Here is a 72,089-nt window from a genome sequence, read left to right on the forward strand (position 1 = left end):
CATTTTCTGGGTTCCCTTCCAGGGAGTTCTGTGATTCAGCCCTCCGGCCAAGTCACATGCAGTTCAGTCCCCTTCCAGAGCCAACTCCAAGTCCAAAAATCGAATATTCTAAACTAATAGTTCTGCCCCTGTTGGGCTCTACCATAATCCTCTTTCTTCTCCAGCAGGATTCCCCTACTGCCTCCCTTCCCAAGGGATTCCATCTGTTTTCCTTAGGTGACCTCCCTACTGCAAATCTTTTCCTACAACTCCTAGGTCTTCTGCCCCTCCTAGGCTTCTCCGTTATTCTCTTCCTCTCTTTGGCCCTAGCTCTGGAGTCCTCCCCCACAGGCACCTCCTCTGCTCCTGGTGGGTGTTCCTGCCTGCCCACACACCAAGAATTCCTCTTTTACCTCCCACCAGGGTCTCCTAACCTCTGTTGCATTCTCAGCTCTATTTAAGGCCTAGCTCCACCACCTCTGCCAGCCAGGAGGCAATTAATCAATCACCTCCAGTTATGGAGCATGACTAACTGGGGGTCAGTTTCTAAAGAAGCCCCATTACACCTAGCCAGAGTCACTAATTAGTTCTTTGTCTGCCAGCTCCTGAGAGAGGCTGGAGCCCAGTTTGCCTCAACAGGCCGGACAGCCCATTACAGAGGCAAAATTCTCCAAATAATAGTTTTCTGCAAACTAGAACACAGCAAACCATCTCAGCTGCTCACTAGGTGAGTGATTGTGATGCCGTGAACACAGGGCTGTGACTTCACTGCAGGATTAAGAAGGAACAGCTAGAATGGAGAGAGAAAGCATTTGTTTAACTACAAACCTCTATGATTAGCATAAATGGATGAAACACTTTGTAAATGCTATATAAATCCATTCTATAAATAGGACGCGTTTTAGAATGTTGCCAGTACAACTGACCATCAAAAAATAAATGCGTGTTAAAGGAAGCAGTTAAATGGAGTATTTTGGTGAACAAGGGTATCTACTGAATAGCTTTGTGCTGTATTTCTATTCTACTTTCCTCTGTTAAGATAACAGAAGGAGGCTGGGACAAGGTGTGCATGCTAATGTTCTTTATTGGACCAACTTGAGTTGGTGAGAGAGAGAGAAGCTTTTAAGCTTACACAGAGCTATTCTTCAGGGCAGGGAAACATACTTAGGCCATGTCTATACTACAAAATTTCAACCTAATTTACATTGGCATATAGCCGTCACAATAATTACATCACTTGTGTGTGTCTCTGCTTTGCTCCTTTTGTCAGCGGTGCGTGTTCTCACCAGGAGCACTCGTATCGACTGTACTGTCAGTGTGGGGCATTGTGGGATGGCTCTTGGAAGCCGGTGACAGTCGATGTAAGCAATGCAGTGTCAACACTGACCCTGCATCAACCTAATTACATCGACCTTGACTACTCACAGCTTGTGGAGGTGAAGTTATTAAGTCGGCATAGCAGGGCAGTTACATTGGCAGGAGCAAAATGTAAGTGTAGACACTTCCATAGTTAGGTCAATGTAAGCTGCCTTGTATCAATCTAACTCTGTAGTGTAGACCAGACCTTAGAGTGTCACAGCTAAATACACGGTGGAACACATTGTTTAGCATACATATTTAAGACATATTTTTTCAAGGGGCCATTCAAGGTGAGGTGGCCCTGTAACACCTCTCCAGTCATAGGGGGGACTGGAGGGGGGGATAAGGCAGATGGGGAGGTTGTTAGTGGGTTATAGAGGAAGGTTGCTCACTGACACCTTGCTCAGGATTGAGATCAGTCGAATCTATTATCTGATTTGACCTTGTCAATGAATAACAACAGTTTTAGTAAAAATTCACTGGTTTAATACACGGGGCCAATTCTGCCCAGATTTACAGCTTATGTGACACCTCATTGACTTTGGGGGGAGGGTGCAAAGGGTGCAAGTCTGGGGGAGAATTTTGGCTTAGGGGGTCTTGGATTTTGAGATAATAATTGCAGCCACATAGATTTCATTGAAGGTGTTAATAGAGTAAATCACCACGCTCCATATGTTCAAAGCACACCCGTATGACTTTGCTTAAGTTCCACAAGCCACTAATATAAAAAGTGAGAATGAAAACATTTAGTCTTTCTATCAGCTGGTAGTTTTGGGTTTCTAGGTTTGTGGTTTAGAATCTGTTCTTGTTTATCATGAATAATCATCTGTAGAGCTGAAGCTGAACCAAAGCAACTCAAGCTTTAGGGGTAATTTCAGAATCCAAACTTGGATCCAGTTCCAAATGTTGGAAATGGTCCCTCCCACGATAATGGGCCAAACTGAAATGCTAGATCCCAAGTCCCATGATTTTTGAGGTGTTCAGGATGCCAGTATCGAATTTTGAAGCTGGAACTCACACCAATGATGTAGTGCAAAGACCAAAAATAAAATTTGGTCCATTTCATTAACTAAAGTACATGGTGCTGTGCATGAAAGATACATTTGAAAATTATAGCAGGAAAATACTCCTACTGGTTAATTAAAATGCACTTCCATTAGATTCTATTAGGTTTTGGAAAGAAAAATCTTGCTTCAAAGAGCATAAAACAGAATAGCTGATCCTGCTCCCTATAAACATTTTAGTGGAGTTGGGTTCACCACAGTGGTGCCTAAAGACAAACTCTCTTAATAACCTTAATTAGAAAAATGAAACTGTATCATGCAGACTGCAGCAAAATACTAACCTTGTGTAAGGAGGCTGTTGGCCCCTTACTGAAACTTGTGTGTTTTTTGGTTGGCCCTCTTCCAATACCAAGAGAAAGGGGAAGGGCCGAAAAGGAATCAGCATCCTGGGACTGACAGGGACCCTGTGATAAATGAATGTGTGTGTGTGAGGGGGAAAGTAGCTCCCTTTTATGGACACCCAGTCGGCCAGTTAGCTATAAAATCCCTCTTGATAGCTGTTCTCTACTTGCTTTACCTGTAAAGGGTAAAATGTCTCACTGCGATGCATAGGTAAAAGGAAGTGAGTGGGCACCTGGACAAAAGAGCCAATGGGAAGGCTAGAACTTTTTAAAATTGAAACAAGACTCACCTTTTGCCAGTCTGTGATTGTTGCCCCGGAGAACAGGGACAGGGCTGGAACTATGCTGTAAGAGCTTGCGGCAGGTATGAAAAATCATTAAATCATACCTAGAAACTACTCATTTAAACCCCAGATATGTAAGTAGATCAGGAAATGTCTAGGAAGACAGGATTAGGTTTATCTCTTTTTATTTCTTTATGGCTTGTGGACTCCTCTGTGCTAACCCCAAATGCTTTTGGTTTGCTTGTAACCATGAAGCTGGACCTCAAGAAAACCATTCTTGATGCTTTGCTCTTTTTAAATCTAGCAATAGCCTAAGTTCCAGAAGTATTTTATTTCTTTTTGTTTTTAATAAAATTTACCTTTTTTAAGAGCAGGATTAGAATGTTTGTGTTCTAAGAAGTTTGTGCATATGTTTAATTAGCTGGTGGCAACAGCTGATTTCCTTTGTTTCCTGTCTCAGCTCTTCCACAGACCAGACCAGACAAAAAAAATGGATTAAGACTTGTTTCCACCCAGTCCTTGCAAGGTGGCCAAGGACTTTGGTGGGAACTGGGTGCTCTTAAGATAGATTCACAAGGGGGGACTTAGGTACCTAATTGCTACTTTAAGAGGCACTGGTATTTACAAACCTATGACTCAGGTGCTGCCTAACCCTGTAGGCATCTAAATGTCCTAGGTACCTCAGTTACCAGCTGCAAAGCCCCCTAGGGACCTACATTTCTGCTGTTTGGTATGCACAAAGCTACTGAAACCCTGACACCGTCAAGCTACTTGGTGTCTAAAAGCAGGAGGATCCTCAAACGAGGTGTTTCCCTGCCTGTCTCCCCAGCGGGACCTGATCCAGCAGGGTGTTAGCATGGCACTCACCAACAGGGTTCAAGTCCCTGCTCTGAATCAGGAATTTCTCACATCCTGGGCGAGTGCTCTAACCACTGGGCTACTGGGGTGAGGCACCACCACCATATTTCCTGAGAAAGGGCCACACCTCTCTGCCTTTGGCATTTCTTATTGGCTAGCTCCCCACGTGGGGGGCTGGCTTCTGTGAATCATTTTAAGTCACCTAACTCTCCTCATGCATTGTACAGGGAGACTGGGCACCTAACTCAAGGCTTCGGGGTGCCTAAAAGTTGGGGGTTGCAATTCAGAGTTACCACTCCTAAATCCCTCTTGTGAATCTAGCTCTTAGCACCTTACAGGATTGGACCTTTAAAAACTGTAAACCGTCTGCAATCCAGTGGTAACTCTGAAATGTTGGACGTTCCCATTGCATGCAGCAACATTTCCTTTCCAAATAGAGTCAGAATCTCTCAGTGTTTGAGGGATCCACTTAGCTGACTGTTCCTTAGTGATTTATGGCATTCCATTAACTCTTAAAATGTTTTGGTTTTCTTCCAGAAATGAGATTATGCAGGCCGAGTATCCAGAACTGGAGAGCACCCTTTAAGACATTGAAGAGGAAATGCAAACAACTGAGGAATTAGTGTCTGAAATCTGGTTTGTGTTAACATGGTAATCCCTTTTGTTCATAGCTTTGTAATTAATGGTGCATTGTGGTGGAGATGAAACTCATCGATTTATTACTAAATCAAAACGGAGATTATGAGCCTTCCTGTAGGAAGGGTTAACCACTGCGGCAGTTTCATCCAGCTCAGTAGAGTGATGAGTTCATGAAAACATGAAGTGGGAAATGTAGCCAATGTTACCACATTGAATGCTGTAAACAATGGCTCAAAGGCACAATTCCTTTGAAGTTCAAGAACTTTGTGTTTGACCCTTTGGAGTTGGAAAGGGCTGTAAACCCTAGATGAGAAAATAGTGTCTCCAACCGGGGGCTGGTTTTGATTGACACCTAGACCAGGTGGCTGGGGATGGGAAGTGACTGAATGACAGGCCTGGGCACATGACCATAACAAAGGCCAGAAAGTGCTATCTGAGAAGTTTTTTTTTAAAAGAGCAGTTGGAGCAGTTTGAGAGAGGCAAAGGGGAAGACGCTGCAGTTGAGACTCTGAACACAGAGCTGTTTTGCTGGAGTTCTACAGTTGCTATGCTATTTCTTTGAGAGATAGGCTGGGTGCTGCATTTCCCATTTAATATCCCTGTTCAGCAAGGAATCAGTGCAAGTCCAAAATGTCCTGACCTGTTAGTAGCTGTGACACATCCATAGTAAAGGATTGGCCCCAGGTCAAACTCACTGGGTAAACCAGAGTTCAGCAAGTAGGCTTTCTGCACTCTGTCCCTCCCCTAAAAAAAAAAAAAAAAAAATCCTTAGGCATTTGTAATAAACACTTATCTATCTCTGACACCCTGTATTTTAAAATGTCTTGGGGAATGGCTTGGCTATCTACATCTAAGATAGCGATCCCCAAAGGGAATGTTCAGGGAGGTATGGCTGGGGCCCAGGCCACCCCTCATAGGGCCCACCCCCAGCTGTAGCCCCAGCCTCTTACCCTGTCCATGTCCCTCCCACCCCCTCCAAAGCCGCAGCCCCACTCCTGGCCCCAGCTCCAGGTGGCGACGTGGACATGGATAAAGCGGAGGGTGAGGTAAAACATTTGGGGACCACTGCTCTAAGGCCATCTATCCCTAATGACATTTTAATGGTTCCATACTGCTAATTGAGGCAACGTGTTATAAAGCCAGAGAGTTATAAGGCCGGATAGCTGAGTAGAGAGACCAACGTCATATTTTGCTGTTGCAATTTCTAGAGTATTGTCTGAAAGGTTTAGGTAGAATCTACTGAGTTAAAACCCCACTTTTCAAATACCAGGTATCTATAACTGACAGTACAAACTTCAAATGGAGCAGTAGAACCTAACAGGAATACAATAGTAAATGTTAAACAAACGATTAAAATTATTTTGTACGTCAAATGTACCCTGTATAATTGCACAACAGTTTTCCTCTGACTTTCCTGATTTGCATGTGGTTTTTTAATCCAGTCTTTACGATTATTTGGACATACCATAGTATTTCGACATAGTCTCTCGGCTGTGATTAGATTTAAGTTCGTACTGTAACCCCCTTTGCATGATGTAAATTAACAAAGAAAAATCTAACTGCAAGCTTACGAGTGTACAATAAGTGACAAGTAATTTAATTACTTCCCATTTGCTATTGACAAATCAAATTGTTCCTTCTATTAAAATCATTTCTAGATGTAGGATTTACAAGTCAGCATGTAATACACATGACAGACTAGTTCATTCTGTACATAAATACTAAAGACTGCTCTAAAATTGGATTAGTTACAGGTTCAAAACCATTTCAGTTCAGCGAATAGGGATTGGCCTAGCTTCCATATTTTACTTGGAAGTCGGGATCAACAAGCCTTTTATTTGTATGTGCAGTACATTACTGATCAGCTACAGATGGGGAGTCTTTTTTGGAGAAGCTATGCCACATTTACGATAATCTTACCGCATATCATTCACTTGATATTACCATATGTTCTGCTGTGGCATGCCAGGGATACCTAGTGAAATACGCTCAGGTGATCTCAGCTTATCCTGTAGTGAGTGGATTTTTATCATATGTACAGTAAAATCATCAATAATAAAATAAATCAGGCCATTCTAACTGGAAATTATTTTATGGTGTTTTGGCTCAGAGGCACAGTCTGATCTGTAATCATACTTTTCACAACCAATCCAAACTGTTTTCCATCCAGAACCCCATTACTAAAAATATGTCTGGTAAATACAGGGGGGGGGGGAATGGAGACAATTAGTTTTGTTCTATTTAATTTCTCTGTTGTAGAATAAATATAAAATTAGAAATTTAAAGTTAGCTTAAGTTTGGTTAAAGAAATATGTATCGTAAAGAAAGGCCCTAGCGAGTAACTAGCACTTAGGTATTTTCTGTTACTGCTCTTAATTTACCACAGGGTACTTAATGTTCTTTTTACCAAATATCGGTCTATACTTGGGTTACTTCCTTCTCTATCCAAAACACCCACAGCAGAGGCGACTCAAATAGCTTAGCTCCTACAATAGTAAATCCAACAGTTATACTTTTTATTATTATATTTTTACATTACAGAATTAAAACTCAAGAGATGCTAAGCCTAATGTCTCACATTGCTCCAAAATCAAATGCTATGAAAATGTTAGGAAGTTAACAAATTCTGCTATTATATTTAGTAAATCCTTCTTTTAAAAATAAACCTCAAACATTTGTTTCCTAGATTTACTTGCAGTAAATCATTCAGCCACTAGATGTCTCTATTTGTCTGTTTGGAGTACCAGAGAAAGTATGGAGCCAGGTAAAAATGGAAGACAAAGCTGGGACTCAAGTCATGTGGAAGCCTATTTGTTTGATTGTAATAGTCTTTACTAAATACCACCTGTTTATATGAGATTGTGATTCCATATTAAATGACACTCATGGCTTAGAAAATTTTGGCTTCTACTCAGCATGCAAGGGAGTTCTCCAGGTGAAGGAGGAGCAAATACATCACCCTTGGGGTAAGTGGCTGTCTGTAGTGCGTGTTTGTGGGTTACTTGCTGTGAGCTGAGCTTGTGTTTGTCTGTCCCTTTGTTTGGTTGTTTGAAGGAACATGTGCTGTGGCTGGCAGTTGGAAGCTGTGAGCTTCAAAATAAGGTTTGAAAGCTAGAAGCCTCTGTTACTTGGCAGAGCCTTAGTCAGTGGGCAGAGCTATCAAGAAGGCCAGGGTTTTATAAAGCAGTGAGCAAGCAACCAGGGCTGCTAATGGGGAGTTTTGCAAGGGAGTTTGGAAGGGAAGTGGGAAGGGGGCAAGGTTCACGTGTCGTTCTTTAAAACCTGTAAACTAAACTACATTAAAAACTCCTTGATTTAAACAAAACCCTTTCATTAACTAGGTAGCTGCAGAAGACAATGCAGGCAGAAGCCCAGCAGCAGAGTTGCGACTATCCAGTTTATTGTGCCAAGTGCAGCATGTATGATTACCTGCCCTGTGGGCAGGTGGCATGTGTGCACATTCGGTGCAAGGAGCTCCTGGCCCTCAGAGACCGCGTACAGGCTTTGAAGGCCAGGATGGCGGAACTGGAGGAACTAAGAGAGGCATGTTGATGAGGCTTTCTGGGACACTGTAGAATTGTCCCACCTCCGGGCAGACAGCCCCTGCACTGTTGAGGAGGATAAAAGGCCCAGGGAAGCAAAGTAGTCAACGGGAGCAGAGGGAAACCTTCCCATAGTTGGGACCCTCCTTCCAGATGGTGTTGGGGTTGCCTCTCGCACTGAGGTTACCTCTTCAGGGGAGGGAACTCCAGTCACTAGGAAAAGGCAGGTGTTAGTAATGGGAGATTCAATCATTAGAAACAGATAGCTGGGTTTGTGATGACCGGGAGAACCGTATGGTGACTTGCCTGCCTGGTGCGAAGGTTGCGGATCTCTCGAGGCATCTGGATAGACTTATGTGTAGTGCTGGGGAGGAGACAGTGGTCATGGTACATGCAGTTGCCGATGACATAGGGAAGGGTAGGAGAGATGTCCTGGAGGCCAAATTTAGGCTGCTAGGGAAGAGACTGAAATTCAGGACCTCTATAGTGGCATTCTCAGAAATGCTTCCAGTTCCACACTCAGGGCCAGTTAGACAGGCAGAGCTTCAGAGTCTCAATGTGTGGATGAGATGATGATGTAGAGAGGAGGGGTTTAGATTCATTAGGAATTGGAGAAACTTTTGGGATGGGGGAGCCTATACAGGAGAGGCTGATGGAAGAGGATGATGTAAGGGCCAGATCATATGAGAAACATTCACATAAAGAATAGGACACATCAGAAAAGGGCAGACAAATAAATAATGACAAGTTTTTAAAGTGCTTGTACACAAATGCCAGAAGTCTAAATAATAAGATGGGTGAACTGGAGTGCCTTGTGATAAAGGAGGATATTGATATAATAGGCATCACAGAAACCTGGTGGAGTGAGGACAGTCAATGGGACACAATCATTCCGGGGTACAAAATATATCGGAAGGACAGAACAGGTCATACGGGGGAAGGGGGGGAAATGGCACTACATGTGAAAGAAATGTAGAATCAAATGAAGTAAAAATCTTAAGTGAATCCACATGTTCCATAGAATCTCTATAGATAGTAATTTCATGCTCTAATAAGAATATATCATTAGGGATCTATTATCGACCACCTGACCAGAACAGTGATAATGATGATGAAATGCTAAGGGAAATTAGAGAGGCTGTCAAAATTAAGAACTCAATAATTCCAATTATCTCCATATTGACTGGGAACATGTCACCTCAGGATGAAATGCAGAGACAAAATTTCTTGATACTTTAAATGACTGCTTCATGGAGCAGCTGGTACGGGAACCCACAAGGGGAGAGGCAACTCTCAATTTAGTCCTGAGTGGAGCGCAGGAGCTGGTCTAAGAGGTAACTATAACAGGACCACTTGGAAATAGTGACCATAATATAATAACATTTAACATTCCTGTGGTGAGAAGAACATCTCAACAGCCCAACACTCTGGCATTTAGTTTCAAAAAGGGGAGCTATGCAAAGATGAGGGGGTTAGTTAAACAGAAATTAAAAGGTACAGTGACTAAAGTGAAATCTCTGCAAGCTGCATGGATGCTTTTTAAAGACACCATAATAGAGGCCCAACTTAAATGTATACCTCAAATTAAGAAACACAGTAAAAGAACTAAAAAAGAGCCACTGTGGCTTAACAACCATGTAAAAGAAGTAGTGAGAGATAAAAAGGCATCTTTTTAAAAAGTGGAAGTCAAATCCTAGTGAGGTAAATAGAAAGGAGCATAAACACTGCCAAATTAAGTGTAAAAATGTAATAAGAAAAGCCAAAGAGGAGTTTGAAGAACGGCTAGCTAAAAACTCACAAGGTAATAACAAAATGTATTTTAAGTACATCAGAAGCAGGAAGCCTGCTAAACAACCAGTGGGGCCCCTTGATGATCGAGATACAAAAGGAGCGCTTAAAGACGATAAAGTCATTGCGGAGAAACTAAATGGATTCTTTGCTTCAGTCTTCACGGCTGAGGATGTTAGGGAGAGTCCCAAACCTGAGCCGGCTTTTGTAGGTGACAAATCTGAGGAACTGTCACAGATTGAAGTGTCACTAGAGGAGGTTTTGGAATTAATTGATAAATTTAACATTAACAAGTCACCGGGATCAGATGGCATTCACCCAAGAGTTCTGAAAGAACTCAAATGTGAAGTTGCGGAACTATTAACTAAGGTTTGTAACCTGTCCTTTAAATCAGCTTCTGTACCCAATGACTGGAAGATAGCTAGTGTAACGCCAATATTTAAAAAGGGCTCTAGAGGTGATCCCGGCAATTACAGACGGCTAAGTCTGATGTCAGTACTGGGCAAACTAGTTGAAACAATAGTAAAGAATAAAATTGTCAAACATAGAAGAACATAAATTGTTGGGCAAAAGTCAACATGGTTTCTGTAAAGGGAAATCGTGGTTACAAACCATAGTTAATAGTTCCGCAACTATCATGGATAGTTGTCTGAAGACATCCACATACTGTGCAGAGGCAGTCAAAAAAGCAAACAGGATGTTAGGAATCATTAAAAAGGGGATAGAGAATAAGATGGAGAATATATTATTGCCCTTATATAAATCCAGGGTACGCCCACATCTTGAGTACTGTGTACAGATGTGTTCTCCTCTTCTCAAAAAAAGATATACTGGCACTAGAAAAGGTTCAGAGAAGGGCAACTAAAATGATTAGGGGTTTGGAATGGGTCCCATATGAGGAGAGATTAAAGAGGCTAGGACTTTTCAGCTTGGAAAAGAGGAGACTGGGGGGGGGGGAATATGATAGAGGTATATAAAATCATGAGTGATGTGGAGACAGTAGATAACTTTTCCTTATTTACTTATTCCCATAATACAAGAACTAGGGGTCACCAAATGAAATTAATGGGCAGCAGGTTTAAAACAAATAAAAGGAAGTTCTTCTTCACACAGCGCACAGTCCACAGTCGAATACTGCGCAGGAGATGTTTCTACTGCACAGCAGCTGATGTGAGAATTATTAAAAGATATTGGCAAGAAATTGGACAGGAATTTGGAAGCTATAACAGCTTTGGCTGCATGCACATTTTGGGAGAGCAAGGAGGTAACCTGGACGACCCAACAGATCAGAATCAGGAAGACTGTCTGAATGAAAGCAAAGCAATTGTTTACCCTGGATTACTATAGATTCAAAGAGGGGGGTGAAAGGAACAAATGTAGGGCGAGATTCTCAGCTGGTGTAGAGCAACATATCTCCACAGAAGTCAAGGCAAAAAATGGCTGCCAAAGCCATAGCTAAATGCTGCAGAATAGTTTAGTGTGGTGAAAGACGCTTGCAGGATAACAGCAAGGAAATGGCAACAAACATCAGAGTTTTGCAGAAGTATTATTGCATAATGGGTGGAGTTATGTGATAAATTCATTCTGAATCCAGCCAGGATGACAAAGTCCATTGCACACTTGAGTAGGATGATGAGACAAACTCTATATGTACTTCTATGGCCCCCATTCCAACAGTATCTGAGCACCTCACAGTCTTTTAACATGTTTATTCTCACAACACCCTGGTGAGGTTGAGAAGTATTTTTTAACCCCCATTTGCAGATGGAGAACTGAGCCACAGAAGGACTAAATGACTCATCCAAGGTCACACAGGAAGTCTAGGGTAGAGCAGGAAACTGAACGCATGTCTCCTGAGTCAGAGACTAGCACCTTAACCACGGGCCAGCCTTCTCTGTGCTCTGTTAAAGCAGCAGCACTGAGCAAGTCTGTCTTCAGTTGTGTTGCACAGATTGCAGATTTTGGCTCATTCTCTTCTGCTTGGATTTAACACCTGTCAGTCACACACTGTAAAAGACCTGATCCTGCCCCAGATAAGAGCAAGGAAAGAAATGTAGAGGCCTCAGGTTTACATCCTACAAAGCTGAGGTTTAGGGACAGTGGAAAGCAGTCTTTTTCTTTTATTTGGATTCAGCCAATGATTATCATATAATCTGGAAGTGATGTCTCCTTGGCAAGCTTGTGTCCGAACCTGGAATTAAACTCTGAAGGGCACGTTGTCTGAATTAACTCTAGGGTAACTCTGATACAACACTAGCACTTAGGTATTTTCCATTGCTGCTTTTAATTTACCACAGGGTACACTGTGTCCTTTTTAGGATTACTTCCTTCTCTGTCCAGAACACCCACAGCAGAGGAGAATCATAAATTCATAGCGCATTGAAACCTACCTCCTACAATCAGGAATAAATTTATTTATGGAAACTGTTTTTTCTAATATACCTCTGCAAAATGAAATTTTTAAACATGCTGAATTTCTAAAAATGAAAAATAATTTAAGGAAAAGTAGATGGAAGACACTGTACAAATAAGTCATGCAAGTAAACCACAAGGCAAAGGAATTGAATTAGGCAATTCTAATCTAATTTGCCACAGTTTTCAAAAGTGACTAATGATCTTTGGTACTTTAATTTTCGGGTTCCTGACCTGAGACCCCTTTAAAGGGTCCTGCTGTTCAGGGAGTAGGTGCTTAGCACTTTCTGAGAAGCAGTCTAAGTTGAGCACCCAAAAGAAGTCAGAGGGCAGTACTTTCTGAGTACAGGTATTTAACTCAACAAAAGTCATACACCAGCATCTAAATGGCATGATTTCTCAAACAGATGATTGGCTGACTTCTTCGCACTAATCAGTGCATGTTCTGTTAAACTCAGCAAGTGCCAACAGCATGAACTAATTCAATTTACAAAAGAACCAGCCTAAGCAAATCTTCAAACACATCAGGATTATTCCAGCCTAATGCAAATGATTTTGGGTAAATTAACAATATTCATTAGAGCATCACAATTTACTCTCTTATTTCGCAGAGATTTCTTTCCACTGGCATAACAAGGAGCTCTTGCCAAACATGGTATTTAATTTGCCAGCTACGATATTTACAGCTTGGTGGGGGGGCTTTTTGTCTGTGCTGGAAAAAGCACTTGAAGTAAAGTATTCATGCTGCCCTTGAGGATGCTAGAGCTTCCAGGAAGAGATAATTAGGGCCTTGTCTACATGAGATGGTTGTACCAGTATAAATGTAGTTTTTTTTAGCAGAAGCTGCCTTGCAGCCACACATACATTGCCTTTTTTCAGTTTATCTGATAATTAAGCTGCTTTGGAAGTGACTTTCCTCTATTTTGATAGAAGTTAAATCTGTAAAATGTGGGTGCACACCCATGCCTGCATAACTATACTGCTACAGTTATTCCTCTCACTGCTATCATATAGTGAATTGGTTCACACCAAGACTGGCCTATCTAGGAACCTGTGTGTGCTCCACTGCTCTGGGGTCATCTGGACTGGATGTCCTACCTTACAGACTATGGAAAGCCAGACAAGTAGGACAGAGGACTTACTTTAATTAGATTGCACATGGTAGGGTTGGACAGACCCTACTTGGACCATCTAGTAGAACCTCCAGTATTAAGTGCAGGACTGTTCCCTTACGGAGTTACCCTGTATCTACTCTTCAGTACCTCTGTCTAGTGATGCCTCAGCAGCTTCCCTAGGCGAGCTAATAAAAGTTCCCTTTGTCATCTCATGTTACATACCCTTAATCTCTGTTATCTTTCACCATGCCTGATATATAATGAAGTGTCCTGGGAAATCAAATGCCTGGTGTTGGTTTGGGGCAATCACATACTACGGGCATGCAGAGGCTGTAGGACTTTGATGCTTTGAAGTGCAATCTCACCCTTTCCCCTGCATCTTCTAACGTCCTGATAAAGGATTTAACACTTGTTTTGTTTTTTCCAAAAAGGAAAAGGAGGAAATGATGCAAGGGAAAGGGCACATCTTCCCTTTTTTTTTTTCCTGTGCTGGCCAACTCTGCTGCTCATCTGTCGTCTTACCTCTTCTTTCTCCCTCTCTCATTTTGTCCTTCGGCATTCTCTTCTCTCACATCTTTAGCTCCTCTATCTGGTAGGGCAGAGGGTCTCCAACTTTCCCTGCAAAGGTTTCATTAAAAAACAAACAAGCAAAACAAAACACAACTGAAGATTCTGTTACTGAGGTTTAGAAAGATAATTGGACAAGACTCATCTCCATTCCGTGGATGTAAACCCAGAATAACTCTTACTGAGCTCAGAATCTAGGTTGGTGTATTATTAAGTGGATGAAAAACTGTAAGTACATTTAAACCAAACTATCTGGGAGGAATTCCTTCACTACCCTTTTAGGACTATGCAGGGATGAGGTATGGGAGGGATTCTAAAAAGTCTAGGACAGCGGCATTTGAGTGTATCGTGGGCTGCTGCAATCTCGCAACACTATTGGAAAACAATCTAAGCAAATTATTCCAAGGGCAGTACTTGTGGAATCTCAGGCCCTCAGCACAGGTGAAATGGAACTACGTCCCATGATGGTGACTACATGTAGATGGCGTAGAGAGACAGATGGTAATACTAAAGTGATAGGGGACAGAAGCTAATGGCTTCTGTTCTCAAGGGAGAAAACAGACTTCCAATATTAAAGGCACAATTACAAATTAGCCAAATGCAAGGAAAAGATAGGAAGACTAGTAAGAAGCCAACATGGCTTCATCAGCTCTTAAATGAGCTGAAAATCAGAAAGAAGCCCTACAAAAAGTGGAAACATGGACAAATTGCTAAGGAGAAGCACAAAAGAATAGCACACGCATGTAGGGAAAAGATCAGAAATGCTAAGGCACAAAATGAGTTACACCTACCGAGGGATATAAAAGGCAATAAGGAGAGGTTCTACAAATACCTTCTTGATGAAAAATACCTTCAGCCTTCTTGATAAAATGTTTAATGCCTACTTTGCTTCAGTCTTCACTAAAAAGGTAAATTGTGACCAGATGCTTAACATAATCAATATTCAGAACAAGGGTAAAGGAACGCAAGCCAAAATAGGGAAAGAACAGGTTAAAGAATATTTAGCTAAGGTCGATGTATTATAAATTGGCAGGGCCTGATGAAATTCAAGAACTAGCTGAAGAAATCTTGGAACCATTAGCAATTATCTTTGAGAAATCATGGAAGACGATAAGGTCCCAGAGGACTGGAGAAGGGTAAACATAGTACCTACCTGTAAGAAGGGATACAAAGAGGAACTGGGCAGTTATAGGCCAGTCAACCTAATTTCAGTACCTGGAAAGGTACTGGAATAAATTATTATTCTCTATGTACTTATAAGTAGATTGTTTAATAGAGTTATAAGTAATAGCCAAAATGGATTTGTCATGAACAAATCATGCCTAACAAACCTAGTTTCCTCCTTTGACAGAGTTACTGCCCTAGCGGATGAGGGGAAAGGTGGAGATGTGATCTATCTTGATTTTAGTACAGCTTTTCACACAACTCCACATGATATTCTCATAAGCAAACTAGGGAAATGTGATCTAGATGAAACTAGTATCACTTGGGTTGGGTGCAAAACTGATTGAAAGAGGATTACTTAAAGAATAGTTATCAATGGTTTACTATCAAACTGGGAGGAATTTATCTCATGAGGTCACTCAAGGCCAGGGTCGTGTCCTGGGTCCTGTACTATTCAATATTTTCATTAATAACTTGAATAATGGAGTGGAGAATATGCTTATAAAATTTACGTATGACTTCAAGCTGGGAGGAGTTACTAGCACTTTGGAGGAGAGGATTAGAATTCAAAACAACCTTGACAAGTTGAGAGACTTGGTCTGAAATCAACAAGATGAAATTCAATAAAGACTGTTGCAAAGAACTACACTTAGGATGGAAAAAATCAGATAAACAACTACAATAGGTTACTAGGTGGTACTGCTAAAAATGATCCAGGGGTTACAGTGGCTTACAAATTAATGTAATGCAGTTGTGGAAAAGTTTAATATCATTCTGAGGTATATTAACAAGCATGTCATACGTAAGACAAGGGTGGTAATTATCCCACTATACTCTGCATTGGTGAAGTCTCAGCTGGAGTACTGTGTCTGGGCACTACTCTGTAAGATGGATGTGGATAAACTGGAGAGATTCCAGAGGAGAGCAAGAAAAATGATACGAGGTTTAGAAAATTTGATCTCTGAGGAAAGGGTAAAAAAACTGGGCCTGTTGAGAAAAAGAAGACTGAGAGGTCTTCCAATATATTAGGCAGGGGTTCTCAAACTGGGGGTTGGGACCCGTCAGGAGGTCACGAGGTTATTACGTGGGGGGTCATGAGCTGTCAGCCTCCACCCCAAGCCCCGCTTTGCCTCCAGCATTTATAATGGTGTTAAATATATAAAAATGTGTTTTTAATTCATAAGGGGGGTCGCACTCAGAGGCTTGCTGTGTGAAAGGGGTCACCAGTACAAAAGTCTGAGAACCCCTGTATTAAGGGCTGTAATAAAGAAGACAACAATCGTTTTCCACGTCCACTGAAGGCAGAACAAGAAGTAATGGGCTTAATCAGCAGCAAGGGGGATTTAGGTTAGATACTAGGAAAATCTTTCTAACTAAAAGGGTAGCTAAATTCTGGAATAGGCTTCCAAGAGAGGTTGTGGAATTCCCATTGCTGACGCTTTTTAAGAATAGGTAGGACAAACATCGGTCAGGGATGGTCTAAATTTACTTAGTCATGTCTCAGCACCAGGGGTGCACTTGGTGACTTCTCAAGGTCTCTTCCAGCTCTACATTACTATGATTCAGTGAGTGACCAGATCATCCTAGATGCCCATTAAGTCCTCCCCAAGCTGTCTTTATCTCTGTCCTGTGAAAGCTCTCACTGAATTTAATTCCACGGACTGATACTACATTCTTTAATTCTTTAAAGGCATCTTAACTGTTACCTGAAAAAGATCTATGATGATGTGTATAGGTCTTTTGCTGCCCTCTGGAGAAGACCCCCCCAAAGCTCTACTGCTACCTGCTTCAAACAGCTGAAGGAGGTTTTGTTGAGCTAACCAATGGGTTTTCAGCAACTAACTCTCAGCCAGTTCAAGTAGGCACTACCAATTGGTACCTAATTATATGCAGCTGTGCCTATTTAAGTTCAAGACCTTAAAATGAGAGTGTATTCTCCCCCTCCCCCATAATAGGAAGAGAGAGAGAGAGCTCTTGTTGTAGCAACTAGAACACAGACCAGGGGATGCTGGGGAGACATAGGCGTTTTTCTGAATGGTTTACAGACTGCAGGGAAGGAGTGAAGCCAGAGGCTGTTGCCAAACTGGTGTCAATCTGGATTAAACTCAGATCCCTTCAAAAACATGGTGATTTTTGCTTGCAGACTCGAACCTTGGGTAAACTGTTCTCACATGTGATCCTATAACTCTACTACACACACACTCCCACTGTGTGTATGTTGGTCAGAAATGCCTGTATCTTGTGTATCAAATGGCATGTCCTTTTCATGCATGTTGTTTTCACGCAGGCCTTCCTCAAGTTTTACAATAGTCCATGGAGAAAGTGTTTCTGGGGTATGCCTGAGTACAACAGATAGGAGACCGGCTGTCAGCATACAGGGCCTAGCACCTGGGTCTGCAAAGCCTGGGTTGTTTGACATTCTGCCACTGTCACTGGGAGGCCATGTAGAACTATTTCTAGGGAGCACTGTGGAGACTAGGTGCTGCGGGATGTTCTGTCCAATGGGACCCAGAGTGACAGTGCCCTGTGGTCCTCTGATTGGCCATCCATCCTATTTAACCCTGAAGGGTGCCTCAGAAAGTTCTCTGGGCAACAGCACAGACTTCAGGCCTGTTGTGATTCCAGACCTCTCCTGGTCTCCAATCGCAGCCTGATCCAGACGCTTGCCTCCTGATTCTAATCTGATACTACCTCTGATCTCCAGTCTCTGACCCCAATCTGATTTTGAACCTTACTCTTGCTTATTGAACCTGGCTCTAGCGATTCTGCTGACCCCTTCTCACTGATTACCATTCCTGATGGGTAGACCCTAGCCCAGCTGTGACCGCTAGGCCAGATTGCCTATGCCCTGGTCCTTTATTCCTGCCTTCTCTCCCTGCCTAAATCCCATTTTAGTGGCTCTTCCACTCACTCAATTTGCAGCCTGTGGGTCTGATCATTTGTTACAATCTGACCCCATTATGTCACTCTAGTGCCATAAAGGGATCACACAGCCAGCAGACCTGGGCCTCAGGGAATACCCTTGCATAGGTGCTACTCTAGGTGGTGAAGAAATGACCCAGCTGGTTCTGTGCCAGCCACTCCCAGTGTGGAGAATGTGTTGAGGGTGAGAGGGTACCATGGTCAGAGTGCCTGTGTGCTCTGCCTATTCTCTGCTGCCATAACAGTTACCAGGAGGTGCAAAGGTGGCATAAAGGCCATTTTTGGCCCCACCCCTCCAGTTCCTGAGCTGAGTATCTCAGACAGAACTGACCACGAGGTCTTTCACACTTACAGTGGCTTCACGGCGTCAGAATTATGCAGTAAGTGGCAGAGTTTAAGAAGCTCTTGTAAAAACACTTTGTGTGCAGATTTAGGGTCCAATCCTACTCCCATAAAATGGGCATTTTGCCACTTGACTTCAGTGAGAGCAGCTCTGGGCCTTCTAAGCATTGAAACACCCAGTTAGCAGTCTCAATGGCCTTAGAATATGCGTGTCTGTAAGTCCTTGGTAGCTTTTAGTTTGCACCTGGTAGTGCAACTTTGACAGCACCCGAGATATTCAATTTACATTTCAGTAACTTGTATGCTAGGTTTTTTTTGTGCAATAGAAACATGGAAGTCCATGTAGTACTAATGTGTGTTGAAAATACTGTCTGTATGTTTTTCCTCATAGTTCTAGAGACCCTGAGAGTCATCACTGTCTGGAGGAATGAGCACAAGATTGGGAGCTGAGAAGTCCTAGATCCATCACATCACATCTCTGCTTCACTTTCCCCATTGGTAGAATGAGAGATACGAATGATTAAGTGACAGGGCTGCTGTGAGGGTGAGTAGTTAATGTTTTAGCATTCCTTTAAACATGCAAAGTGCTACATATGTGCAAGTATTATTATTGGGTGAAGTGTTCTAGTAATACCATCAAAATACCTTGTGCTTGGGTTAATCTGTTTTTGTTGACAGGGTGCCATTTGCTTTGCAATGCATGACATTTAGGAGGGGAAATACATAGATTTGGATACTTCATATATATGATTTATATATTCCTAGGTAAAATGATGTTAAGACAAAGTTAAGGTTGAGAGTTCTGTGACAAAGTTCCTCCTCTACCTTGGTGGGTCCTGCACTTATTGGCGGATTCGTTTGCCTCACAGATTTACCCTGTGGGTCAGGAAATAGCCCAGAGACCTTCCCCTCTGGTAAAAGCCACAGTCCAGGTCAATTCCTCCTTTGTTTGATCAGGAGTTGGGAGGTTTTGGGGGAACCCAGGCCTGCCCTCTACTCCAGGTTCCAGTCCAAGGCCCTGTGGATCGCAGCTGTCTAGAGTGCCTCCTGGAACAGATGTGCGACAGCTACAACTCCCTGGGCTACTTCCCCAGGGCCTCCTCCCAACACCTTCTTTGTCCTCACCACCGGACCTTCCTCCTGATGTCTGATAACGCTTGTACTTCTCAGTCCTCCAGCAGTATGCCCACTCACTCTCAGCTTCTTGCACGCCTCTTGCTCCCAGTTCCTCGCACGCACTTCCTCTCCTCTAGCTCCTTCTGGCCTGACTGGAGTGAGCCCTTTTATAGCATCAGAGGGGCCTTAATTAGAGTTAGGTGCTTAACAGCCTCACCTGACTCTTAGCAGGTTAATTGGAGTCAGGTGTTCTCATTAGCCTGGAGCAGCCCTGGCTCTGGTCACTCAGGAAACAGAAAACTGCTTATTCAGTGACCAGTATATCTCCCTTCTACTACTCTGCTGTTCCCAAATGGCCTGGGCCTATCACAGTACATACCAGTGATTTAGGGTAAATTGCCTCCCAGGGGTGTTTGGACTCTCCAAAACTCAAGTGTGTTAATGTGACTGTTCTCAGGGTTACCTAGTTATCCCCATCCACCAGTGAAAGGGAGAGTTGCTTGTGCTTCACTGGGTGTCAGCTCCCTGACATCACCAGATTGTCAGACATCCAAACACTTGCCTCTGGGCTATTCCAGCCCTAATGTTCCCTTGCAGGTTAGCAATAGTCTTTGAGCCCCTTTTTAGCATTCCCCTGCAGTGTCCAGCCCCTTATCCACTGAAAACTCACAAAAATACCAGGTCTGCTGTCCCCAAAGGAACCGCATACACACCATCAACACAGCCTCAGCACCTACCTTAATATCACAACACTGAGATATATTTATAGTGAAAACAATTGTAAGTGTATTATCAGAATACAAAATTCAAGAGCCATGGAATAAGGATAAAGGAAACAAGAGGGTTACATATAAATAGGGTGACCGTATTTTCCTATGCTGAATATGGGACACCTGGTAAAATTATTCGTATTCAAGCAAGTTCAATGGCAATCAATCAGAACTATGCAGTACAAATGTTCAAATTAACATCAAGTTGACTGAGCCCCAGTTAAAAAGAAATATTGTGTAGTTAGATTCTTTTTATTTACCTTATCTTTAAGGCTTTAGGGTTCACATGGGGAGGGGTCTCTCTCTCTCTCTCTCTCTCTCTCTCTCTCTCTCTCTCACACACACACACACACACACACACACACACACACACACACGGAGAGGTGACACACACACATTCCTGTAGACCTCTCTCACACCGGGGGCGGGGGGGGGGGGTGGCTGACTGACCCAAACCTCTCTGCCCAGCACTCTCCGCCCTCCATGCCTGACTGGGCCCCTGAGACAGACCTGCCTCTCCTGCTTCCTGGCACTGCATCTTCTCAAGGCAACACGTGGCGGGACATGCAGGGTCACATGCCCTCCCCCCCAGATTTCTGCCATGGTTCTGCCTTTTGGCACTGTGGGGGAGGGAAGGGATGGGGGCTGCTTCTAGCCGCAGAGCAGGATGGCAAGGGAAGGGATGATCTGGCCCCTGTCTTTGCAGAGCTCATCTCTTCTTCCCCCTCCCCTTTCCATGTGGCTGGAAGCAGATTGTCCCTTCCTGCCTGCACAGTGTCAAAAGGCAGCTAACACCTTCTGGCTGCTGCTGGCCACTGACATAACCCAGTCACCTCCTGTCTCCCAGTGCAGGGAGGAAGGGGCTAAGCCCTACCCTGACTACGGAGGCTTCAGCGAACTAGCCAGGGAGATGTCTCAGCAGGGGAGGGTGCCAAGGGGACAGAGCAGCCCTGCACTCCCTGGGGTCAAGACCCAGGAAGGAGGAGGGAGGGTGAAGAGGGTGCTAAGCCCCTGCCCTGGGGGCTGCAGTGGAGTCTGCAGGTTCAAGGCATGAGCAGGCTGGAAACCACTCCCCCCCACGCCACTCCAGAGCTTAATTGAGGGGCGGAGAAGCTTCCTCGGGCCAGCGCTGTCCAGGGCTTTGGCACATGCAGGGCTCAGCTCCTCCTGGCCAGCGCCCTGGGTTGGAGGGTCTTGGGCTTTCCCAGGGTGCCGGCCCAGACAGAGGCAGTGGGGGAAGGAGAGAGCCTGCCGCCCAGGTTTTAGTGAGCTGAACGCTCTGACCAAGGCTGCTCCTTTGCACAGCGCTGGGAGTGGGACGCGCCCTGCCGGGGCGGATGTGAAGGAGCACTGGGATTGGTGGGGGTGAAGGGGCAAAGCAGGGAGAGGACAGCAAGAGGGGGGAGCACATAAAGGGCTAATGGGTGGGCAACAGAAGCAACACATAACCGGCTGCTGCCTGGGGCCTGCCAACACTCACCAGCCACCACAACTCTCAGCGCACAGTTAGCACCGGCCAGAAATGGGACGGTGGGTGGAGACCTGCTGGCTGAGAGCTGGCATGCAGCAGGGACTGCGCTCATGGACTAGCAGGGAGAGAGGCTGGCCCTGCATGCTGCATCTTCGCCCCCCACCAGCCTTGCACACCCACCCCCATTGTCGGCCACTGGACCCCTCCCCCCCACTCACTGCTGCTGGGCAGGCATCCGATGAGCAGGGGTCTGTCCAGCAGCAGGACTGCCGGTACTGATGCTGGAGGAGACCGAAAATTTGGGACAATTTCCCCCATTTAAAAAAAAATGTCGTTACACCTGCAGGAGGGCTTAAATACGGGACTGTCCCTTTTAAAAATGAGATGTCTGGTAGCCCTACATATAAAATAAAATCACAGCATGCTTTTTAGAGACTACCCAACGTGACAGGCTAACCTGTCTAAAGAATTTTATCTCACCCCAAATGTCCTGTGCAGTGTTTCAAACAAGACTGGTTGAGATCCCGTTTTCATGAACGCAAACACATGCCTGGTCATTTCCTAGGTGCAGGATGATGGGGTGTCTTCTCTGTTGCCCAAATACAGTCCAGCAATTTTTTGAAGTGTATCTCAAAATAAGGTTCTCCTCTTCCCTCCGCGTGTTCTTTCTTGATGACTTCATCTCTCTCTGTTGACTTCATCTGTAAATGTGCCAACGTTGTGTCATCTTACAATGCTTAATTTACATGCCGACAGAGAGAAAGACCAGGCAACATCTCTTCTTTGACAGGAAACCCGTTTCTCCATCTCTGCTGTGATACAGACTCTAAGGCCTGGTCTACACTAGTAAATTAGATCCGTATAACTACGTAGCTCAGGCATGTGAAAAATCCACACCCAATGTAATGTAGTTAAACTGACCTAACCCTTAGTGTAGACAGTGCAAAGCACTGGGAAAATTCTCCTATTGACTTAAGTACTGCCTCTCAAGGGAGGGGATGGCCTATGTTGACGGGCAAACCCCTCACAGCAAGATGGGCAGCATCTTCACTGAAGTGCTACAACTTGAGTGTAGACAGGCCCTAAGAACATATTTTCAGTATACACACATAACTCCTTACAAGCTTACGTAGTATGTGTACGCACATTTCACAATGATATTAACAACCAGTGTGCCCATGGCTTTCATTTAAGACCTCACATGACATGCTTTGGTGAACCAGAATCAGAATGTTCTTACAACCTCTTTGCCGGGACTGAGGGGCTTATGGATCATAGTCAAACCCAAGAAATTCAGAGGTAAGATTAAATTTAAAAAGAAATCCAAACATGTTATTGTATAGAAATGCATAATTAGGACAACCACTAACTCTGACTTGTCACAGATGCTTTAAGGTTCCCATATAGTTAAAACAAACTGAAATCTTGTGTGTAGGCTACATTTGAATGAATATATATATGAGAGAGACTTCATAAGTGAAAGTTTCTTCTTCAGCAGAAACCTTAACGCTGCCCTGTAGCAGGTTAAATGTAACATGCTTTTAAAAACCAATAAATCTAATCAGGGTCCACAAACACTGAAAAGACTTAATCTTCATCTGGTTTTTGCATGCTATTTCCCCTAAATTAGAGATATTTACTCTCAGCCGTAACTTCATTTTAACAGTCTTTTTGTCTTGAAATATCCTTGGGATTTTTAAATTAAAAATCTCAAACATAAATATTAAACAGGCTCAGAGAGAATGTTACTGTGGGATATTTCTGATGATTTAAACCATTTTTTAAGATGTAACTTTCATAATCAGATTCACCAGCATGCTCTGGCTGCTTCCCCGCTCCCCCTTCCAGAACAGCACAAAGTAGCCAGCATATTGGGATCAGTTAAACTGGGTTTATAGCTACTTTATTTTCTCAGGTCAGTGCAAAACACACCACAGCTTTCCCCTCTATTTCCTGCTCTGCAGATTCCACGTGCCTTCTGCAACCCCTCCATTCCACTGTGTTTTCACTTCCCAAGTTCCCCTGCCTTCTCCATCTCCCTACATCCCCTTGCATGAGCACCCTAGTTTCCCCCCTCCCTCCTGAGCTGCCAGAGGAGTAGATCTGGGGCAATGGGGAGCTTTTGAAAAGATATTTAGGGTTAACGGTTATCTTTCATAACTGAAAGTTTGTCACAAAACTTTGTCCCCTTTCAAAATGGCCACATTGTTCTCAGTGGGATTGAAACCACAGCTTCCTTCTCGGAACCCAATGCTGTGAGGAAGCGGAGACACTGAGTCCGGTTGGGAACAATGAGAGAAAGGAAGACTGTTCTCAAAATGGCCACCAACTGAGGGCAACTGTGACTTCAGTCCTTTTCAGAGCAAAGGGAAATGGCAGCCATCTTGGAAGAGGGCAGTTCTTTGTGGAATTTGCTATAGTAGATCACTGTATCCTCCAACCTCTAGTACTGAAGGATAATGTTTCAGTTATAGAATCATAGAATCGTAGGACTGGAAGGGACCTCAAGAGGTCATATACTCCAGTCCCCTGCACTCATGGCAGGACGAACTATTATCTAGACCATCCCCGACAGGTATTTGTCTAACCTGTTCTTTAAAATCACCACCGATGGAGGTTCCACAACCTCCCTAGGCAATTTATTCCAATGCTTAACCACCCTGGCAGTTAGGAAGTTTTCCCCAATGTCCAACTTAAACTGCCCTTTCTACAATTTAAGCCCATTGTTTCTTGACCTCTCCTCAAAGGTTAAGGAAAACAATTTTTCTCCCACCTCCTTTTAACAACCTTTTATGCTCTTGAAAACTGTTATCACGTCCCCCCTCAGTCTTCTCTTCTCTGGACTAAATAAACCCAATTTTTTCAATCTTCCCTCATCCTAATGTAACCCACACACCACCTGGGTGTGGTGCTGTGTGCCCCTCTAGTGGCACCAAGACAACTTAGAGATTAATGAGTCTGCTGCAGCCTTAGCTAAGAGCCATGTGGCTTTTAGTTCATGCAGTAGAGGCTCATGCATTTAGCTCCACAAGTTCCAGGTTCGATCCCGCCTGCCGACGACTGGGGTCTGTCGGTGTTATGCTAAGTCACGTTTTGTAGACCTCTGATCATTTTTGTTGCTCTTCTCTGGACTTTCTCCAATTTGTCCACATATTTCCTGAAATGTGGTGCCCAGAATTGGACACAATACTCCAGTTGAGGCCTAAGCAGTGCAGAGTAGAGAGGAAGAATTACTTCTCATGTCTTGCTGACAACACTCCTTAGGGTGACCAGACGTCCCGATTTTATCGGGACTGTCCCGATATTTGCTTGTTTGTCCCGCGTCCTGACCGATGTTCGGTCGGCACACTGGACAAACAAGCAATTTTGCCCTCCGCTCCGGTGCATAGACGGAGCCCGGAGGGGCTTTCACCCCCCACTTCCCCCGACCATCCCCCTCCTTCCCCCATTGGACCCCTCCCCAAATCCCTGCCCTGGACCTGCCCCAACCCCGCCCCTCACTGCCCCATTGGATCCCTCCCCAACTCCCCGCCCTGGCCCCACCTCTTCCCCAAGCATGCGGCATTCCTCCTCCCGCCCAGGTTTGCGCACGGGCCATGGCCGGGGCTGGGAGCGCAGCACGGAGGCTGCTCCAGCCCTGCAGCCTGCAGGGCAGCGCAGAGCAGGCAGGGCCTGGGTGGGGGGCGGAGACACGTGTGGGGCAGACACGCTCCTGCCAGGAGGGGCCGGGCCCGGCTGCCTGGTTCGCCCCCTGCCCGGGTGGGGGGGGTCCCCGAGTTCCCTGCAGCCGGAGCGGGGCTGCCCGGGGCGAGTGGAGCAGCCTCTGCTGTGGGGCTGGTGCAATGAAGCCCGGGAGCGGCTGGGCCGGGAGCTGCAAGAGGGGTCCGGAGCGTGGCTCGGCTGCACAGCTCGGGGCCCAGGAGCGAGGGGATGGGGGAGCTGGGAGTGTATTGGGGGTCAGAGCTGAGAGTTGGGTGGAGACGGGGCTGTGCCACTGGTGGCAGGGGGCGCTCTGGCTTTTTTTTTTTTTTGCTCCGTTTCCCCCCCCCCCGCGTCCCGATATTTCATGTTTGTCATCTGGTCACCCTAACACTCCTGCTAATACATCCCAGAATGTTTGCTTTTTTTACAACAGTGTTATGCTGTTGACTCATATTTAGCTTGTGATCTACTATGAACCCCAGAACCCTTTCCGCAGTACTCCTTCCTAGGCAGTCATTTTCCATTTTGCATGTGTGCAACTGATTGTTCCTTCCTAAGTGGAATACTTTGCATTTGTCCTAATTGAATTTCATCCTATTTACTTCAGGCCATTTTTCCAGTTTGTCCAGATCATTTTGAATTTTAATTCTGTCTTCCAAAGCACTTGCAACCCCTCCCATCTTGGTATCCCCTCCCATCTTGGTATCATCTGCAAACTTTATAAATGTACTCTCTACGCCATCATTTAAATAATTGATGAAGATATTGAACAGAACTGAGCCCTGCGGGACCCCCACTTGATATGCCCTTCCAACTTGAAGGAAGAATAATATGGGAAAATAATCATTAATTCTTCCTTCCCATAGAATGAGGCCTATACACAAGATGTCAGTGATTTAAAACTATGTCAGAAGTTTGGTGATTCTATGTTATTCTGTTACTGAGATTATTAGGGTCACAAAAAAGTCACACTGAATGCCAAACTTTTTAAAGGATTCCTTTTAAATTTATTTTAATTCCTAAATTAGTTAACAGATTTACTTGTAAGTTTTCAGAAGAATGCACTCAACTTTTCTTAAATAACAAAGAGATTGAATCCCTATTGTAAATGGAAAAATCAACTCAACCTTAACTATGGACTTGCTACTGATGCCTCCATAATACATGCACACACACACTCCAAAATCCCAGATTATACTGATTTTTATAACTCAAACTTTAATCCAATTAATTCTTTGTAGACAGGATTCCCTCACTACTACTACTATCTATATATGGATGTATGTGTATAGAATATATGTGTACATGCTGTATACACACCTCTTTTTCTTAAAGCAAATCAAAGCACTGTTTGCTCACTGTATATCTTTACATAGCAACTGCTTTATTAGTTGACACTTTTATGCTTCTTTTGAGCTCAGCAATCAAATGCATCTGTTCATTAACTGCACAGAAAATTGTGCTTTTATGACGAAGGTGCGTTGTAATTGGCTGGGGTGGGAGTCTGTTTGGATTGGTTCAAAAATAGCTATCTTTTTTAATAGATCTTGATTGCCTGATGATCTTAAGGTTTAATTGCTGTTTAACTTCAGATCTATTTTTAATGTGTGTATAGTAGTAATTATGAAGAAAACATCCCATTCAGAACTTAAATAAATAGCTGTTTTTAATTTAAACTTTAAATCTTCATCTATATATAGCAAGATCTTTAACATGCAAAGAGTTTACTGGGCATTTTTTAAAAAATGTAACCCCTGAAACAACAAAAATGGGCCTATGGGCAGCAGAGCAGGTGTTCTGCAAAGTAGAAAAACACATTCTGTACAAATTACTCTCAACAGATTTTTTTTAAATTTCCATAGGCCCCAAGTCTGTGGGTTACAACTAACTGGTTTAAATGCACAATGTTTGTACTTCTTTTACAGTTCAGGCCTATTGAAGCTTAGGAAATGGTTGGGGGATTGCTGAAAACATGTAAAATGCTCTGGCTAGCTACTGAAGAACTGAGATATCTCTCCAAATAGCTTGAGCAAAGTTTCTGACTGAAGACTAAAACAGTCAAGCAGAAACTATGGGCCTGATTCCCATTTCACAAGAGTTTGACACCAGTGTAAAGCCCCAGTTCAGTAAGGCATTGAATCACATGAATAACTTTAGACAGGTGAGTAGTCTCAATAAATTAAATTATGGTAACTCCTTATGCCTGTGCTACACTAGCCTGACTGACGCTAAGGATGATGCAGAAGAGATTGGAGAGGCTCCTCAGAGCTGCTCCAAGGGGTATGGAGTTCATGCATATAATCTCCAATCCCCCCAGTAAGTAACTGTCCATGGATACTAGTTCCCACTCAGTGTCCACAGAAGATATAGCAGTTATACTTACTTCAGTGGGAGTTCTGCAGGTGCAGTGGCTGTAGCATCAGACCCCTCAGAAGCAGCGTGATTCTGTGTAAACAGAAAGACTGATCACCTCAGTCCTACAAAAATACCTGCCCAAAGGGCCTGGGGGGAGGAAAATTCCATACAGGTACCCTCATGGAGCATCTGTCCCAAAACATTCCGGAGGCAACTGGAATTTGTCTCCCTATCTTCTCCACCCCTCTCCCATAGAATGAGCCATCATTCCACCCTCAACCCAGCAGATCCAGGGGATTTGCAGGAGGATCAGTACTATCTATGTGAAGTCCTATGCCTCTGCATTGTCCCTGGCACCTCTAGTATGCTTCTCTCTCACTTCCTTCTACCGTGTGCTACCCTTCTTTGGTGCTGCTAGGGAATGATGCCTACCTCTGCAGGATCCCAAGAAAGAGGGGAGATAGCCCTATGGAGATGGCTGACATGATACACACATGTGGCAGTGGAGATCCACGTGCAGATCTCCCGTGCACACATTTCCCTGACACATTCTGGGTTGTAGTTATCAAGTCCAAACTCCAGCAAGCAGATCATTGGATGCTGAGGATTCAGCCATTAGATAACCAGGATGTACCCAGAAGTTCTGTTGCCAAAAGTATTTCAGAAATCAAACATTACACAATGTGACATTACTCTGTGATTTAACAACAAAACTGGTAGGCGCAGTAAAGAATAAATGTTAGTTAACCAAGAGTCAGAAACTTTTTGTTACAAACGCTGACATAAACATGGACAGAACTGCTCTCCTGAGAACCAGCTCTTGGTATAGATGACTGAGCACTAGAAAATATAATCTACATCTAGGAAATGACTGCTGTGTCATGTTGAAATCTTGCCTTATATTCACCTTAGTGTCTTGGTCTTTCTAGTCAGTTGATTCTAGATTGCGGATATCTTGTGACGTGCGTGTGTGTGCATGTGCCCAATGAGCCCCAAACCAACATCCCAATCCTGCCATCATGGAATTTTAGGGAAGTTCAGAATCATATGTGAATCTTACAGCTTGGCCCATTTCTGGTAGAAATACCAAAACTGGTACTGTAGATAGAAATTTGAGTTAATAAAAATATACTATTAAGCAATACCACACCTGTCCCATGCTCTGAGTGCTCCTGACAAACCTTAAAAAAATGCAGGTCATAAAATCAACAGACTCCAGTAATTACCTGCAGGTAACAATATTTATCTATATAAATAGACACGTAATAAGCCCCACTAACAAAATCGCCACTAAAGTTTCTTTTCACTGGCACTGCACTTTTCAGTATCCCAGGTGCCTGAAATTTTACATTTTGCCTTCAAGTATTTCACTGGGAACCCAAGACTGAGTGCTACAGATTGCATCACAATCAGCTTTCTTGGAATTCTAAGAACATTTAAGAGTTTTCCTAATCTCTTCCCTCGTGACTCTATTGAGATCAGTCACAGATATTTTGTGCCCTGTATTCTTGAAGTTAGTAGAGGCTTTTTGTGGGTGATGCTGAATCTTTCCTCTGTATATTTCATGCTTCAGACTCACTGTGGCCTTTTCCTTTGGTTAGATACAATGACCATGATCTTTCAATGTACAATATCATTTGACATTAACACGAATTCAGCAGGGGTAATCTGAAGAGTTTGAAACATAACATCTAACAACTCTATGGTACCAAATGAATCCCCTTTAGACTGAGATCTGTAATATGCAGTGACATTTATCTCAGCTCTCTAACTCTGTTGTGTTTTGGCTGACTCTTTTTCAAAAGCCTTTTAAGATGATCTGTATCTTCATCTGCAAATTATTTTTGCTGTGAAATAACAGAGTGCCTCTGGAAACAGCTGCACTCTGAAGTCAATTAATCTTATAAACCATCACCTCCTACATCCCAACTGGAACTCCGCTGTGTTTCTCAGTGGTTAAATAACACCAAGAACTAAAATACAAAGTCTTTACTACTTGCTGAGTAGCACTAAGAACTCAAAGCTCTCTTTCCTCGAGTTCAAACTTGGGCTAAGAAAACTGTTAAATAAGCTTTGCTAAATATTAATTTGGCATGAAGAACTTTGAATGACTTGTTGCCTTAGTTCAAGGATTCCCTCATGTGAACATCTTAATGGTGCAATTGAATTATTCATGAAGGAAAAATCCAACCTCTCTCCCCACTATCCTGGTTCTGGACACCCTTTTAGTCCCTATTTTTATTTACTAATTTATGTTTAACTTTTAGAATTTAATTTTTAAAAAGTAAAATGTTGTAAAAGATTTGAAACACCTGAAGGGTTAACTAATAAAGTTAATGTGCCAGGAGATGTTGACTGCCACCCAAAGAGTGTCTATGTTAGCTTTGCAATTTTGAATAAAAAATTTAGATTAATTTTAGTGGAATTTTTTAAAAAGCTTATATTTATATATATAATGATTAGCTTTTTAAAAAATTCCTATAGATAGATAGATAGAAAGGTATTTTTTAAAAATTTTGTGTGGGGTTGCTGTCTTGTAAACAGTTTATTACAAGAGCCAAAATAAATGTTTTAAACTTGCTTGACTTAGCTTTGTTAGTCAAGTTTCTAAATTTTTTAATGGTTTTACATTTTTGAAGGGTTTTTTTTTGTAAATTGTAAGTTATGAGTAGATGATCTAGTTGTAGTAAGAGGAGGCCCTAAGATATAAACCTTGGTATCAGAGGCCTGGTATGAGGCCTGAGGCCTAAACTAAAGTAATGGTCAAGACTTTGCTAACATAAAGCAAAGTTAAGCTGTGAGCCAGAGGCAGGCTCTGCTCACAGAAGCTGGCAAGGAAAGGGCTGATGCTGCAAGAAGATACGTACCTAAAAGGTACTGAACACTAGATATCAGAACATTCACATACTTGCACATTCCACACAGATAACAAAGAACAGGCTGGCCCATCCCAATGACAGGGGCAAAAGGGTAATATGATGGATAGAGTTGTTTTGATCGAACCAACATGTACAAGGTGAGAGGCGGCACCTTACTACGTAGAGGGGTTGTACCTTGCTATGTAGAGGGGTTGCACCTCAATACGTCAGGAGTGATGTGTAACTTGTTTGTACCTGTGTATAAGAATGTATCCCTGGGGTGGTGTCTTTGTCCAGCCGAGGGGGCAGTGGAAAGTCCTGCCACTGACTGAGCTGAGTCCATTGCCAAGAGGCACTTTCTCATAGTATGCCCTGAATTAGGCTAAGAAACCTACAGGGAACTGCCATTGTGTCCGAGGTTGCAATAAACCTAGTCGGCATGACTTTGCATCTTACTAGACTCTGTGGTTATTGGGGGTTCTTGTCGGGTCTGCTGTGTCAGCTATCTGCGCAGAGCTGGGGCAGCACACAGAGGGAACACACGCACGCAGCCGAGTGATATCAACATTGGAGAAAGCAGAGCACCACACCAGTAGCACTCTGACAACACCTCTGACAACACTAGTTAAGTGTGTTACATTTTTAAACTGCAACTTTTATTTTTATATTTAAGCTTTGATCACTTTATTTTATAGGCAAGATAATATTTTTGGCTTGGGCTTTGATATGGCTATATTTTAGCAATGTTTTGTTTTTATTTATTATTTTAATACTTTATTATTACATGTAACTTTTTGATAAGCAGCTTTACTTGCTGTTTTATTTTTAAATTTAGTTTTGTTTGTTTTATTTATGCTTAGGTTACATTTTTTATTAACAGACATTATGTTGTCTCTGACTTTTTAGGAATCTTTTCCATTTAGTCTGTTTCCTCCTCTACAACTCTGATTTGCTATGTAGAAAGGTTGGTTTTTTTAGGGATTTTAATTACATTTTTATAGTTAATTTAAATGAGATTGCGTTTGTACTTGTAGCAGCTAGCACAATTAATTACTTATAGACACATTTATTGAGAAGGGCCAGAATGGTTGTCATGGTTTCCCGGGGGGAAACCATAGTGGTGGTAGTTGTCACTACCTGGCCTTCCCTTTGCATAATTTGTTAGATTACTAAGGCTTTTACCAGGCATGACCACACTAAGTTATAGTGCCATAACTGGGTTGTATTATTAAACCAAGCATTTTTTAACATTTTTAACACTATTAACATAAGAACATAAGAAAGGCCGTACCGGGTCAGACCAAAGGTCCATCTAGCCCAGTATCTGTCTACCGACAGTGGCCAATGCCAGGTGCCCCAGAGGGAGTGAATCTAACAGGCAATGATCAAGTGATCTCTCTCCTGACATCCATCTCCATCCTCTGACGAACAGAGGCTAGGGACACCATTCTTACCCATTCTGGCTAATAGCCATTTATGGATTTAGCCACCATGAATTTATCCAGTCCCCTTTTAAACATTGTTATAGTCCTAGCCTTCACAACCGCCTCAGGTAAGGAGTTCCACAAGTTGACTGTGCGCTGCGTGAAGAAGAACTTCCTTTTATTTGTTTTAAACCTGCTGCCTATTAATTTCATTTGGTGACCCCTAGTTCTTGTATTATGGGAATAAGTAAATAACTTTTCCTTATCCACTTTCTCAACATCACTCATTATTTTATATACCTCTATCATGTCCCCCCTTAGTCTTCTCTTTTCCAAGCTGAAGAGTCCTAGCCTCTTTAATCTTTCCTCGTATGGGACCCTCTCTAAACCCCTAATCATTTTAGTTGCCCTTTTCTGAACCTTTTCTAGTGCTAGAATATCTTTTTTGAGGTGAGGAGACCACATCTGTACACAGTATTCGAGATGTGGGCGTGCCATGGATTTATATAAGGGCAATAATATATTCTCAGTCTTATTCTCTATCCCCTTTTTAATGATTCCTAACATCCTGTTTGCTTTTTTGACCGCCTCTGCACACTGCGTGGACATCTTCAGAGAACTATCCACGATGACTCCAAGATCTTTTTCCTGACTCGTTGTAGCTAAATTAGCCCCCATCATGTTGTATGTATAGTTGGGGTTATTTTTTCCAATGTGCATTACTTTACATTTATCCACATTAAATTTCATTTGCCATTTTGTTGCCCAATCACTTAGTTTTGTGAGATCTTTTTGAAGTTCTTCACAATCTGCTTTGGTCTTAACTATCTTGAGAAGTTTAGTATCATCGGCAAACTTGGCCACCTCACTGTTTACCCCTTTCTCCAGATCATTTATGAATAAATTGAATAGGATTGGTCCGAGGACTGACCCTTGGGGAACACCACTAGTTACCCCTCTCCATTCTGAGAATTACTTTTACTACTACTGACTCTTTAGCTTTTTCGAGCTCTGCAGTGTTAATTTGTGCAAAAGCTCATTTTAATGGCACATATTTTTTTAAAAAATGCTTTACTTCAGTTTTATTGTTTAAAAAGACACTTCCCAAGACTTCACTAGCTAGTAAATTCTGTAACTTTATTTTATTTTTCAGCGTAACACATTTCTCAGTGGACTTTTTCTCAGCAGTGCTAAGCTTATCTTTTGTTTTTTGCACTTATTTTTTAACTTAGTACACTTTGAAAAGCTATACTCACTACATACAATCCTTGACTGATGGCTGCTTTTCACTTTAGATTTATGCAAATAGGTAACAGACATGTTCTTGCTGACTTTTTAGGAATCTTTTTCGTTTAACCTACTTCCTCCTCTACAACTGATTTGCTTTTTATGCTTTTTGCATTCATTCCTCCAGGTGGCACATTTCCTCTGTAAACTTTTAGCCACCAGAAATAATCTTTGTAAAGCTGCTACTTTGATTTGGGCTTTTTTTGCATTAGGATAAAAGAAACTAGATACTATTGTTTCCAGGGCTGCTGGCGGGTCCAATTTTTTGAAAATTTCAGAGCATTCAACAGACCTTTGCTGTGCTCTGCCAATAATTTATTTATTTATGGCATTTAATGGACCTCTGCAGTGCTCTGCCAAGTAGTCTTTTTTTTTTTAATCTAATACACACTCTTGGTGGTTCCTTTTTCATGCTGTCCCAGTTTCCCTCTAATGCTTCTCTGGGGAGTCCATACAGTCCGCCCTTAGTTTTAACTCACTTCTCCAAGATGCTGCTAACTTCCTCATATTTAGACCCTTAATCCCGTCCAATGCCATTTCCCTTCATGCCAGGTTACAACCCTCACACTAAGGGGTATATACATTACCTGCTCCAGAGGAGAGGATCCAGGTCACAGCACCACTACGTTGGGGTTCCCCCGAGACCTCTTCCACTCGGTTCCCAAAGAAGTCAGTTCAACTCCAGTCTTATCACTTAGGTTCCTTTATTTGGCATACAGCAAAGCTATGCTGAGTTAATCAACTCAAGCACAGGGGGTGTGTATCAGGTGTACCACGCTTCCAAAGTTACGCAGCAAACCTCTTCCTTTATATACATTACATGGCATTCACTATACATTGCACTACATGTTTTGGGACTGGCTTGGTTACTTTGTAGGAACCAGTACAGCACACACTGTCAATGCACGACTTACTATTTTTTTCATTTTATGTTCAAGGCTTATCTTATCCATTGTTATCTTGCCCATTGTAAATGGTTCCATCAGTGTTTCCCCTTATCTTAGCTAGAACAGACATTCTGTTTCCATTTACCTCCCTAAGCCTGTCTGCCAAGAAATGATGCCTCACACCCATGTCCAATTGTTCATGTCAAGCCAGGTCTACATTTGTGGCCATTACTAACCCACTGCAAATTAAGTTACCCACGAAAGCTCATGCTCCAAAACGTCTGTTAGTCTATAAGGTGCCACAGGATTCTTAGCTACATTGTTCACAAATTCATTGGGAGCAAGAAGGTTTGTGAGCATGAGATTCCACCTACCTACCCACCACCATTATAAGGGTCTGTGAGACAATGCTAATAGCAGCACCCTTCATTCACAACTAGTGGTAGGTTGGCCAGGTTTCATCAGCTTTGTGTGAAGAAAGCAAGTCTTACTGATCCCCTCCAGTGACCACCACAAAGGTCCTTCATGGAAAACATCTAAGATGCTGGCCCAAGCACTTCTCCCCCTTTCTTCCTTTGTTTTGTCCTTCCCCCACACCCCACACACTAGACTAGTCCTCCCCAGTTCCATGGTGTCTGGTTGAATTATCTGTACAATCCTCAAGGCAGGGAACTTGCATAACCTATCCCTATTAAGGGGTCATGCACACCTACGGCTCTCTATAAAAATACTTAATTATCCTTAAAGGGATATGGCAGTATCTTAGGTGAATTTCTTTGTTTGCCCTCACTCCAGTTTCCTCTGATACGTCTCTCCCTTGTGTACATGCATTCAGTCTTGTTTAACAGGAGACACAATTCGAATGCCCTGACTGGGGGTAGGGGCGGGGAAGAAGGAGCAAACTCTTGCTGGTGGCACCAACTTCAGGATGGTATTTTGGAACCTTCTGAGGCTGGACTAACAGCAGGGATAGACAGCTACAGGGCTGTCCTTATACCCACCCTACCCTTTCTATAAAACATCTGGTACCAGCTTCCTTCATTTCAGTCTGGTTTGCTGGCTTCCAAATGACAGCTAGTTCATTCACTTACTGTCTACGACTGCCATTGGCCGTAGCCCAATAGATGACTATGTCCCTGTACACTACTGGACATGGCATTCTGATACTCGGGAGTTCAGTGATGAAGGCAGTATAAACCCCTCGAGAGTTGAAGTAGAGCAGAGCTGAAGTTGGATGGCTCCAAAATGCTAAATAAAAGGGTGGTTCCTCTGTGGAGGCACGTTCATGGCTGTTATGGGCCAGTACTAGTTCGGGATGACAGTATTTGTATTCTCTCCCCTGTTCATTCTGTACAGTGTGCAACATATCATGCAGTTCCACATCAGCAGCCCCAGCACTCAGACCTTTAAATAGGGAAGTTTAGCTAATTTATCAAAATATAGCGAATTGCTTGGACTAAGACAGAAAGGTACAAATGCCATGTACTAGCTATATTCAGGGCTGAGCAAGCTGAGAACAACTATGTAAACAGAACACATAAATTATCCCCTAAATTATGAATGTGCTCAGAAGTAGAGTTACAGCCAGCCTTTGCATTGGATGTGAACAGCTGCATGCACCATAGCCTCCAACTTTCCACAGAAACTTGGATACAGCCATAGATTATCTTTGTTTTGTAAATTTTTTAATTATGCTATAACATTGTACTGTACGTGAGGATAATAGCAAGCCAAAAACCACTGGAAGTCAAGTTTTAAAGGAGATTTCTTGATATGGTATTTTAAAAGAAGCATAACTGCTTTTGAATTAATATGTACAGCTTGCAATATGTTCAAGACTTTCCATGCAATTGCATGCACCGTTTTAAATAAACAAACTCCCACTGAGCTTGCTGCTCCAGTGGGATTTGTGTGAGCTTCCCAGGCCTGTGTAAATTGTAAAGCAGATGCATGTTCCTGTGGAGAGGAGTGGTGATGTATTTTTTTTCCCCAGAAACCATCCATTTGTGCACGTACACTGTCTGTCACTAAAAAAATAAAATGAGGAGTCGTACAAACACTCACAAGTCTGCGGTTTATGGTGCAAAGTGCAGCATGCTTCATCCAAACGGGAACTGATCTCGTGCTGTTGTGTGTGAATATGTTACCTTCTAAGTGCCATGACTTTGCCACTTTGGCCAATTGGATTCTATTCCGGTTGAGGAAAACTGCTTATGGGATGTGGTTTCTGTGAGTGACTCATCTGCTCTTCAGTTGCTCTCTCATTAGTGTTGATCAGGTGCAAAAGTGACAACAAAGTCCAGCAGGCAGCCTTGGAAAAGCTGGTTGGATCAATTAGAAATGGTTTTCACATGGTAGGTATTTTGGGTTCTGTATAGAATAGGATGACCAGATGTCCCATTTTTAAAGGGACAGTCCTATTTCATAGATTCATAGACTTAAGGTCAGAAGGGACCATTATGGTCATCTAGTCTGACCTCCTGCACAGTGCAGGCCACAGAATCTCACCCACCCACTCCTGTAGCAAACCCCTAACCCAGGGGTCTCAAACATGCGGCCCGCGGGCCGCATGCGGCCCTCGGTGCTCTTCCCTGCGGCCCGCAGAGCTCCCCCAGTTACTTCCTGTCGCCGCCAAACTCCCCTCACCCCCGCCCACCTCCCCGAGTTATTTTCTGTGCCTAAGCTCCCCGCGCGCTGCTCCCCAATGTTTGGGGCCGGGTCTCTCCCCTGGCCCCACCTGCCGCCCCCACGCGCCTCCCCCCAGTGTCTTCCGGCCCCCACTTGCTGCCCCCTCACCGCCCGGGAGCCTGCCCGGGAGCTCACGCTGACTCCACTCCTCCGCTATGCCGGCTTCCGGCATCACCTGCTGCCACAGGGTCCTAGCGCCCCCCTGCACTAGGGCCAGGGCAGGCTGCCCTTCCCCTGCCCTTCTGCCCTAGTCCTGAGACTCTCCAATGCCCCGAGCCTCTCCAATACCTCAAACCCCTCACCCTCAGCCCCACAGCCCTCACCCCTGCACCTCCTCCTATCCCCAAACTCTGTCCCAAAGCCTGCACCCCCACCTCCTGCCGCAGCCTGGAGCCTGCACCGAGCACAGAGCCTGCACTCCAGACCCCCTCCCCCACCCAAACTCCAGCCCAGGGCCTGTACTCCAGACCCCCTCCCCCACCCAAACTCCCTCCCAGAGCCTTAGGCAGTAAATCTAAGTGCGTGTTTTGTCCTTTGAGTGAGGTGCATTACTGAGTGTATATATTTATTAAAACTGCTTGGAAATGACTTCGTCAAAAAAAAAGAACACTCATGGAAGAAAAGAGAGTTTTCCAAGACAAATGGGAGAATTTATATTTTTTCACAGAGGTAAAAGATAAAATTCAATGCCTTATTTGTCAGCAAACGATTGCTGTTCCCAAGGAGTATAATGTGCGTCGGCACTATGACATGATGCACCGTGAAAAATATGATGCATTCACCGGAAAAATCCGAGAGGAAAAAGTTCAGCAACTTAAAGCAGCATTTGCCAAGCAAAGAAATTTATTTTCAGGGATTAACAAGTCTAGCGAAGATTCAGTAAGAGCAAGTTTTGTGATAAGCGAAATGATAGCTAAATCATCGCGACCTTTTACAGAAGGCTTATTCATAAAAGAATGTCTTATGAAGGCCAGTGAAATTTTATGTCCTGATAGGAAGAAAGTTTCTGAAGGCATAAGCTTGTCTGCAAATACAGTTGCCTGCAGGATAACGGATTTAGCTGATAATGTGCAAAAACAATTGATTCAAATGGCAAAAGACTTTGAAGTATTTTCAATTGCTCTTGATGAGAGTACAGATGTATCAGATACTGCACAGTGTGCAGTGTTCATTAGAGGTGTGGACTGCAATTTGAATATAACTGAAGAATTGCTAGACTTAATGCCACTGAAGGGTACCACAACGGGACGTGACATATTTCAAGGATTGGAAGAGTGCATTGAAAAAGCTGCGCTGCCATGGAACAAACTCGTATCTTTGGCTACGGACGGTGCACCATCAATGTGCTCTGAAAACATTGGTGTGGTTGGATTATTGAAGACCAAACTGAACAGCCTCAATATACCAGGAATTAGCTTCACCAGTATACATTGTATTTTGCACCAAGAAGCCCTGTGTAGTAAAAGTCTACAAATGAAAGAAGTTATGGATGTAGTTGTTAAAACTGTTAATTTTATACGTGCACGAGGGCTGAATCACAGACAGTTCACTTTTTTTCTAGCAAGTATGGACAGTGAATATGGGGAACTCCTGTATCACACTCAAGTTAGATGGCTGAGTCGTGGAAATGTTTTGAAGCGTTTTTTTGCACTTAAAGAGGAGATTGATTCCTTCATGAAAATGAAAAACAAGGAGGTTCCACAGCTTGCTGATTCCACTTTTATCTGCAACCTTGCTTTTCTAACAGATGTAACTGATCACCTGAATGCACTGAACTTGAAACTTCAGGGTAGGAAACAGGTGATAACACAGATGTATGACAGTATTAAGTCATTCAAAGTCAAGCTTACTTTATGGGGAAAACAGCTGACTGCTGGCAATTTGGTCCATTTCTCAACTCTGAATTCCTTAGGAAAAGTTGAACCCAAATCCTTGAAAGAATATGCAGAGATCATTTCTAACTTACACAAACAGCTTGATGTGTGGTTTAAAGATTTCAAGGCACTTGAACCACATTTTCAACTTTTTTCCACACCATTTGCTGTTGAAATTGACAATGTTGCAAAGGAAATGCAGATGGAGTTAGTGGAGCTTCAGTGTGACACGATTTTGAAGCAGAAGTATACAGATGTTGGAATTCCAGAATTCTACAGGTTTCTTTCACAAGAAAGATTTCCCATGTTATTCTCTGCTTCTGCAAGGATAATGGCAATGTTTGGAAGTACATATATATGTGAACAGTTTTTCTCTTCCATGAAGATTAACAAATCTGTGTTAAGGTCAAGGCTCACTGATGAACATTTGCAAGCAACACTGAGATTGGTTTCATCTCAGGATATCAAACCTAATATTGATGCTCTGGTTGATGCAAAACGCTGCCAGCTAAGTGGCCAAAAATGAAATGACTGTCAAAATTAGCACTGACGTTTCACATTACAGTTAAAGAAGTTAATAAAAAAGTTAATAAATTGACTTTTAATAGCATACTATATTTTAATACTATACTACTATATTACTCTTCATTTTTTTTTCTGCCTACCTCCAGGCGCTTCCCGCCGCCAATCCGCCAAACAGCTGCTGGTGGCGCTTAGCACTTTCCAGGAGGGAGGGGGGAGGAGCGGGGAGCCGCGCGCTTAGGGGAGGAGGTGGAGAAGAGACAGGGCAGGGGCGGGGCCTCATGGAAGGGGTGGATTGGGGGTGGGGCCAGGGGCAGCAAGGGGGCGTGTCAGTGATGCGGCCCTCAGGCCAATGCACTAGTCCTCATGCGGCCCTCGGGGTCATTTGAGTTTGAGACCCCTGCCCTAACCTATGTCTGAGTTATTGAAGTTCTCAAATTGTGGTTTAAAGACCTCAAGGTGCAGAGAATCCTCCAGCAAGTGACCCGTGCCCCATGCTGCAGAGGAAGGTGAAAAACCTCCAGGGCATCTGCCAATCTGCCCTGGAGGAAAATTCCTTCCCGACCCCAAATATAGCGATCAGTTAAACCCTGAGCATGTGAGCAAGACTCACCAGCCAGCACCCAGGAAAGAATTCTCTGTAGTAACTCAGATCCCACCCCATCTGACATCCCATCACAGACCATTGGGCATATTTATCTGCTAATAATCAAAGATCAATTAATTGCCAAAATTAGGCTATCCCATCATACCATCCCCTCCATAAACTTATCAAGCTTAGTCTTGAAGCCAGATATGTCTTTTGCCCCCACTACTCCCTTGGAAGGCTGTTCCAGAACTTCACTCCTCTGATGGTTAGAAACCTTCGTCTAATTTCAAGTCTAAACTTCGTAGTGTCCAGTTTATATCCATTTGTTCTTGTGTCCACATTGGTACTAAGCTTAAATAATTCCTCTCCCTCCCTGATATTTATCCCTCTGATATATTTATAAAGATCAATCATATCTCCCCTACGCCTTCTTTTGGTTAGGCTAAACAAGCCAAGCTCTTTCAGTGTCCTTTCATAAGACAGGTTTTCCATTCCTCGGATCATCCTAGTAGCCCTTCTCTGTACCTGTTCCAGTTTGAATTCATCCTTCTTAAACATGGGAGACCAGAACTGCACACAGTATTCCAGATGAGGTCTCACCAGTGCCTTGTATAATGGTACTAACACCTCCTTATCTTTACTGGAAATACCTCGCCTGATGCATCCCAAAACCGCATTAGCTTTTTTTAACGGCCATATCACATTGGCAGCTCATAGTCATCCTGTGATCAACCAATACTCCAAGGTCCTTCTTGTTACTTCCAACTGATGTGTCCCCAATTTATAACCAAAATCCTTGTTATTAATCCCTAAATGCATGACCTTGCACTTTTCACTATTAAATTTCATCCTATTACTATTACTCCAGTTTACAAGGTCATCCAGATCTTCCTGTATGATACCCTGGTCCTTCTCTGTGTTAGCAATACCTCCCAGCTTTGTGTCATCCGCAAACTTTATTAGCACATTCCCATTTTTGGGGACTTTTTCTTATATAGGTGCCTATTGCCCCCCACCCCCGTCCCGTTTTTTCACAGTTGCTATCTGGTCACCCTATGTATAGAGCCTTTTCTCTTAGCAACCCTGTGGCAGCAGGAACATGTAGCATGCATGGGATAGTCTTGGCTTATCTTGTGTGGCACAAAAATAAATCTGAATGTATTCATCACCAAGGCAGTAAGCACTCTGCAGTAGGGACTGTCTTTGTCGTTTATGTGTATGGCCCCTAATGCAATGGAGTCTTGATTCATGGATGGAGTTCTTTGGCATGACTGTAATAAAAAAATTAATAATAATAATAATAATGAATAAATAACCTTCCTCCTCAACTGGTTAACCATTAATGTGATGAAGCCAGGAGGAAACAGTTTCTTTGACACTTACCCGCAGCCCAGTCAGAGGCATGGCTGTCTTCCTAATTTCATTTTAAAGCATTTATCCACAGAATTATCACTGGCCCAACTGCTTTGCCCTTTCCAACCTCTGCCCCATTCCTCTGCTTCTCTCACAGAAGTCTGCGCTCTCTTACGTGCTGCTCGAATGCATGAGAGACTCCCACCATCTCACCTCTTTGTGTGATTTATTTTGTATGAAGATCTTAGCACTCATGACACATCCTAGATTGATGGGATCAGAAAACACCATCCTCTGTGATGCCACAGATTGGGTATTGCTGTTGCGTAATTATTTGCGTAGTGTCCAAAAACACACTAGGTGATTTACAAACAGATTTTTAAAAAGACCCAGTCCTTGCTTCAAAGACTTGTCAGGCTCAATATTAGATGTGGCACGGTGAGTGAAAGCACCAAACAACGGAGAGGGAAATGGGAAAGCAAGGACTAGGGTTACAAGAATAAGGCCAGGTGGTTATTTTAGGTTACTAATGTGTTTGTCTTAGTGGTTTGGGGATATGGGATTATTTTTTTTCTGCAATGCAATTTCCTCACTGCATCACAGCCTTGTTGTACAGGGTAAGAGTGTAGGCCTAGTTCATCCTATGCTCTTCAGTCGAGGCTGCCAAGCCATTTAGTTTGGACTCTGATGGTGAAGCCTATATGCTTCTGGTGGATGTTGGTCAAGTCACGAATTCTATGGCTTTCTTGTTATTTTTACAAAGAGAAATATCTCTGACTCATGCCATGTTGCATAATAGCAAATGGCCAAGCAGGTGGGTGGTGAACGTGAAGCTGAATAATTGTACCAATTTTATTGGGAGTCTTAAACAAATGGAATATATTTGCACAAGATCAGCCAGCTGTGAATCAGCCCATGGCTTCTAACAATAAAGAAATCCTCCTATGCCAGCGCTTCGCTATTCTTCTCCTGGAGTTAGAATTGTTGGCCCTTCCATCCCTGATAAGTGTGGTATTTTTAGAATACCTTTAGTATCACTTCAATAGCTCAGTTCTCTGATCCTGCAGGCTTTGCTTTTGTGTCTGACTCCCTATGCAAATTTCAGCCTTTCCCATCTGTTAGTGAGTACAGTATTGTCACTGAAACATTTGAGTTATGGATTTATATATAGAGAAACCTGTCTCTAATGACCAACAGAAATATGTTTGCAAAGGAGGTAGTCTTCTAATAGAGAGAGATGAGAGCTATTAGGCGAAGTAATTTTGAGTGATAGTCTGGCATAGTGGCTAAGGCATGGGAGTCAGCTAGTCTGGATTCTAGTCCAGGCTCTGCCAGTGACCTTGTGACACTTCACTTTTCTGTGCATGTTTTTTCCTCTCACTCCTGGTCAGTTTAGACCGTAAGCTTTTTGGCACAAACAACTATTTCTTACTGTGTGTTTGCCTGATGCAGTGGGGCCCTGATCGTGGTAGACTCCTCTAGGTTTTACTGGAATACAAATAATATTTGGGGATACTTGAGGGTGGTTTCTTAAGACAAAGAGTGCCTAATAGTGTATTTTTGTACTGGGTTCACTATATGCACAAGCTCTTCAAACACACGGTTAAAGTGTATGCCATTTGCTTATACTTCCCCTGCCATCTCTCTGGGCTAAAGTCTTAGGCTCTTAGTTTATATGTAGTGAAAACTCCCATTGAGAGTTTGACTGAGTAAGAGCATCAGGATTTCGCCCCCATGAGAGCTCCAAACAAATTAGGTGACACTGGCTCCCCTACTGGTCTAATTTAAAAATCCTTCACTTCATGCTCTAGCCGCTGGTACCAAGTGAGGTGAGATGTCACTGATTAGATTAAAGCAAAACCCTTTAGCAATGCATATAGCAAGCCTAACTAATCATGTAATCTAATTATTGCAGCTGTCCTTCTCCCTATTTACCCTCTGTAGTAAGTCCATAGAAGAACATCAGGATGATCCTGCCTATCACACAAGCCAAAATGGAGGGGCGAGAGGCCTGGCTGAGATGGGGCTGGCTGGATGTAGGATGAGAGACCCCCTAATCCTGAGGTCGCTGCCTTTCCTCTTTATCCAGAGTGACGCTTCTCCCCTGCCACATGCATGTGTGAGGTCACTGCCTCACCTCTGCATCCTGAATGGCCAGATGGTGATTTTAGTGGTAATCAGGTGTTATGGGGTGTCTACCCTGCACAGGTGAACAAAGGAGTTTCAGTTAGCCCTTGCTACACCTTGCTGCACCTGGAGGGTGTGTCAGCCTTGATTTGTTATTAGGCCCAGCTTGGGGAGATGCTGGGTCTTCTTCAGAGGAGAAGGAAGTGAAAGCTACAGGAGAGGTGCAAAAGAGAAACCACAGGGAAAGGAGGTAGGGAATTCCCTCTCTCTGAGGAGGGCAGACTGAAGGCGGTCAGAGATATAGAATTAATCCCTGTTGTAGGCCCTGAAAAGAGGCAAGGTGCAGAGAAGAAGCCCTGAGGGAATTAGGATTATAAACCCCCAGATTCTTCCTGACCCTTCCTTTCCCAGAAGGCTTTGCCAAAAGGAGAGTGTCAGCTAGACCAGAAAGTCCAGTTGAAAGGGGACCCATGCAGTGTCCTGTCAGCACAAGCCAGGCTTGCCACCCGTGATGACCCATCCCAACTTCTCCGCCTCCTGGGGCCCCGGCTCTCTCCGGCCCCTGGCTCCAGGGACAGACACCCCCCACCCCTACTGCCCCACTGTGCCCCAATTGGGCAGGCAGGCTCTGCATCAGCTCCTCCCACCCCGGCTCTGCAGGCAGCAGGTGAGTCCAGAGGGATGGGGAAGTAAGCAACGGGGGAAGGGGACACCTGTAGTGTTCGGTTTTGAACAAATGGAAAGTTGGCAACCCTATTACTGTAGAACAAGCTTGTGTTGTATCATGTCTGAGTCCAAGGGAGCAACTTGTGGGGGAAATGAGAAGGGAGATGACCCGGCCACCCCCCTTGTGCTCTGACTAGAGCTGGGTGACATAATAGTGCAGTCCCTTCCCTACTGAAATGACAGAGGGACAGTTGAGCCAAATTTGAGTGGTGCTCTGACCCCCTTCACCAGGTTACAATGCCACTCACTCAAATTTGGCCCAGCTGCCTCTCCCTCATGAAAGAGGAGTGGCTGGGCCAAATTTGAGTGTGAGTGTGACCTCATGCACCTGCTTGGTCCTGCCACCTTTTTGGTCCTTCCCACACCCCTGGGCACCAGGTATCATAACCCCTGGAGAGCGATGGAGCAGAGGTCAACAGGAACTTCCAGCCTCAAGGAGGATGGGAGGACTGGACCTGTGCTTTCTGGGGAAGTGGAGATGCAGAAGGAGGATGGGATTTGGAGCTCCCAGAACAGCCTAGCCCCATGATGTTCTTCAGTCTGACCACCCCTCTGGGTATGAGCTCAGGGTTGGAGGAGTGGGGAGACCAATGGGCTTGCGGCAGGGGGCAGAGCTCAGAGCTAGGTGCAGGGTAATGTGGGAAGAAGAGTGTGGGGCTGGGTTGGGGCAGCAGGAGGGTAATGTGTGTGGAGCAGGGGGAGATCATGGGGCTGGGGGCAAAGGGAGTGTGAGAGCTCAGGACTAGGTATGGGGCAGTCGTGGGGGAGAACATGGGGCTGGGTTGGGGGAGTGTGTGGGGGAGAGATTTGGGGTTGGGTGCAGGGAAACAGAGGAAGAGCTCTGGGCCCCTCGTTACAAAAATTCTGCTTGCGCCTCTGCCTGAGCCCACCCTTCATGTGAGAAGACAGAGCTTCTCAAAAGCCACTTCCTGGTCTCTTCCTCTCCCAGAAGCTGGCCCACCCCAGTCTGTTAGCACTGAGGGAAAGGGGAACTCCCTTTCTCCTCCTTCGTAGTCTCTTCACTTCAGCTTCACTCAGGGGTGCAAGTAGGGTGGTACCCTCCAGTACGCAGTATCGGCAAGAGATTTTAGCAGGTACGGGGTACCAGAAAGACTCCCCTCCAGGGGGAGGGGCTGCACTCTACTCCTTAAAGGAGCAGAACACAGCAAGGGAGGACATTTATTCTTTAGATGGCTTTAACAGCACAATACATATGCTAAGAAGCTTAAACAAAGGCTTTGTTTAAGTTTGTTAGCATATGTATTGTGCTGTTACATTGGTCAGGAGTCCTCAAGAGGGAAGGAGTGCGGGGGATGGAAGATGTTTAAACAGTGTTTTTATTCTGTTTCTCCCCATTGATCTGAATTATCCATGACATCCATACTGCATCACATCAAATCCAAATCATTAGAGGAACGCCTCTTTTGCACTGACCAGAGGATGTTTGGATGCTCATGTCAGCCCAGTTCTGCAGCCTGGATGGAATCAGGTGTTGTCCCCAGTACCTAGAATTCTTCTTTGCAGACAAACTAGTCTAACATGCATTTTGTTAACTGGCACTGGAGCAGCAAAACAAAGAAACAAATGCCTCATTTTCCAGCTTTATGGGTGAGAGAACTATAAATGAAGCTTATAATGCTGGACACTGACAGCCTTAAACCAGCCAGCTGCCTTAGGAATCTGCCAAGAACTTTGCTGAAAATATGTTGCTCATCTTAGCAACAGAGCTAAGACTTATCACACATCTGCCCACCTTTATTCGAATGATGCTCCTTCTGATCTGACAGCTCGGGCATTGTCAGTTTCATCCAGAACAATTTACAAACTTGGAACCTAATCCTGTAAACTCTTAATCATTTGATCAATCCCATTGAAGACAATGGGACTATTTGCTTGATATGGGCCACTTTTGTGGACTATAAGAGTTTCAGAAGTCTGTTCCTATAAAGGAAGTTGAATCCTCCATTGAAATGCAATGTTTGGGTACAATACCATAAAGCAGTTTAGGATACAGTTCTACTTAAAATTTGTCTTTTAATAAGTCATACATATGCTGAAATGGCTCCTCACTCAACTTCCATATTCCATATAAACAGACTGAATACTACATATCTTTGGGGAAAGTGAATAGTTTAGCATCTTGAGGTTTGTATGTTACAAAGGGGGGTGTTAGAGGAGACGGGGAGAGTATGGGGCCCTGGGCTGGGTACGGGGTGCTGAGGAGTCACATGGAGGATCACATGGAGAGGTCACATGCTTCCCCCCTTGTGTCCCTCCCATGAGTACAGCACCTGCAAGAAATGGTTTCTACTTGCACCACTGGCTTCACTCCACACCTGTCCCCCTTGCCCTCTTCTCTTTTCTTTCCATTTAGTTCTTTCCCTCCTAAATGTGAACCCCTTAAAAAAATTGTGGAACTAACAGGACATTTGCCGCCATCACATTGTTTGCTCTGCTTGTGTGTTCTACCCTTTCCACCATCCTGTGTCTGTCTGATCTATTTGGACAATGTTATCTCATTGTTTCCTTGTACTCCCCCCATCTGTCTGCATCCATCTGTTGTCTCTTGTCTGATCCTTAGATAAGATCTTTGCGGCTGGGACTGCCTAGCATAAAAGGGTCCTGAGCCATGATGACGGGGGCTCTTAGGTGCTACAAAAATGCAAATAAATAATAAGCACCTGTCTCTTTTTAAAATGGGACTCAGGCTCTTTTGAAAATTTTACGTTTCATCAAATCTTTGAACAAAAAAGGTGGTGGGGGGAAAAGTTGTTGGGTTGCCAAAAATGGGTTTATCTCAAAAGCAACAAATTTCACAGACTGACTTTTTTTCTAATTTTCACAACTTCTTTCTTTATAGAAACAGCTGTGGAAAGTTTTCATTTATAGAAATATGCCCTTTGGTATCTCTGAGGTGCATTGTCCCTGATTACATTGATACCCACCACTTGTGGATTTTTACTGGGAACACAGGCGCAGGTGAATAACCCATTTCTCACCAAAGCTTTGGGGAAGAAAAAAGTGCAAGAGTCACCTTCCCTCTTTCAAAAAATCTGAGGTAAGTTCTACACTAAAAACTTTAGCTGGTATAGTAAAGTTGGTTAGGAGTGAGATTATATTGGTGACATTTCTGTCCTTGCAAAAGTCCTAGTGTAGACACAGTTATACCAGCATAAGAATGCTTTTTTTCCAGTGAAGCTTATTTCAATTGCTGAACGGGTATGAACTATACTTGCAAAAGCATATTTTGCTGCTATGAGCTGCATCTACACAAGGAAGGTTTTGCCAGTATAGCAAAACTTCTAAGTGAAGGCTAGGCCTGAGCTCTGTTGCATGTTTATAGGTAAATGATTTTTTAAAAAATAGCAATTATAAGAATAACGGATAACCAGTTCGTCGGGGTCAATAAAACTCAAAGGGAAGTTTCTATTAGTAAAACATTCCGTGCCCAAACCAGATACTGCAGTCACATAAACAACTCAATCTTGTATTCTTGCCTCACCAAAAATTCTTATATATGTCCTGGAAGGAATAATGCAGGAATGTGTCCTCTTTTTCAGATGGTTTTGAATTTTCAGTTGTTAAGTTAAACACTAGAGGGAGCCTTGATATGCCCATGAATAGATGTCTAATGAAATGACAGAAGGAAAAACCTCATTCAGCATTTCAAACACAGGTTCCAAATGAAGGCCATTCCTCAGTCCCTCAGTCTTCACAGGCGTGGCCAGATTTTCTGGAGTTCAACTCCCATTTAGGCACCTAAATAATGGCCAGACTCTCAAGAGTTCTAACTTCTGCACCCAGTGAGCTGAGCTCTTTTGAAAAGCTGCCCACTTAATTTGGTGCCTAAATGGGTGCTGCGTACAACTGAAAAAATGGCCCCAATGGTGATTGTTGAAGTCTTTCTTTTTTTTAAAACATCTGGCTCTGTTTCATGGAGATCATACTTAATACCTGGACTGGCATGTAGAAAAATGCCAGAAGAATGAGGCCCTCCTTTGGTTGATTGGTTGGTTTTAAAGGGATCTTTTTGTACATGCACAAACGCTTATGTGGTCCCTCCAAGTGCTAACACCTGAATGTGCTAGTGAACGAACTTACTGAGATTTGGGCAAGTGGATTTTGTGTATGTCAACTTAATCCATGCACAGCGGGGTGAGAAAATATCCCCATCCTTGGAAAACGTAGTCATTTGTGAGACCTCATAGCTTCCGAATACTGTAAATTGGTCAAAAGGGTATTTTTGTCTGTTTCTTTGAATGATGCACTTCCACAGGCTCTCTAATACAGTTACAGGATGTGCAGCTAATGTGTTTAGAAGCTTTGTTACAATCATTCTGTGTTGACTCTTTTACAGTGGGTAGGTAGGTGACCCTTCAATTCACCTAAATTTGCATGGTATTTTTAATTAATGTTTCAAACTGAATAATGATATCAAAATAAGATAAAGGGTTTGTGTAATTAGAAACGTAATCTCTTTGGAAGGGAGATCGAAGTCTATTATGGATTGAAGTATCAAACCAATTTGCAGTAATGCTGAAATACTATTGTTTAATTGGTCATGTACTGTGCGTGTTTCTTAATATTTTATATTAAAGGTGTCAGCTTGCGTGTCGGTACTTTACTTATTTAATTATATTGTTGGGAATAGGACTCCAGTCCTGGTTAACTATTACTGAACTTGGAGGTCTGTGTGAACTGAGTTGGTGCATGTAGATCTTTGGCGCGTGTGTGTGTGTGTGTGTGTGTGTGTGTGTGTGTGTGTGTGTGTGTGTGTGTGTGTGAAAGGGGTGGTGGGTGCCAGACTCTCAGCTCTGGATAATGAAATCTTCTTATCCACAATACAGATATAACAGGAAGAAACACTGAAAGCTTCCCCATGCTGTTCCATGCTCTAGCGCAGACCTGGAGGGACTACCGAGGTCTGAGAATTAATTCTGTCCCCATGTCAATGGTGGCAATCAGACTCTTAGAGCAAGACTCTTTCCTGGCCCTGCACAGATGCACAAGGTGGGGAGAAGGCACCAGGAGCTACTTGAGTACCCATTGCAGGGACTGGAGACAATGAAGCCCTTGCATGCCATGAACCCAAGGATTTTGCTGGCACAAGCCTCTCCAGAATGGGTTAACTCGACCGCTCCCCACCCCACACACACTGACACCACCTAACAGTGCGTTGCAGGGCTCAGAGGACAGTGCCCTCTTCAACAATGACACAATGGCCACAATGCCTCCTGGAGCGTCTGCTGCAGTAGTGCAGCTGGGTAACATCTTCCAATGCAGGACCACGACATCAAGGTCCAATCAAACCTTTCTTGGTATTTTAAACATAATTAACTTCTGTTTGTAAATATCACTAGAGCATATAAAGGAGCTTGCCAGAATCCATGCTTTGCACCCTCTACACCATAGGCCTTGTTATAATAACAGATGGACTGCAGTGGGCTTGGGGGATTAATGGGTGCCTATGAAATTCCTTTTTCTTTATTTAAAATGAACTTCCGTAGGAAAAAATGTTTGTGCTTCCCATCTTTATTTGATTTGTTATGGTGCATGAACAGGTGTGGATTTTTTGTTCCCCCATTTAGCCCTGCTACTCTTAAAGTGTAGGTGGCACTGGGGTTCTTTATTCTGCATTAGAAGAACCAGATTTTAACTGGAGGGTGACTTAGCTGGTGGATTTCTAGACAGCCAGTGGGATTGTGGCATTGCAAGAAACTGAAACTACAGCATTTAAAGGAGAGAGGATTATTTGTGTGTTCTATTTTATATTAATGACTATTTTATATTTATATTTTATATTAATGACTACTTAACTCAAATGTCTTACCCCCACTTGGGAGAGAAACTTTTTTTGGCCTGTCCATACTAGGAAAATAGGTCATATCTTAACATGTGTGAGCTAACATATATTAATGCATCTTAAATCCTAGTGTAAGTAGGGCTTAACACCCTTCAAAAACATCATGGCTGCTCCTGATCAGCCTATGTCAAGGGCCAGCCTGCAGCAGAGGCAGTCTCCTGGCTACCCAGTGATAGAAGCTGAATCAGAGATAAGGTGCATTCCCAAGGGAAATGGTCACAACTGTTGCATCAAGCACAGATTTAAAAATCCAATCTTAACCACCACCATCTCTTGATCTCCAGGAGCAACCAGCAATGTAGGATTACTCCTAGATACTCCAGAGCTGTAACTAGGTATTTTTGTGCCCGAGGCAAGAACAGGGCCGGCTTTAGGAAGTGCGGGGCCCAATTCGAACAGTTTTGACGGGGCCCCTGCAGGGATGACTAAAAAAAAAAAACAACACAACCCCCGCCTTTCATTTCTTCCATGTATTATTTACTTTCCACGACTATATACATAATAACAAAATTATATATTACATACATTACATCATATTATAAATATCAATATTTATTGTACACCTCACCTATGTTTTTAAAACTTTATCTTCCTCGCTTTTTGTTTGACAAAATCTTTCAGTAAATTGCCTAACTCTAACCTCTTCATTACTTCCCATTCAATTGACATGATTGCCAAATTGTTTAATCGGTCTTCCTGCATCGTTGATCGCAGATATGTTTTAATTAGATTTAGCTTCGAGAAATTCCTCTCTCCTGAGGCTACAGTTACTGGAATAGTCAGGAAGATTCGAATTGCTATAAATAAATTTGGGAATCCTGTTGATCGGTTATTATATGCAAGAAATTGAAGGATTTTTAGGGGGTTTCTACAATCAGATGAAATAATTGGCTTTAATGCTTCCAGTTCTTCACAAAGCATGTAGCCATTTATGTCAACTGATTTTACAGTTGAAACTTGTTCATTTTCCTGCACTAATTTCACATCTGTCAATGCAAGTTCCAGATCTGCAGCAGCTTTTCGTATGGTGTCCTTGGGAAGATTTTTGAATTTGCATAAAAATCCAAATAAACTTTCATGCTTTTGTAACTGTTCAAACCTTGGTTCAAGTGACTGTAAAGCTTTGTCTAACACTTGATTGAAGCACTGCACTCTGTAAACTCCTTTGGGTCAGAAAAAGGCTCATCTGCAGACTCGTACTAAAACTGTTTTTTTCGTTTGCGCAAACGTTTAGTCTGGAATACTGGAGTCACATCTAGATCTTTGGCAAGTTCATTGGCACCAGTTAACACTTCTTGAAAACCCTTCTCTCTGTACATTTTTAACCAGTTACAAAGCTTTTCAAATGAAGAAATTCCTGCAGAAATATCCATTGTATCACTCTGCAGCTCTTTGTTCACAAAATTCACTTGAAAAAGTAAATCATGCCAGAAAACTAGGAGATAAAAGTCTTAGCCTGACCTGTTGCAGACCTTTTGCATTCTCCCCTCTTGATGTATTTGATTTCCTCCTCCAAACCTCCCTCTCTCTCACCTGGAGTTCACAGCACTAAGTACCGGCTCGGGGCTTTTTTCCTGGGTTACAGGATCCCGATACTTTAGTTTTGAAACAGACACAGGCAGCCACAAACTCACCCTCAAACACCAACACCACGAAAACCACAAAAACAACACAATATTACAAACCTACGGCCAGGGTCACTATATTACTGCACACAGCAGTCAATCAATGCAGTTGTAGATAAATCTCTGCATTCTGCATTTTTGTATAACCTTTACATGACTTTGTATTGAACCTTAGTAATATGTTATAGCGGGCCCCTAAGGTAGCATAAGGTAAAAGAAAAATGTCTTTTTGCTAGAAGTAGAATAAGATCTTTCCTCCACTTTGTAATCAATTGCCCCATTGACTGAATGAGGTGTGAATGAGGAAGGTGTGGAAGGCAGGCACCTCCAGACAGCTGCAAATCTTGGAGAGGGGCTGGGAGCCAGACCAAGGAGCTTTGCCCAGGGCTGAGTGGGACGGAGTGCGGAGGGGTGGGTGCAGGCTTTGGGACAGAGTTTGGGGGCTGGAGGGAGGTGCTGGGGGGAAGGGACTGGACTGCCATGTGGCTTCCTTCCTCCCCTGTTGCCCCTCACCATAGCCTCAGTGGGGGATGGAGCTGCCCCTTGCCCAGTGTTTGCAGGAGTGGTGGCTGGGGGGAAACCCAGTCAAACTCTGGTTTTACTCTTTCGCTGACGGGTCACTTAAACCCCTTATAAACTCCTTCCCACCTCTCTCACTCCCCTTTTCTACTGGGCTTGTTTGTTCTTTTCGGTGGAGCCAGATGAAAACCACAAACCCCAGTGAGAGCAACAGGCTGGAAGACTAGACTGAACCCACCATCCAGCCTAGTCCATCCCAGAGCCCAGGACTGAGGGCACATGTCCCCCCACCCCCAGGCCACCTGCTTCCACTCCTGGCCTCTCCCAGCGCTGCCAATGATTCTGTGTGGCTGCATCGGGTGGGATTTCAAGCGGACCCCTCAACCCCCCGCTAAATTCATCCTTGTTTTGCGACCACTCTGCACCAATAGCACCTTCCTTCCCTGCCCTAAAGCTGCTGGATGGCTAGAAAGCTGAGCTGGGCATTTGATTGATCTAGAATATTATCATGCCCCCCCCCCAGACCCTTAATATCCACAAAGCTTTGGGGGGGGGCTATTCCCCCCCATCAAGCCGGTCTATTTCATTGTTGTAGGGCAAACGAAGGAGCCATAATTTAATGGAAATATTCAGCCCCTACAGCAGTCTTGCAGCAGGGAAAGCAGAGTTGATGGGAAGGGAACAGGTCTGGATAGGAGCCCCCGTCCTCCTCCTTTGCAAATAATTTGGAGAGAGGAATTTGATCACTCAGTGCCTCAGTTTCCCCTCCTGCGGGGGGTGGGGAGGGGAGATAAAAGTCTACCCTGTTGCAGACCTTTTGCATTCTCCCCTCTTGATGTATTTGGTTTCCTCCTCCAAACCTCCCTCTCTCTCACCTGGAGTTCACAGCACTAAGTACCGGCTTGGGGCTTTTTTCCTGTGTTACAGGATCCCAAGACTTTAGTTTTGAAACAGACACAGGCAGGCACCAACTCACCCTCAAACACCAACACCACGTAAACCACAAAAACAACCCAATATTACAGACCTAGGAGGAATCGCAGGGTCAAACACTCACCCTGGAAGCCTCAGCAGCTGATCGAGGTCAACTCCAGAGATTCCTGTCTCCCACCGGACCAGAAGCTCCCTTGGCGTCTCCTCCAGGTGAGTGGTGGGGGTGGGGGAGGGGAAGCACATGTGCCTTCTCCCCCCACCCCCTCCTCCTCATGACCTGCAAGTTCAGCCAGCCAGGGCTGCCTCTGCAGCGTCTCTCGTTGCCTAGCAACAGCTGCTGCTTCCGGGAGACGCAGCGTTTGCTTCCGGGAGAGACGCTGCTGGTGCGGGGGGGCCCCCTCAGGCGCGGGGCCCAATTCGGGGGAATCGGGCAAATCGGCTTAAGGCCGGCCCTGGGCAAGAATATAAAATTGCGCCCTCCCGCAGGGTCGGCTCTTTGGCAGCAATTCGGCGGTGGGTCCATCAGTCCCTCTCGGAGGGAAGGGCCTGCCGCCGAATTGCTGCAGTAGAATGAATGAAGTAGCTGTGGTAGAGCTGCCACCGAAGTTTTTTCTTCTTTTTTTTTCCCCCTCTGCCGCTTTCTGCGCCCTTTGGCTTTGTGCGCCTGAGGCAAGTGCCTCACCCTTGTTACAGCTCTGAGATACTCACTCTTAGGGCAGCACTACACTGAAAAGTTACATCAGCATAGCTACATCCCTAAGGGGTGTGACCAACTGACCCAATGCTTGGTGTAGACAGCTCTAGGTCAATGAAAGAATTCTTCCATCAACCCAGTTGCCACCTCTCAGGAAGGTGGAGTAACTACAGTGATAGGAAAACCGCTTTCTGTTACTGTCGTGTTTACACTTAAAATGCTGCAGCTGCAGTGCAGCAGTTGTGCTGCTGTAGCATTGTAAGTGTAGGCACAGCCTTACTCAAGATACTTACTTACTCAAGGTTCAGGACAACTTGCACTGAGTGCTGGTTCCTTAAGTGCAGGCAGGGCCGACCCTACCCATACGCAAAGTATGCAGCTGCGTAGGGCACCAGGAAATTTGGTCCCCCAAAGTATGCAGCTGCGTGCTGCTCCAGCCCCTGCTCTGCCTCTTCCACATGGCCCCTGCTCCTGCTCAGCCCTGCCCCCACTCCACCCCTTCCCCAAAGCCCCAGCCCTTCCTCTTCCTGCCCCAGCCCTTCCCCTGAGGACTGCAGCAGGGGTCGGGCTCCCTGCACTCATTGGCGGCAGTAAGTAGAGTGAACCGGCCCCAGCCTGCTCCGCTCCCCTGGCTCCCAGCCATGCTGCTGGCAAGTGCTGGGGGGCAGTTCCCCCCTCCCCCCAAGCCTGGGAGCCAGGGGAGCAGAGGAGGCTGGGGCTGGGTCACTCCACTTCCCACAGGAAGTGGTCAGCTCCCAGCCCCCACAGAGGCCTGGGGCCCCACACAGCCTCCCAGTAGGGGGGCTGCGTAGGGCACCAAAATGGCTAGGGATGTCCCTGGGTGCAGGCTGGATTATTGCATTCTAAAAGGTTTCTGGAAGGTGCTCTTATCTCTAGTAAGTGCTGCCCTCCAAAACTAGTGCACTCTGGCATTCTCTTTAGCTTTCACTATCCAAGAGAGGAAAGGGACCATTTCATATGTAGGGGGCTTGGAATTGTTGAATGCCTTGAGCACCTTTTATAGCTGGAATCCTCTAAACCCAACTAGGCCTCTCTGCTTCTGCTTCTATATTGATTCTGTTTGGGCTGGTGGTGGGATTTGAACCTGTAGCATTGAAAACATGTCTACTGGTTTAGCTCAAGGAGTAGCTTCATTAGCTAATAACTGAGGTACACTCATATCAATGATGTGAACCATCTAGAGAGGGGGAAAGCCCCCCCATTTTCCAAGTGTGGGTTACACTTCCAGAAGGGTAGAGAGACTTCCCCAGATTAGCTTGGTCTCTTCTGCAAGAGAAGACAAAAGCTCTTTTCAGCGAGTGACGTTAATTTTCACTGGAGTGTTTTGAAGCAGGGAATGTAGAATACTTTTCAGAAGGACCGATGGGCTGGTAGTATAATAAATGACAACATGCGGGAGAGGAGACTGGCAGGATAAAAACATTTTTACATAGCTGAGTCTCATGAGTCATTATCCTGGCACTGAAGTCGGTGTTGAGGTCTCATTATTTTGGCGATTTCTCTTTCTCTTGCAGCCCACTGGGACCACATTTCATTTAATGTTGAGTAAAAAGTCAAACAATGAGGCCATCTGTTTTTTGCGAATCTGTAACACAAACATAGATTTTTGCAAAGATGAATGTGGTCTCGCACACCACCGGTTTTTGTTAGCACCTGAAGCTGTCTCTGGTTACAGCAGATCACGTGATGAGATGCAACAAGACATAATCCCAAATCAAGTAACATGAGGAAAGGGTTATTTTTTCTGTTACATGAGGAAGCTGGCAGAGTGCTCATACGTTCTGAATATCCGACAACAATCCACTGGCACTGTGAAGTGACAGATCCATGTTAAAGAATGTCTTTATTCCAGCCCAGCTGAAAAAATAGTTTTTGGTTTACAGCCCAAGTTTAATAATTCTCATTTATTTCTGTGTCCTCATTAACTAAAACAAGTCACACTCTACGGTCAATGTATTATCTTTATAATAAACACATGCTTTCAATTAAGTGTATTAAAATAATGTCATTATTAATTATGGGAGGAGTAAGGAATGTAGAGGGTGACCCTCAGATATGAAGGATTTTATCCGGTCCAGAGAGATTCCATATCTTTTCAATGGGGCTATTCTGTTAGAGCAGGAAGCATCTTCAAACCAGTGGATTTTTTTTAAAGATGCCCAGCGTTGCTGGACATATATGATGCACGCTACATCATCTATGTATACATTTGATGTATGATACGTGGAGGAGGTGGATAAAACAATAGCCTGAAATTTGAGATCTGGTTTCAATTCTCTGTGCCACCATCTACCTCTTGTGAGACCTGGGGCCTGGGCTTAGGTGCGCCATCTGTAAAATGGGGATAAAAAATCTTCTCTACTCCCAGGGGGATTGGAGGCATCCAGATACTATGGTAATGGTAGCTATATAAAGACTTACGATAGACAAACCAATTCTTGAGCACCCCTTTGATAAAATGGTGTCTCTGAGGTGAGTCTAAGGCCTGGTCTACACTGGGGGGGGGGGTCAAACTAAGGTACGCGTAGCTGAAGTCAAACTACCTTAGTTCGAACTACTTACGCGTCCTCACGGCACGGGATCGACGTCCACGGCTCCCCCGTCGACTCCGCCACCGCCGTTCGCAGTGGTGGAGTTCCGGAGTCGACGGGAGCGCGTTCGGAGTTCGATATATCGCATCTAGATGAGACGCGATATATCGAACTCCGAGAAGTCGATTGCTACCCGCCGATCCGGGTGGGTAGTATGGACGTACCCTAAGTCATTTGATAGGCTAAGTCATTAATCATGGCCCATGAGTTGGGGTATAAATGTGTGTGTGTGTGTGTGTATGTGTATGTGTATGTATAATATATTTTGCCGCTTAGGGTGGCAAAAAACCTGGAGCCGACCCTGCCGACTGTTTCCTGGAGTGCCCAGACAAAGTATTGAAAACAAAGGGTTACATATTAAAATAAATTATAACACACATTCTAGAACCTAGACTTACGTAACTAGATACCTTACTGTCATATAGAGCAGAGCTCACCCAAAAGCCTTCCAGCATCTTTACAGCCAGAGCTGGCTGTGATCTTCCATTGATGAGACAAGTCATGCTGTCAGTTTGCCTCTTAGATGAAAAGATGCAGGAGGGTGTATCCCTGCATCCCCAGTTATACACCCACAATCCATTATCCTCACTCATAAATAAGGTGCCCCCTGCCTGTGGGGTTTTTTCCTGTATATTTCTTTCTTGGTGATTTCACAATCTCAAGATTAGCATTTGGCTCAGTCTGCAATAGGCATACAATACACAATAACCACAGGATCAGACAGAGAGAGATAAGCATCTATTACCTCCTACCTGGTTACCTGTCTTAACTCCCAGACTTTAAGTGCATAATTTTCCATATAGATCAGTAACTGGGAGGCCACAGAGTATGTCTAAGGGGTCTGCCAAAGGTGGTTGTTACCATATAAAAGTGGTTTTCAATCTATGGTCCATGGACCCCTAGGGGTCTGCAGACTATGTCTAAAGATTTACAAAGGGTCCGCACTACCATTTTTAGGGGTCTGCAAATAAAAATGTTGAAAATCACTGGTATAGAGACATAACTCTTGAAATACTATCTGTACATACATTTTGCAATCATTGATGACCAGTGGGCTACTAGCTTTTGGTAGAGACCTCAAATGCCATCATTTGGTGAACTAATATGTATATACCTGACATAAGGGATCCCTATGCACCCCTTGTGCCCTCTGCCAGTTAGCATCAAGAGGTGCCTGGGTCAGAACCTCCCATTAAGATCAAGAGTAGAATATTGCCATTATGTAGTTGTTAAATTACAGGTTGTTGTCATTATTTAAGTGCCTTATTGCCATGTCCAGTATCACTCAGTGGTGGAATATGCCCTCTCTTAGGACCAGAACTAGATTAAGGCAAACTTCGGCACCACAATTGTCTAAACATGTATAAAACTGACATGGTGAAATCACACACACAGGCCACCCTACAAGAACCGACACTGGGCTGTTACTCCTGCCTAGCACTCAATTAGCACTTGAATTAACAAGCCGGTTTAACTACTTTTAATCAAAGAACTCAATAGCTTTGAAGCTGCTTTCCCATTTTTGCAAATAGGGAAGCAGATTCTTTCAGTCCCACTCTGTGTTATCAGTGTCAAGATGGCAGCTTCCTATTTGACAATTCATTTTTATTGTATTTAATACACTTAATGGTTTAATTTAATTTGCAATTAGATGTAGCGAACAGAATGCACTTTATATTCCAAATATTCTCCTTTAACTTGCTCAGATGATGATGATTAGAGATGTAAGGATACTGCAAATGAGTATTCATGAGCATTTGCTCAAATAGAAACCACAGATCCACGTTGATACAAATAAGAGATCATGATTGCTGTTTTGTCAATGTTTTTGTCAACAAAAGCTTGTTCCCAAGAAGGCTTTTCAAAAAGGGAAAGTGCTGCAAATATATGTGAAACTATGTAATCACACAGGAAAACCCATGCAAATATATTTGTGCCTGAAATATCAGGTGGTCATTTGTGACTGGTCTGAGAGCAATCCAGTCAGGAAGTGGAAATAATATCAGGTGATTATACCACTCAAGATCAATAGTATATTACAAATAGAAAACACATGACCAAAAGTCACGCCAAGTAGTTCACAACCAGCCATGGACTGAAATATATTCTTAAGAAACAATTAATTGCATGATTTCAAAAAATGAAAAAAATGAATAAAAACCAAAGTCTGTGGGTAATTCACAATCCTGACCTTGGGCTGAATTCAGTTCTGGTGGACAGGCTGACAGCCTGAATTCCTGAATGGGAAGAGGAGTGGGAGTGTAATCAGATTGATGTGGGTCTCAGTTTGAGATAATCTTCTTTGGTTGGTTCAAAATGATTCTTATTCCACTGTATGTGGAATGGCCCAGGGCTGGAACTCTGCTGAAAGAAATGAAAAGCATTCATAAAATTATGTCATGTGCCGAGTGTGCCAGGCCATCATGCAATAATAGCTAAAACATTCTGTAATTAAAACAAGTAGCTAGTTATGGTGTCTGAATGTGATCAAAGCCCTTTTGTCCGCCCTGACACTTGGCACATGTGAAAGATTTCTGCTTACATGGAAAATACTGTTGTGGTTTTTCTCTTGGTTTTAAGTGGCAAGAAACATACATCTCAGATTATCCCCAAACTGAAAGAAAACAGGAACGGGGAACTGAGAACCAAAATGTACATGATGTTAAACGTCTACTGTTTCTGGGAGACAAAACCTCTGATTGCCCATAGGAATGACTTCTGAGTAGAGGTAGAGCTGCTGTGGTGGCATCAGGTCATTTTTCAGATGAGATAGGAATAAAGCTTCTGGAGTCATTCCCAAATGAGTATCGCTGCTTTCTTAAAATAAGAACTGCTTTTGCTTAACAAATATTTAAAAGTTAGAATTGCGACAGCCCAAGAGTCTCTCATTAAGGGTCTTTTTTATTACATGGACTGGAAAAGGCTTGTGATGTTTTTATAGATAAAAGTTCCTTCTCACATGTAGTCCTCACCTTACATCTTGGCTATAAAACAAAAGGGTGGAGTAATTAAACATATTCCCCTTCTGCTCCCTCCCGTCCCCAAAAATTGTCTATATATCTCTGAGGAAAATTTCATTTCCTTGGGTAGGATTCTGAGACGATAAAGCAAAATGAATTAAAAATACAGGTGATCATTTTGGCTGCAAAATGCTTTGAACGGTGAAGGAAGTAACTTGGAGTTGGATAATATTGGGTATAGACAGATTTTACTTCCCATAATTATGGCGTTCTGAAGTCTTTTTTGCATTCTAGCCTTTTGAAATGTGCTTTACCTACAATTGCACTTCGTAGTTATTGCAACAGTACAATAGGTTCGTTTCTAGTAGAAAATAGAATCACAGTGCGCACACATTTTCCCCAATGGATTTTCTGAACTTCAATATTCTTGCACCTTTCAAACCATTATTTTCCTTTTATACCCTTTGCCATCAAAGCCTTCACTGGAATGTAGGACATGCTTCCACTCAATTAAAAATCAGATTTCCCAAGAAAAAATGAAGCACCATAAGCAGAAATGTTTCCAACAGTACAAAAAACAAAGAAAAGGTTGATTAGAAAGATACATGAAAATGAGTTGAAGTCTAAGGAACAAGATAGAGAAAGAGTGAGGGTCTGGTGGAGGAGACTATTGGAAGGAATCTCAACACTGAGTGTTTAGGTCCTGGAAGAGGCAAAACTGAAAATTGGTCAGTCCTGGGTAAGGTCACTTAAAGCTGATGCAATTGTTTGCATGAAAGTTCACATTCAAATGTAGCAATTGTTTATGTGGCCAGAGTATCTGCATGCATATTCCTGATGAGTTGGGCCACAACGCTGAATCCATTTTAAATGTAAAATGCAGTGGAACAGTGATGGAAATGACATTGGGATATTGTCAAGCTACCAATTGATGTGAGAGTTGCAAGGATTAGTCTCCTAGATAGCAAGAAAGGTATTGATGGTTATTTGTTTTTACACAGGAACGCAACACAGCTGATATAGAGGATCAGACCATAGTTGTTCTACCTCATCTGGTATCTGGCCTCTAGCAGTTACAAGTATCTTGTACTTCAGGAGAAGGCCAAAACAAAACAAAATATACCAGGCCAATTTGTGAAATGGGGAAAATCCTTTGTTACCCTGTCTAATGAGATGACTGTACCCATCTTTTGAATAAGAACATAAGAAGAGCCATACTGGGTCAGACCAAAGGTCCGTCTAGCCCAGTATCCTGTCTGCCAACAGTGGTCAATGCCAGGTGCCCCAGAGGGAATGAACAGAACAGATAATCATCAAGTGATCCATTGCCTATACTACATGTACTTTATCTTGTATCACCTAAGTCTGAGCACAGCCCCACTCAGAGTTTTTCAAGCTGCACTTATGTATCCAGCCTTTTCTGTAAGTGTAGCTTAGTTTCTCCAGCCATCTAGTTAACCGATGTCCTCCTTGTCTGTACCCTATAAAATCATAGTGTTGAGGGTGGCTCACAAGGTATTATCTTGATACATATAGGGAATATTTTTTGTCTTGATCGGAACTATACATAGTGTGCCCAAATACTACAGTTATGAGCACCAATATAAATGTCTGTAATAAATAAAAATAGTTGCAAATGATAAACCACTTCTGAGGCCTATAACACCTCTGCTCCCCCACCCCTGTTTATATCAACCTACAGAATAGATGTGAAAGGAATCAGTAATCCTGCCACCCTTGCCCTCTTATGCCAACATTTCTATGGCACTTCTCCAACTTCTAAATAATCTTCTATCCAGACAATTGTGAATATGTTTCATGTGGTCAGAGAGAGCCAGAGAGGCAAGCCAGAAATTGAGCCTGTTAAGCTAAACACAACAAATCAGCAATTATCTGCATATAAATATAGTTTATGCTTTTCCACTCAAAACAAAATCCCTTATCATCTCTGTCTCAGATGAAAACACCCAGGGGACACTGTGAGCACAGGAGTAGCCCTTGCCAGATGCCCTTCCTGAGAGGAACCAAGAGCCTTCATTGGCCACTGACTCCATATGTGTTGCCCTTTGAAGGAGAATTTTTAACACATTGTGAAAAATAAGTTTCCAGAAAGCACTTTTCAAGGAGAACATAGAGCATGACTGACCTAGGCCTGGTCTACACTGGGGGGGGGGGTCGAACTAAGGTACGCGACTTCAGCTACGTGAATAGCGTAGCTGAAGTCGAACTACCTTAGTTCGAACTTCTTACCTGTCCAGACGCCGCGGGATCGAAGTCCGCGGCTCCCCCGTCGACTCTGCCACCGCCGTTTGCGGTGGTGGAGTTCCGGAGTCGACGGGAGCGCGTTCGGAGTTCGAACTATCGCGTCTAGATTAGACGCGATAGTTCGAACTCCGAGAAGTCGAACGCTACCCGTCGACCCGGCCGGTAAATATAGACCTACCCTTAGAGAGAATATGGTCTATTTCTAGGGCAGAGACTGGGGTCATGGTGCAAATACAGGGAAGTGGATGTGAGGCCATTCATAAAATGGAATAGTCTTATTGGCTAAATGTTTTTTTTTCCCCCTGTTTGATAGCTCTAGATCCTGCTTTTGCTGAAGTTAATGGAAATTTTGCCACTGACTTCAAAGGGAGCAGTATTGGGCCTTTAAAACCGTCAAATACAAATAAGGCTTTTCCTCCTCAGCTGAACCCTCAAAGCAAATTAGTGGCTGCAGCTTCCTTTTTTCCTTCCCCCCCCTCTTCATTTCCTTATTTTTCTTTTCAAAATGTATTAGGCCAAATTCATTCCCAGTGTAACACAATTCAAGTCGATGCAGGCACATCAGGGATGGATTTGGTCTGTTTAATTAAAAGAAATTGAAAATTCCCAGTATAGCAATGCACAGTCAGAGACAAATAGAACTATAGTGAATCCATCTATCACCATAAATGGAAGCCCCATAATTATATATTATTAAATGGCAGTAGCACTCCAACAAACCGAATTACCCACTCTCCTTTTAAATCGCCCCCTAATAATATTGGCTTCTCTACGAGCCCTGCTAGGGAGAGATGCCCGGCAGCATGCTTTGAAAGACCAAAAGGTAGACAGTTTTACCCCAGGAGCACATTAATTACTATGGAAACAATGATGTAATTGATCTAGAGAGAGCTTGGTGACAACCGCAAGTGAAAGATAAAGATGTTGCATAGCGTGGTTTGAAATTTATGCCATAGGCTGAAGGCAGCATGATCTGGTGGACTGGACATGAGCCTGGAAGGCAGGTACTCCTCTGGCTGCTCCTGCCCCTAGGCCACCAGGGCAGACTGTGTTTACCTTACCCAAAGTGCCTTGAGAGCTATGGATGAAAAGCACTATAAAGAGCTAAGAATTGCTCCTCATACAAGTGGTCCCCTTGACTTACTTGCATGAGAGGGACCAGCAGGTGCACTCCCAGGCCTCAGCTAATCACTAAACCTTTCTGGGATGGATTCACACATGCACAAGGTTTATACGAGGCCTGGACCCCATGTACCCAAAACTCCCCACTGGGTGGAGAGCTGGAACAGCAATAAGACACTCCAGTGTCTCATCCAGTGAGGAATGCACACAAAAAAGCAGGTGGTCACCTAGTGCTGTGCTGAACCAGTGCTTCCCCCTTGACCGTCTCTGATGGTTGGGCTACTAAAGAGTGTTCAGCAGGATGCTGCTTGCCCTTCCCTAGGGTGAATTGCATCCAGAATGCCCTGGGCCTCATTAGCATAGCAAGCTCCTGTTGCACATCCCTGTACCATTCAGGGTGAATCTGGCCCTCTGTCTAAGAACAATACTTGCACCAGTCATATCAAAATCTATTGCATAAACCCATGACTACTTATCACTAATCATTCAGATTCATTTCCAATAGTCTGACAATGTAGAAGAAACATTTTCTTATACTTGCTTTTGGATGAAATGAAACACCTTTTCCCTTGACCCCTTGAGATCATTTAAAGAGCCTTCGTTTTGTTTCACACATGCAGGAGTATTAGCCATGGTGGCCTGGCAAATTTCCAGCTTGATTAATAATATTTAGCCTTCCTATATTGCCCTTACGGTTTCCATTGCATAAAGTGCAGAGCTGCTGTTTGGTAATTACATAGGTGCCATGTTTTACTCCAGAGGTGGCTGCATTTCAGTGTTGGGAGACACGATCTTCTGAATCGTTTGCATACCAATTAAAATGTATAGTGTGTTGAGATACTTGGGAGGAAGGGTTCTATTTAACTATAAGCTGTTATATGCTTCTTTTTATTATTATTATAGTTTTTTTAGTCCCAAATAGATCTAGAAACATGAAAAATGCAATCAGTACAGGACCCAGCCTGAAAAGGAACTGATTTCACATGGCATCTTTCTGAAGTGTTTCTTTGGCATCCAATTCATAGATGAAAAAGTGGAGCCAAAAGTATTTTTCAAAAGGGGGATTCTTTAGCCTTTTCAGATTTCATTCAGTTGTTCCAATGAAATAAATACATCCGCCTTACACAATTGAAAGAGGTATTTACTGCCTGTGGTTTAACAACTGTACTAAGTCAAAGGAACCAGTCAACTAGAGCCTTATAGTTCTTGTCTGAAGTGAAGATGGGAGAAAAGAATGAGACTACAATGTGGTATTTATAATAAAGATGAAATGAGTGGAACTCAATGGCGCCAGCAGCCTTAGAGCTCCTGCTGTTTGGGCTAATGCATTTTGCATTAGCGAGTCTGGGTATCTGGCATCCAGTAAGGTACTGAAATGCTTTTACAAAATAGTGACATTCTTAGAGCAGCAACATTCCTTCCAAACACCAGCAATACACTTTCAACTGGTAAAATTCAGACATGCGGCACCTAAAGCTGGGTGAATAGCAAAGGGAGTAGAGGCACAAACGTTTCAGCCATTTTCCACTTGCCGTGTTCAGACCTCTTTTGTATTTGCTTTCTTGACAGATTCACTCCTGTACCCCGGGAACAGCTGCCCCAGAAAGGAGATTTAGTCTGGGGTCAGGGACTGTCAGTGCTGCTGCTGCCATTCCCTGGATGTCCCATTAGGAAAGGGCAGCTATACAATGTGGTTGGGGTGGTATGAGATCAGTGCCTCTCCCAACTGGTCTAGCTTTGCCCCACCTCTCCTGCCTGGTCTTACTCATTTTGTGGGCAGAACCACTGGTTTGTCCCCTTGTGGTGGAGTTGCTACCAGAGGCAGCCCACAGTCTGGGTTCTGCAAGTGGATCACAATGAGGGAACTTGGCCAAGTATGTATGTCTGCATTGTAACAATACCTGGCTTCTTTCTTATTGTGGGGAGTTCTCTGAAAAGAGCCACTCAATGTGCAGCAGCAGTCAAAAAAGTGAACAGAATGTTGGGAATCATTAAGAAAAGGATAGATAATAAGACAGAAAATATCATACTGCCTCTATATAAATCCATGGTACACCCACATCTTGAATACTGTGTGCAGATGTGGTTGCCTCATCACAAAATAGATATATTGGAATTGGAAAAGGTTCAGAAAAAGGCAACAAAAATGATTAGGGGCATGGAATGACTTCCGTATGAGGAGAGATTAATAAGACTGGGACTTTTCAGATTGGAAAAGAGACAACTGGGGGGGATATGATAGAGGTCTATAAAATCATGACTGGTGTGGAGAAAGTAAATAAGAAGTGTTATTTACTCCTCATAACACAAGAACTAGGGGTCACCAATGAAATTAATATGCAGGAGGTTTAAAACAAACAAAAGGAAGTATTTTTTCACACAACATACAGTCAACCTGTGGAACTCTTTACCAGAGGATGTTGTGAAGGCCAAGACCATAACAGGGTTCAAAAAAGAACTAGATACATTCATGGAGGGTAGCTCCATCAATGGCTATTAGCCAGGATGGGCAGAGATGGCATCCCTAGCTTCTGTTTGATGGAAGCTGGGAATTGGCAACAGGGAATGGATCACTTGATGATTACCTGTTCTGTTCATTCCCTCTGGGGCACCTGGAATTAGCCACTGTCAGAAGACAAGATACTGGGCTAGATGGACCTTTGGTCTGACCCAATATAACCATTCTTATTAAAAGAAACCCAATCTCTGTATCCTTTACTATTCCAGCATTCGAGTAGCTAGTGTTCTAGTTGCCTTGGAAGCGACCTGAAATTCTCAAAGGAAGAAATGTACTTGCCAACAAACAGAAGTCACCAGAGGGATTTATTTATCACTCTTTCCCCCATCAGGAGGCTGAGATGTGTGTCTTTATTTCTTCATGAAAGCAACTGCGAGGTTCCACCCTCCTGCATCTGTGGAGAGCAGATCCATTACAAAGATGACAAAAAAAGACCAGCAGAACAAAATCTGCAGTGGGTGAAGGCCCCTGGGTTTAGTTGTCACCAGAAACAGTATAACAAATGTTACCATGTCTTTTACCTGCCATGTGGGTAGAAAAAGGAAAATCAATACCACGGCTTTTCTTTTCATTTTTGACAGCTACTAAGAAAAACTCATGGCCCTAAGACACAAGTGAGCTCAGAAACTGACTGACTTTATTTCAATGATTCTCAAATTGGTGGCACCTGGAAGTATCTTTATTTGAGTGTTTCTTTAGTGTACATTCCAGGCATGATCAAACTTTCTGACGCCATCAAAATTGGAAGGGTAGCAAAACCAGCATAATGCTACCAAACCACAAGTCACCTAAAGCAAATAGAAGCCTGCTTCTGCAGTTTTACTCTGGTTTAACTCCATAGTCTTCAATAGATTTATTCTTAATTCACTCCAATGAAAGTGAGAAGAGATGCTGCATGAAAAATTTCTACCCCTCTGGAAGTACCCTTATCACTGCACAGAACTGAATGGAAATAGAGACACGTCATTCTGAAGAGGAAAATCTGAAGGTATTGAAAAAGTTGCTAAAAAATGTGGGAGCAAGGCAATAAGGAGTGATGTGGAGACCGAGAAAGGAGCAAATCCTGTGGTTGGCCTGGTGCTTAGGCCAGCCCTAGTACCAAGGAAAAAGCCAACTCCAGTTCTAGAAGTTATGTGGTTCAGTAATGTGGTTCAGTGGGCTGACTAGGCGCTGTGAGCCCCTGAGTTCCATTCCCATTCTCACACTGACTATTGTGTTCTTGGACAAGTTACTTATGGCCAGATTTTCAGAAGCGTCCAGCATCCAGCAGCTTCCATTGATCTCAATAGGAGCTGCTGGGTGCTTAACTCTTTTAAAAGTCTGGCCCTTAATGTGTCTCAGTTTGCCCTTCTGTAAACTGGGGACAATTTACCTGGCTCACGGAGTATAGAGAGGATTAATTAGTTAACATTGCCATACTTGGAAGCTGGTAAGTATTGTGTGGGTCACTAAAGTGCACGCCATGCTTTCATTTCCTTTCATTTCTGTACGTCCACCACTAGCTTTAGCAGGTGAGTCACCGGGAGTTCTATGTGACTAAAAATAAATGTAAATCTAATGTGTGCTGCCTCCTCCCTTAGGAAAATCTGCTTAGAATCTTTTCCCCTCTTTCATAGGGATAGAGTAAAATAAAATGTGCATGCTGATTTCATCCAGACGAGAGGGTGAGATTTTTTTTTAAAGCACTGTGTTTTAAAGGAGCAGTGATGGGACATGTCTTAAAAATTAAATAAACAGGCATGAATGTCAGTGACGTCTATGGGAGGGCCAGAGTGTGGGCTGTTTGCTGTAGCAGGCCCTCCATTGAGGATTCTCCTACATCCCAAGCAGATTTTCAGAATGTTTTCCCAGTATGTGCTCTTTCTAGCAATATCATTGTTATTGACACCTCTCATTTTCTTTTTTCTTTGCGCATCTGTTGACATCCATTGGCACTGGATGGAAAGGTGGCCTGCTGAGCCAATGGGGGAGTACGAATTGTGACAGATAACATTGATTTATAGCCACTCAGTTCCATCATACAGGAAAGTGAAAACACTGCGCCACAACACAGACATGTGCTTGTTTTACAGAACTGGAGCACCTCAGGGACCAGTATATCACTGTCCACCCCAGTGCACAGCAAATTCCACCACTCCTTTATTTAGAATGATTTTGGCAACATACATAAAAGGTTTTTATACACCCAGAGGAGAACAACAGCGAAATTATCTGGGACACAAGCTGAGGCAGGTTGGTTGAGAGGGCCGGCCAATCGATTGGGACTCAAGAAATCAGAGTGCTCGCCCTGGCTCTGCCGCTGACTTCCTTTTTTAATCCCGGGCAGTTCCTTTCCCCTCTTGGTGCCTGGATTGCCCCAGGTTATAAGACGGGTACTAATGCTAGCCTGCCTGCCCACCTTTGCACAACACTTGGCAATCTCTGGATGAAATGTGGTGGTATTATTCACTGCCCTTTCATTCTGCAGAATGGTGATTTATTTCTTCGGTAAAAAACCCAACCCTGAATCCCATTGGCCCATCATTCATGGGGTGATACGAGTGCTAAAGCAGGGCAGTTATAAACCCTTATTTTCAAAGTGGTGCAGCGTACGCTTTCTCCTCCCACTCCTCAGGACAGCGCACAGTACTTCTCCCGCCCCTCACCATAGGCCAGCTGTCAGTGCTGAGGGGCAGAGGCATCACTGCATAACAGTGCCCCCTAAGGGGTGGAGGAGAGGCAGTAGAACAAAACCATGTGCTTAGTGCTCAGGAGGCTCAGCTGCTGAGAGCCTGGCAATGGAGTCACCTGCTGCCCAAGCTCAGGCACAGAAGGGGAATCTGTACAATGCGGCTCCCTGTGGGAATTTGGGAGCCACCTGTACAATGCGGCTCCCTGTGGGAATTTGGGAGCCACCTGGAAAAACATTCAGAATCTAGGAATGCATGAAAAATTGTAACTGTGGAGAGTTCTGTCTGTCTCAGTTCCTGCACATGGTAGGGAGGTTCCTGTGCACTTGGGGTGACATTTGCCTCCATTGCAGAGAGCCCACTCGAGGCCTATGCACCATTTAAGTCCCACTAAAGCCCACAAAATGGAGCTGACATGGATCTTAAGTGGTGCCTGGGTCTTCCGCACAGGGGTGAGTCTCACCATTTGTAATGAATGTGTGCACAAGGGACTCCTGCTCTGAGACCTAGCCAAACAATCTAATTGATGGCATTTATGGATGCTATGTCTCAGTTTTTGTAAGCTAGCAGATCTTCCAAGTCCTGACCCATGCAGCTTGTGTAGCAGGAACTCTGCCTTTTTGTGTGTATGGATTGTAGCATGAGGTCATTAAATACTGTCTCATGCTGCACAAACACCAGGGGGCAGAGTGAAGATTGCACAGACAACCTTAATTTTGTTGTTTGCTTACTTTTGAGTGTAAACTTTATAACATCAGTGGTCATTGTGAAATTTGTTTTCATTGCACAATGCTTAGTTCACATGGTCACAAATAAGATGCACTCAGGATATTTTACATAAAACCAGGAAAACACTTTAATTTTAAGGTATGAGAATGGCATGAGACCTAGTAAAGCTAATTTCCCATTAACTTTACTTCAGATGTCCCTTTTTTTCCCATTTATTTACTGACAAAAGCTCAAATCAGAAGCAGCCTCAAGATTTCAGTAACAGTCTCTGTTTACCAAATTTTACTGCGGGGCTAAGTCTAAACAGGGTTTGAGGGAGGCTCACAATTGAGAGAGCCAGTGCTATGCTCAGAGAACAGCCTAATACTCTCCTTTGCTTGCATTGCAACTGTTTCTTCCTTCCTTTGCCTGGAAACATATCCAATGATCCCTTAAACAGACCAGTGCTCCTTGGTTCACTGCCCCTTCTTCCTATGCCCCTGAATATTCATTGCACTTTGCGTGAAATAATTTGAATAATTGAAATGGATCCAAATGAAAGTTGCAAATTAAATGATATTCCAAGTGCCATGTAATAAACAGAGCAGAAAGACTACAATTGCTGTTAAACAAGTGTTTGTGTTGCGTTGTACTCCTGCATCATATGGATTCATTGAACATCTATAATCAGGCTGAGTGTCAGTGCCAAAAGTTTTAATGATACAGAATCTTAGCTAGAGTATTGCAAGTGCTTATAGATCTGCCATTAGAAAACTGTTATGGGCATGATTCATTTATTATTATTTCTATTGTTTTACTATTTCTAGTGTTTGTTTTATTAAATGGTACTGATTATCCTGCAAAGGAGATCAATGTAAAAACCTGTCGGGAATTAGCCAAATCACAGGTTAAAGAGAATGCTCTACCTGTATAATTTTAAAAAGCAGACACAGAGAACAGACATCATTGAAGAGCATGCCCAAACGTAGGTCAAACCTTCCAGTAGCCTCCCCTGGCTTTGAACACCTCCCCTGTTGAATGCTCCTCTTAAGACACCCTGGTCCTGACTTTCAGAAGTGCCAAACATCCTCCTCTCCCATTGACTTTTGCCTGGAGTTGTGAGCACTCAGCGCTTAAGGAAGATCAAGACGCTTATTCAGCTGCCTGCGTGAAGATTTAGGTAACTAATTGTAGACTCTCAGGGTGGGATTTCCCAAAGGACCTAAGTGTCTTGGGAGCACAAGTTCCATTGACTTAAGTGCTTATGAAAATCCCATCCTCAAGTCTGAACTTTTTGGCCTGAGACGCTGAGAAGTTTAGACTGGGATTTTGATAGGATGTAAATGTCCTTGGGCTCCTTTGAAAATTCCTGTCTAAGATTCCAACTATGTAGGATCAGGGCCTAAATGACTTTTCCAAAGTCACAGCAGGTCAGGAACAGAACCGGTGAGTCTTGACTCCTATACATGGGCAGGTATAATAGGCCAAGGGAGGCTAAGCCTCCCCAAACCCAGGATGTGGCCCCGCCCATGCTCCGCTCCAAGGCCCCACCCTTACTCTGCCTCTACCCTGAAGCTGGCCGGGGCTCAGCTCTGGGCTTCCTCGGGCCAGCTGGTGGCCCAGGGCAGCTCAGGCCGGCCTGGAGTGGCTTGGGCCGCAGTGGGGGGTCTTGGGGCTACTCTGACTCTGGCAGGCGAGGGGAGGGCGCAATGGGGCCTTGGGCAGGGTAAGGAGCTAGCCTCCCTGAATGGGGTCTTCACCTGCCACCCATGCTCCTATTCCCCAGCTCCAAACATGGGGCCTCATTGTAAATGTGGGTTTACAGAACAAAACACCACTGCAATTGATATAAAGTTGGTGCCTACTTATTCAGGATAAAGTGGAGGTGTTTATATGGTAAACTCTCATTATCAAATTGGGAAAAAAATGGCTCTCAGACTGTCATTATTGGAAAACTTTTTTAAATTCAGCCTTAGCTTTGCCATTGCAATGCCCTGCCTAGCACAGCTAGTGTGAGAATGTGCTGCAGCAGGACATTTCTATCTCCCATCCTCTCGCAGGAAGAGGGCTGCAGGAAGGGAAGCGGCATGCCACTCCACATCCAAAGTTTGGAGCAAAGCCCTTATCTAGTATTAGAAATATAGCCTTAGAAAGCCTCTTTGCAACAAGGATCATGTTTTCCTCCATGCTTTGTCTAGCACCAAGTAAACTGATAGTGCTCAATAAATAATCCTCAGACTCTGCTAGGCAGGAAGCAGTCCCTGACGTATTCTTACTGCAGCTACTTTTAAAATGCCAGTGTAACTTGTTGCTTGTTTGTTTTGCCAGTGAGAGAGAACTGGCAGCGCTGAGCCACGTACACTGACTGAGAAGACACTTCCAATAATTTCTCTACCCATCCCAGGCATCATCTGGAAAGGTGTGGTCTCCAAGAACCGACAACATTGGAAATCTCTTCCAGGCAGCATCCACCAGTGACCAGCTGAGGTGTTCTTCTGGGAAAGGCCTTTTGGTTCCCTGTGGATTGGCTGGTTTTTGCAGGCAGGTTGCTGAGGTTTTAGCTCAGCTGCCACTGTTGGGTATTTTTTTCCCCTGAGAATTGTGTTAGCTGTAGCACAATAAATTATGATTTTAGTTACATTATGTTAAGATGCCTAAAGGCCTCCAGACATGGTCACCTAAAAATGGAAATGTATTATTTTATTGTCCCAATGGGCAAGTGTATCCTTGCTGTCTTAATATGTACCATTCTCATTTCATCTCTTAAAATGGCCTTTATAATGGTCTCCACCTTTGCTGCTAATAGCAATAGAATATCTTTGTATATTTTAAGACTTTTTTATATTTTCTTTATTAATACAGTACAGAGTTACATTTTTAACCAATTTCCACCCCTTGGGAATTTCCTCTGAACTGAGGAAACATAAACTGACTGCTGGCATTCACTGATTTCCATACCCTACACTTTACGTGCTCTTGGATGAAAGATGTGCTTAATATTAAGACCTCAAATACATATATAATGTTTCAGGATAGATAAAACCATACTGAAGAATGTGTACTGGTCATCAAAGGTGCAAGACTGGAAATTCTGGAGAATTAAGTCCTATTTATTGGCAGAACAGATGTTGCATAGAGAGTGGATCCAAAACTGCAATTCTTACTCCTTTGAGTAATCCTAATTCACGCAGGAGTCAATTTTGTCACCTTCATTCACACTGAGTGGTGCTGTACCATGTGAGCAGTTGCACTGACATCAGCAGAACTACTTGTGTAATAAGTTATCATTCAGCATGACTAAGGATGACAGAATCCGGCCCACAGGAAGTACCACTGGAATCAGTGGAGTGATCATCTGAGTAAGTCTTACTGACTGGAGTCATGTGTAGGATCACGCCTCATGGCAAAGCAAGCTTCCTTACACTGTCCTCACCAAAGTGCCTTGGCCCTGACCTGGTGGCTTCACCACTAGGAGT

The 72,089-nt window shown here is 43.7% G+C and overlaps 2 long non-coding RNA genes across 3 annotated transcripts; one reads left to right on the plus strand and one right to left on the minus strand.

The window, feature by feature from the left end:
* Window positions 1-18,802: 18,802 nt before the first annotated feature.
* LOC123371675 lies at window positions 18,803-50,334 on the plus strand. 2 transcript variants are annotated; one of them, XR_006579898.1, is made up of 3 exons: window positions 18,803-18,920; window positions 46,986-47,183; window positions 48,973-50,334. It is a non-coding gene; the product is annotated as an uncharacterized LOC123371675 (long non-coding RNA). The 2 variants fall into 2 exon arrangements; XR_006579897.1 differs by lacking the exon at window positions 18,803-18,920 and adding an exon at window positions 24,261-24,308.
* LOC123371676 lies at window positions 22,054-29,153 on the minus strand. The gene is made up of 3 exons (XR_006579899.1): window positions 29,017-29,153; window positions 27,819-27,880; window positions 22,054-22,434 (listed from the first exon to the last, which is right to left on the minus strand). It is a non-coding gene; the product is annotated as an uncharacterized LOC123371676 (long non-coding RNA).
* Window positions 50,335-72,089: the final 21,755 nt, after the last annotated feature.

This window comes from Mauremys mutica, chromosome 5 (genome assembly GCF_020497125.1).
Source record: "Mauremys mutica isolate MM-2020 ecotype Southern chromosome 5, ASM2049712v1, whole genome shotgun sequence".
NCBI lineage: Eukaryota > Metazoa > Chordata > Testudines > Geoemydidae > Mauremys > Mauremys mutica.